At 31.5% G+C, this 54,098-nt stretch overlaps 2 protein-coding genes across 2 annotated transcripts; both read left to right on the top strand.

Annotated features, from left to right (window-relative positions):
- The first annotated feature begins 2,194 nt into the window (after nt 1-2,194).
- Gp150 (leucine-rich repeat domain-containing glycoprotein 150) lies at nt 2,195-40,158 on the top strand. Its single transcript, XM_076390971.1, has 9 exons — nt 2,195-2,335; nt 31,737-32,098; nt 32,837-33,171; nt 33,719-34,302; nt 34,433-34,775; nt 35,213-35,578; nt 35,791-35,964; nt 36,356-36,569; nt 38,810-40,158. Exons 2-9 carry the CDS (start codon nt 31,745-31,747, stop codon nt 39,215-39,217), a joined length of 2,778 nt encoding a protein of 925 aa, XP_076247086.1. The 5' UTR covers nt 2,195-2,335; nt 31,737-31,744; the 3' UTR covers nt 39,218-40,158.
- A 1,511-nt stretch (nt 40,159-41,669) lies between these two features.
- On the top strand, nt 41,670-50,059 carry LOC143186718 (hydroxyacid-oxoacid transhydrogenase, mitochondrial). Its single transcript, XM_076390438.1, has 8 exons — nt 41,670-41,814; nt 42,640-42,748; nt 45,179-45,442; nt 45,982-46,214; nt 46,553-46,786; nt 47,233-47,395; nt 47,772-48,053; nt 49,914-50,059. Exons 1-8 carry the CDS (start codon nt 41,762-41,764, stop codon nt 49,995-49,997), a joined length of 1,422 nt encoding a protein of 473 aa, XP_076246553.1. The 5' UTR covers nt 41,670-41,761; the 3' UTR covers nt 49,998-50,059.
- The last annotated feature ends 4,039 nt before the right edge of the window (nt 50,060-54,098 follow it).

Genomic DNA, 54,098 nt, shown 5'->3' on the forward strand with positions numbered 1-54,098 from the left:
TATGTACACGTATGAACTTTAGTTAACCCTTCTGATGTCGTACCAATGTCAAGACGAAAAAGTTAACATTAATACTGTTACCATGCTATTTTCATAGGTGGTCACATCTCTGTACACCCACCATGGCGAATCCACAAGTGCCAGACATTTTCTATATTTACAAATTTTTCTGTAGTTGTTGCAATATGTATAAACAAAAAGCACGCGACTAGATCGGAGTAGCTAAAAGTGAGCATGGACACTAAATACATAATTTCGTTAGCAGTTCCTTGGCCTGCTCAAGGGTTTCTATGTATGTAAGAGAAAAGGAATGGGTACCCCTTTAAGGCGAATATGGCACTAGTCCACTAGGCCTTAATAATCGGAAGAATGAAATTCTACATTCTTTATTAAATATTGGCACAAGAACCACCAATCAATTTCGTATGTTCTTTCGATGAAAATGATACGAAATAGAATATAATTCCAATGATTTATAACGAAATTATATGGAAAATGGATTTGCAAAATTGTAAGCTAACTTTGCTAAAAGTGATCTGATTAGTATTTGATGTCACTTTAACCAAGAGAACAAAAGAAAATCTCTGTTACTTCTGTAAGGATACAATACATAATAACAAAACTGATATATTTTGACAACGTCATAAACCTTCACTTGCAAGGCCCCAAACCCACCCGTCACTCGACACAGCATTAATTATTGGTAATTCAAACTCTCTAATTCTTGTTAAATTTGTTTAAAAATAGCAAAGTAATTATTTGGAAAAGGGACCACCTCACCAATTTCAATAACTTTAAAATATGCTGTTAGCAGGTTATTTCAAGTAACTTGATGTAAATGAGATTTGTTGCTAATATTTCAGAAATACTGAACGGTGATTACATGTATATAAAAAAATTGTTCAGAAAGTTGAGTTGAATTGTACATGTTTTAATTTTATCAAATTCGATGAAGTAGCCCACTTTCCACATTCTACATAATTAACGATAATATGAACGAGTACCTTATAATTCACTCGGTAAAAATGATACCAAACACGACACAATTCGAATCAGTTAAACCACACGTATTCACAAACACTACACTCCCTTTACGAACTCTACTTTAATGATTAGTTCTTCAACTGACCGTTATTCATGAGCAGAGGACGCTGAAAACACTTTGAATTTCTAAGTCGGTACTGCAGTTTGACTATGGACTAGAGTTACCATCCGTTAGTTGCGCCAGTCCCCTTACCTTTTCGTCCCGAATCAAGCTGTGTTGCAGAGCCTGCCCCACTCCTTCCACTGACGCTGACGCGATCGCGTGGGGAATGCTAGCGGGTGTTTCGAAAGAATCGTATACTTACGCTAGCTGATATGTTTGGAAAGGTATATTATCAGAAAGAACACCCATTAGGTTCCCTACCTGCTCCCAGGCAGAAGAGTGGGGCAACCGAAGGCAGGTTCCGCAGCACAGCTAGGTGAGGGACGAAAAGATAAGGGGACTGGCGCGACTACGGATGGTAACGCTGTTATAGACACGGAATCCCATAAGATGTAAAGTCTACTCATATATTTCAATACTTTTAGTGGCCGTGTACCCAAATTATTCACAAACAAGCGAGTATCAAAGTTCCTGTAAAAGAGAAGAAACATTTACCTAACAAGACTTCAATACTTGATACATTTCCAAAACCCATCCTTATCCACATGTAAAATTGAGTGTACATACATTGATGCAAGAAGAAAAAAGTATGCTCAAAAAATGCAGCTCCAAAAAGTACCAACAAAAGAACTCCAAAAACATCTAAAGCGCTGACTTACTATCTACAGTCATATCTTTAAAATAATAACACATTGCTTTCCGCACGACGAAAGCCCCAAATCAGATACATTAATAACAAACAACCACGGCCAACCTCGATGCCGTTTATCTATGCAATTATGCTCTCTTCGTTCGCCGAATATCTGAACGTTCCCGCACAAGTCTTCGCCTGTAGTTCGCCAGATGGCACAACGACAGTCACCTGTTTACCTGAATTTTTACCTGAGCAGCTATCATCAGGGACCGATCGTCCAATCGCTGCGCCGACCCTGGGGCCCCACTGTCCCCTCCATAGCCAACCCCCGTTCCCCTTCCCCGCCGTCCCACTCTCTCTGTACCCCACTTGTCGCCTGGCTCGAGTGCAACAGGCTGGCTACGTAGTTCAGAAATTCGTCCGCTGTAAGCACGAAACGAATCCGTAGCGTCAGTTTTCGAATCTGATTTCGTTCGATTCACGTCGCGTTAGTGCAATACTCTCGCGTTAGTGCGCCGGCCACATTGGGATACCAGCGCCGGAAACGAGAACAGGTGAGCAAACTCCATTCGACTCCAATAACGCGCTTATCGCTCTAGCGTCGAACCCGATGATCATACCTCCGTTCGAGTGCCATCGAATAATGTCGTTCGATCCACGAATAGAATTTCACCGATGGCATGCCACTAAGGACACACCGTCGAATTCTTTCGCCCTCGAGAACAGTGGACATTCGTACTGTGCAGAACTGATAGTTTCACCTGAGACACATGTTGACATAAAAGTACTTTTTCGTATAGGGGATTCGTCAGTTCCATTAGTAATGAATACTTTGACCAATAATATGCTAGCTCCGAAATTGCACGTGATATCAGGCGGTTCTATCTATAGTAACTATAAAGATTCGCATTTTTCCAGATGCAACCTTACCAGCTCTGTAGAGTAGGCGTGCTTGCTTTAGCTGTAGCCTCCTCTTGAACACCCGTTCCCTCTCTAGAACCGTCCTAGGCTGCGTTTCTCGATTAAGGTCGTGCGCAACTCCATGTGTTTATCGTACTGCAGTATGCGGAGAACAAGCTCGCGGAAAGCGAGACCATTATGCTGTGCTTCTCGTTGATTCCTCGTCGTTTGAGGGAATTTATACGATCCTATGTTACTTTGTAAAGGGAGTTTGAAAGTTCCAATGGGTCCAATTCAGGCGTGTGATTAGATCTTTTATCTAGTTGATCGGTTTTTTGTTGTTGAGAGTACGATAATGCATTGTTGAACGTAATTGCGAAGCTTCGAAGGTCGTTCAGCGAGTTCAATAGCATTGTAAATTCAAGTTTGACGAGCTAGGTATCGGTAACAGCGTATTTTAGATAGCAATGGCGTACTCGTTTCTTAGACCGCTGTTCGAGGCATTCTTGCTTTGAATCAGTAATGCAACCTTTCAGTGGAATCTTACGAACGTCTTATTCATTGGAAATTAAGAATTGATCTTGTTCGGTATCTTCTATGGGAGTTAGGAAATGATATGAAATTTAAAAAGCTTCTGTCAAAAGGTTCTATGAGTAAATAATAAAACGTGATACGTGGAAATTAAATTGAGGCAATGTTTTGTGTTTAACCATTAGAAATAGGTACACTGGGTGCCATACTACTAAATTCTTATGCGTTTTAGAAACATAAAATTTATCACAAAACAAATGTAATTATGAAGAATGTTATTTTACAATCTTATTATAATTAAAATAATTGTAGGTCTAAAATTTACCACGAAATTGATTTCAACTATAACTATTTCAACTATTTTAAGATGATTAATTTGCATGAAAATCTATAGAAACTTATGTCACTCATTGTTAACACACATATAATTATTTATCCAGACGAAAACAATCAATTCTCACAGCTGACCGTCGTTTATCTAATTACGTACATAAACAACATGTATACATTAAAATTAGCGAGAGTTTGACTTCGCCTTCCGACAACCGTTTAATTTTAGATCTCTCGGCTCGTACTTCACGGCCAAATAATAATTCTTAAAACATCGTCGATTGTGTTTGAACAAACGCTTAATATGATCGCATTTCGCATCGTACTTTTGTCTTTAAACGGTCGCCAGATGTGGTCTCGTTGCTCCGATCAACATGAATGCTTCTTTTTTATTGCAGTTGGTTGATGCAGATTATACGAAACGTACGTAATTTATGTAGACGTTGAGTTCACATTGAAATTATCGTGTAACATTATCCTTTTAGCTTAAACTGTTTATTTACAATTACAGTCGTTTTAGAAATTAAATAATGGATAAATTTTGTGTGAATTTCAAAACCGAGAGAAATTGAATAATGTATCCATGAAGCATAGGCGGAATATTAGCAATTTTAGTACATCTGTACCACCTTTGCGCACATCATTGTTATCAGCAATAACAGATTAACTTGCGTTTTTACGTTCTCATTGGCGCCAATCGTCCGCGCAATAATAAAGTCAATAAGAAGTGGGGGAAAAATGTGTCAGCCATTGTTAGCAAGGATGAGAACTGATTAAAAGACCTGTCGCGTCCGAGCTTCGGATCTTTTCGAAGTTTCAGCTGTTCCAAGTTAAAGGCCACATTCAAATAGTATACATTACTGATATATTTCATGCATATTCATGTTTGCCTCTAGTTTATAGTTTTAATTTTCTCGAAGTTATACTTTAAATTTGATTTAAGAGCTTTGATACTCGCGTGATAGAGTTTTCCTGTTTACGAAATAAAAAACGAATGATCGAGGAGAAAATGCTCATCGATAACTGTTGCATCAGCTTCTTTTTTTTTGAGATTATGTAAAGCATATTTAAACGAATCATTGATCCTTTGATACAAGAATGTAACTAGTTTTGAAAGATAATTTCATGTAAAGCAGTCTTGAATGATTTATTGAAAAGAGGCGTTCTGCGTTGCGTTTTGCAACGATTTAATTTTTTAAATTATTTTTTTAATATAAAGGAACTTTCACATAAGGAGTCATCATCGTTACGACACTTCGTCGCCACACACTATACCTTTAATGTATGCATAGTTGCAGCTGCGAACGTCTCTCGAACCCTGCAACGGAGCTGCTACGCTGCAGTCATCCGACATTCACAACCGATCTTTTCGAATTAAAACGTAAAGTCACACAGTGGTTCTTCGATCATATTTAATTGAAATCCATAAATAACAAAACTGCCATGTGAAACGGGTGCATCAACAACGCATAGTGTTTTGGGGAGTCCCTTGTTGATTGCACCTGTACTTGTCATTTTTCTAGTCTGCTTGTTTCGAAGAGCACGTATCGAGCGAACAATAGTAATAATAATTACTGATAACTTCACCATGTTTTCACATACATGTACTTTTACAAATTTGTTGTTTATTATAAGTACATAACGTATTAATATTTGTGATGTAAAATTGCATGATTGCATAGAAAGAATGTGTATATTAGTGGATAACAATAAGGCCCAGCCTGGGCCCAGCCTAGACCTTTCTCGAGGACTCGAAGCTGCGGCCTACGATACTCTTCGCTGTACAGTTGCGAGGTGCATGACGATGTAGACTGTAGACCATAGAACTTATATGTACTCTTTTTTCTTCTTAAATTAAATTTTCCAGCTGAAGTTCATTAGTGAAAAGGACTATAGTTCCCACGTATAGATTCTCTTTTGCCAATTAGTTTTTCTTTTCTCGATTATCATCATCATCATCATTATCATTGTCCTTCTTTTATTTCATTACTATTAAAGTTCATTTTAGTGTTAAACGTATTTTAATTGCTAGTGTTGTATGCATGTGTGTGATTTTAGTTTTCCAGATATACAAGGCAATTACCATTAAGGTTTTATTGGAATCATTACAAAGATTTATAATTGACAAATACAATCAGTACACTTGGCGAGTTGCTTGTTACTACTATTTCTTTCTTTTTTTGTTCTCATTATTATAATTTTGTAATATTCGTTTTTGATACTGTCATATTTTTATTTACCATTAACGCGCATAATCATTACCATTTGTAGAGATAAAAGGGACCAATCAGAGTTTCTTTGATCTTGGAGCATCCTTGACTTTTTAAACCAGAATTTCAAAATTTCTTGCATTTGTAAAACCTGTACATGTACATGTATGTATACGGATTAGAATATATTGACATATACAGGGTGTCCCAGTTTTTTCGGGCATAATTTTGCGAGCATATTCTACGAACAAAATGAAGAAAAAAATAAATTAATGTAAAATTAAATGTTGTAGGAACTAAACGAATGATGCTTGCAATATTACAAATGCAATAAAAGAAAAAAATGGAAAATTATTTCGAATTAAACGAAATTTAGTTTCTTGATTAACAGTACATAGAATTTTCTCGTAATAAACTGAATTTTAAATTGAATGTTGCACTTTTTGTCATATTTTGAAATTATTTTCTTAACTTTTCTTACACTTGAAAATATAGAAAATAGCTAGCACATAAATTAACCTCAAAAAGAAATATTTTATTTTGTATAAGCTCATTGCTTTCATTCGAGTTATGAGTTTATAGTGAATCAATACTGCACTATAAGAAATGTTTAAGACTGCTGTTCAGTACATTAAAACGAATATAGAACAAGAACTAATACGTTAATCTTGACACAATAAACGTCAAGTGTCTTTTGTTAGAATTATGTCCTTATTCTTTTCCTGTGCAAGACAGCAACATATCTTTTATTATTTATTATGCATTTACGTTTACAGTTCACTCAGAGTGAAATCATGATATAACAAGCGTAGCTACTCGCATTATATCTATTTTGCATATCTTCTTCAGTAGCACAGCACACGCTCTTATCAAAATCACAGAAGCACTAAGTGATTCAGAAGCAATCTTTAAAATCTCGGATAACAGAAGTCACTTGAACATGATGAACAACGAAAACCTGAACTTTATTGTGCAATTTGTTTTGTCTCACGTCTCGTACGATTCTCCTTCGTTTACATTAGCAGCTCTAACTTGGCTGTTTGCCAAGGCGAAAGCAGAATAATTGTGCAAAATATATGAAGAGTGGAAAATAAAATACCTACGTTATCATTGACCACGTCGCATTGTTGAATATCAGAATAGATTGGAGGAAGCACGGTCAGAGCGTGCGAGCATCATCAGCGTTTAACACGAGGCAAAAATATTTTCACGTAAGCTACGCGGATGTTTCCCTCGCCACGTTTACAAGCCCACACACTGCGTCAGCCTTTGCTTACCGAACGACGATTCGGAGGCCATCTGACAGCCTGCGTCAGTCCAGCCCAAATGCAGATCTTCTTGCGTGCGCGTTTAAGGATACGCATTCTTAGCGAACGATGACTTATGACGCTATTCAATCAGTTTAGCCCTTTTCACGCTGGATGTTTTGTATACACGACATTGTACTTTGGCTCACAATAGCTAAGAAGAGTAAAAATAAAAAGGGTGAAAGTGCCAAAATTAAAGTTGTGAGGAAAACAATTTACTGATACATATTGGCCTTCATATAAACACCTTTTGATGAAAAGAGCAATTTTTTTTAAAATGGTACTTATGTGTTTTTAAATGGTACTTCTTTATTTTCATTCTTTGATTAACTCTGGAATGGCATACTAGTTTTTCATGGCCCCAATGAAATACTGATTTTTGTTATTGTACTGCAAAATGAAAGTAAATGAAAATGTTCTTTAATTTTTTTTTAATATTTGAATATTATAACACTATATGTACAATAGACTTAAAAGTATTCTAGTAAAATTCTACTACAACTTTTACATATTCAAAATGAGTGAAAGTCAGGCTTAGCTTAAACCTAGACAGACACACTAGATTCAGTATGTGAGGAAAAAACAATGCATTAAACCTTATGAGTAAAGCAGTATAAAATCAAAAGAAAAACTATATCCTCATGGGTCCTTCAGATCACAACCTGTACACTGTTTGATGACGCAATAACTGTTTTAACACGGAAGTTTCATTTTGATTTAATAACGAACATTGCATATAAAATACCTAATAACGATACCATATATTCGATGACGCGAGACACTAAAACCGTAATCGCTTTCAAACAGGAATCCTTTCATCCATCTAACTATTAATTATTAGCTAATTCTTTATAATTGTATCGTGGTATAATAATTACGTCAACATAGCATAAAGTGAAAAGATTTGAAACTAGACTATCACTTTGGAATGCTGTAATAAAATATTTCTACGGATAGAAGAAAAATTAGCTACTAAAGAAAAAGTTACTACTTATTACTTTTTGATGCTATTTGCCAATGTATTATAAATTAATCTCGTGACAATTTAGTGGTTACCTACATTTAATATAGATTTGGCTTCTTTATGTACAGGAAAAAATTGTTAAAATATTGTCCTCTATAGCATATTTAAAAAAACATAAAATTCAGTGAAGTCGTCCGCTTTCTAAATAATTACCAAAATTTTCAATAAATACTATTCACTCTTTTACTACCTAACAATAAGTTGCGGTACGATACCTTTGACCAATAAGTATTTATCTAGTGTATGCAACCTATATTCTTGGTTCCCAGCAAAAAATGGAAAGAAAAAGAATTGCATGAATATTATTCACGTCGAAAATTTACGTAAGTTAAAATGATTCACAGAAAATAAGAGTGCACTTACCTCGATAAAATCTGACATCTATCACCCTACTTCAGCACGTTTATAACAATGGAGTCGACGGAATGTTGCTTACTTCTTTAATGATATTTCACATCGTTGTGTTGATTCGTTTGATTACGTAACAGCAAGGTCAGTGTCCATTCGGCCGATCTATTTTTATCCGAGAGAAGCTCGGAAATAAGATTCAAGCTCCTCTAATCGGTGTAAGCGATTGTGAAAGCGGTCGAACCGCGCGGAATGACGGTCAAGGTGTGAGCACTATGCCGTCACCATTTGCGATGGCTGATGCTCCACTGCTTGAAGAACGAGTCTGCTAATCATTTGACTAGGATTATGATGACGATTTAGGTGACGTCTGTTCGTCTTCATAATGATGAAATTTTTATAGAGGGTGTCCTGCATTTTTTTCGGATTTCGAGAGTGTTACATGTACAAGTGCAAATGAGACTAGAATGTCATGTAACAGAAAATACATAAGTGCTTTGTGAATAAATTATAATAAAAATACGGTATAACAATGGACTGCTTTCTTGAATAATTTGCATTATAATTTCATTTTAAAATATGCAGTATCAGTACACTAATGGTTAACTGACCGCTATTTACAATGATGGACGAGCCGAGTTTTCTTATGTGAAAGAAAAAATTTACTGAATACAAATTAATACGCATCAGGAATTAACGCAAAGGTTGCATGACCTATTTGCTGCAATTCAGATAAATGAAGAAGAAATGAAAAATGCGCTAAATCGTATTTTTTAGATGCTGTCTCAGCATTTTGAAGTGGTATTATAATTCTTATCTATTAGTGTTAAGTATCTAATAGAAAATTAGAAATTACACAATTCCTTACTTTACAGATCGAAACTTCATTGCTTATATTCTTCGTACGACGAACCCTTCTCTTTTAACTTTCTATCAAATACTGTTCATTACGTAAGATTTGAAATGTTCTGGCTATACATGCTTGTAGCTTGCATTCTATTACGTAAACATTGTCATAGCACTTAAAATTCTGTCTTCAGCTGCATAGAAAACTAGGTGAAAAAGAAGCTTTTTTTATTATTCCTGATTTTTAAAAATGACTAAAATTACTATTTCATAAATAAGCACTTACTATTGTTCTATTTTTTTACTGAGAGTCAATCAAATTAGGAATATCAGAATTATCAAATGTTCATGTGATAATCAACACATTATTATATCTAATGATGATTAATTATCATTATATCTCTATATTGTTATCGTTAAGTATTATTCACTTTTAATTCTTCAAAATCGTTATCAGCGCTTTCATTGTTCTTGTTCACTTATCTACTAATATATGTAGGATATCTCAGCGTAAATTACACGAACAATGCTTGGACCCCAGTGAACCCAAGCCTAGTAAGGTGGTAAATGTCCCAGTAGCCATCCATGTCCCAGTATTTAGCCACTAACGCTATTCTATTCAAGTTTAAGCTTAAATTCTTATGTACGCGATGAAAAGCAATACCTACCCTATAAAACAAAAAAGAAGCATCCCAAAATAAAATATTTAGCTACTCATAGTTACTGGAATGCAATTCAAGTATCGAGACACGCATTTTTAGGTTATTTAAGTACTGGGACATATATTTTCAACGTCAAAGTATTGGGACATTTACCTTATGTACTATCTATTTGGATGCACGAAATTATTAGTATTGCGAAGATTAAGTAAAGCAATACGTGCCTTCAGTTCTTGCACAGTATTTTATTCTCAGAAAAATCAGGTTTTAAATATTCGTCACATATTCGCATTAAGTATAACGTGCCTATTTTGTTTATGAGTAATTCCAGAGAAATGAGGTTTGACAATGATTTTATCCACACACTTTATCATTTATTTTATAAATCGTAACAGATTTAAGATGTGACAAAGAGCATATTAGTATTATTACAAAAAGTCAAATAAATATTATAAATGTACGTATAGGTACAATAGATCATTTTATTGGAATTTTTCTACGAACTATCTGCAAGATACTGAGAAGGAATCCGTTTATAAGGGGATTAACATTTCAACAAAAGTCTTATGTAAGCTAATACAGATATTTCAAACTTTTTATTTACAGACGAACGTTTCCTCACACATTTTTTCACGAATGGTCATAATTAAGAGATAATTAGTTTCCTTCAATTACATAATTACATAATTTGAATATCCCATATCATTCATGAATACTAGCTTGCAGTCACCTATTTAGAATTTAGATCCTGAACAAACTGATTATGAGACTTGGTAATCGTTAGTTGACTTTGAAAGCAAAAACAAAAAGAATGGAATTTTACAAACAATGAACACTTTTTTATTATAGGCGAACTAATTATCAGTCTAAACAATTGTCGGTTAAAATTAAAAAATAATAATAATTGTAGTTTTAAAAACAATAAACATTTTTCTATCATAAATAAATTAGCAATACGTTTTAACAAATGCCAGATAAACAGAAGAACAAAAATAAACTTATACATTTTCAGAGAAATATTTGGAATAGGAAGAAACATGTATTACATATTTACATTCTAACCAATTGTATTAGATATGAACATAACCTAGTATTTAAGAACTTTTTAACTAACATAATTAGAACTCAGAACTGAGCAACTCAGAACATTTTGACACAATTTGTTTTAAACTAAAAAAATACATCTGGAAATGGGTCAATAATCGACACATACATTTGACTTTCAAAAATGAAGGAAGACTGCAGTACTGTTTAATTAAATGCTTAAAATTACCGATGCTGATTACTGCATAGTCAGCGCCAACCGAATATTGAAACTCTAATTCGAAATTTTTGAACTCCTGAAACTATTTTGTTTTAAGAACTGAAGCTTCAACAAAATTTGTATATAAATTATTGTTACCTATAGTTAAAGAAGAGCAAAAATATAACAATATTTAAATATATTAATTCTAAATAATCCTTGTTCAGAATGACTAATATCTGAACTCTTTTTGGATCTAATTTACTTCCTCTTTTATCATCTACAGTACCAGATGTACTGAAAAGTCTTATTCAGAGAATTGATAATAGCATGATGATTTACTTTTAGATAATTTCTTCAAATATGGATACTTTTTTCCTGTCTAGGTTCCGCGAATTTCGAATCACGAAAAAGGTGTAATGTTTAAAATTCTCAAAACTCGATTCTTTTTTGGGATTCGAGGAAGTGATTCCTGCTTTAGGCTTTCTTTTGGCTAGCCCAGGATTCGGCAAACTACAATCTGCAGACCAACTTTGAGCCGTAAATTGAGAATAATTCTTGTATTTTTTAAATATTCTAAAATAAGAATTCTATTCTTCTTCTTTCTGTTCTTAGTCGCATAAACTACTTGGTTATTAGCGACTGTAAATGGTTTTATACGATTTAGGACACTATCTCGGTTTGTTTTATAAACTTGACGAAAGTATCTATATTCCCTTTTTGCAGGTTATCTTTTACTAGTGGCTGGATTTTGAAAATATTCCGATAGTTATCGTATTTAGGGCAGTGGAGCAGTATATGGTTTACTGTAATTGTTAGTTTGTAGTCAAAGCAAATAGGAACTGTTTTCTTAGATAGGATATATGAATGAGTGTTTGTATGAACGATTTTAATTCTGGATATAGATATTACTCATATTTCATGAGAAGTCTCTTGGAAAGCATTGCTTCAAATGCTTTTCAGGGAATTTCACATAAGACATGAATAGTACTTGTTTTTTTCTAGTTACGTAATTTGGAATTAATTTGGAAGATAAATTCGGGAATGGATCTAATATGACGGGAACAGAACTGGTCCATTATGTTTTGAACATAATTGTATAAATCTTCGTAGAGATAGCTCCCAAGAGTGTCTGAAAGTGGATTTGCAGTAGTTTTCTCAACTGCTTGGAATTCTATTTATTTCATTAGTAAACAGATATTACAAATAATTGCATTTATAAGTATACTTTAATTTTGACAGTAAAGGATTTGTGGAGAAATTGTTTATATTCTAAAATAGGGTACAATAGACTCTTCAGGTGATAGTAAGTACTATTTAAATAATACTAATACTATTTAAATGTGCTACTTTATTACGAAAGTGATCTAAGCCAAAATTCTAAAACAATCAAGTTCATTATATATATTATAAATTCAATTTCTTTAAACTTTTTGTTTATACCGTTTTCATAATTATGAGCACAAATAGTATTAATATTATTTAACTAGTATTATTAGTCATAAAATTATATTTCTATTTACTCCATTTTACAGTAACTACATAATAATCTAAATCTTAGCTCTCAGCTCGCAGAAAATATCTAATATTTGGCCTTTTACATAAAAAGTTTACCATCCACTGAACTAACCTCTAAAAACATGGCGATCCAAGCGTTAAAGAATAAAAATTCGTCGCAACGTTCATTTTAGACCAAGGCGTACAGTTGTACGTAAGCACATACATCTGCCTAAAAAGTTCTAAAAGTCCAGTAAGCAGGTATTACAAAAGTTGCAAAACAACTTCTAGATGCGAAGGATATGTCCGAACATGTAAACTAAGATCGATTAGAACGGGTGCTATCCTCTGCTTCATAATTTCACTCTCGTCCCCATGCCTTCAGTCGAGATCAAAAACGATCGCTCCCAACTCCTGAATGAATAAATGCCAAGTGGAAGAGCCGGTTCGCCAGATGCCTCGATTATCCTCTTTTTTTTACCCCTCTCGTTGCTTTTTCTCCGAACTACAAACACGACACTCGACGTTCGCGAAAAGTAGAATTTTTAGCGTGAGTATATTTCAAAGTTCATATTGCATTATTCAGTAGCGAATAACGCCATTAGTTGATATGTATGCGATTGTGTATGTGTCACATGTGACGAGAAACAGAAACAGAGTTCAACAGATCAACTTCTGGCGCGATTGATTCTCTGAGCTAATTAAGACAGAGTAACAGCTGGCTCGATTTGTGATTTTTAATAACTGGGGACTACATTTTTATATAACGCAGTGAGTGTTACGTATTTAAAGTTCTAAACTTTTCAGTTGTAAATTTAGTCTTTCAATAAATTGAGTACTTAGTTGTTCTAAAGATATAGAAAGTTGGTTAAAACTTATTTTTAATTTAACTCTTAACTATGGATACATAATTTTATGTTACGAAGACTTCGACCGAAACTTATTAGGACTAAATATATTTATCAAATTAGTATGACGTTAATTATCAGGTGAACAAGAAAGTTCTGTCACTCTTGAAGTTACAGTAAGATCATCTGTATCTTTTAAATCAAATAATTTTGTTCCTTAATTCACATTGAACTATTTCTTCTTTAACAAAAGAACTGTTTACAAATTTTATTTTTATAAAATTCAAAGCTTTTATTGTAGTATATGCGACCTTTTAACATCAAAGTAACAGAACTTTTTTGGTTACCTAATATTGTATAAAAATTGGCTGACATATAGTTATTACCAAGTTTTTTTATGTTTTACATAGTCAAATGGGAACAATATTAAACGTGTACCACACAGAGTCTGTCACATTGAATAATGAAAATAATGTACCATGCAACTGGGTGAAGTTGCATTTTTAAAGTCGTTAGAAAAAAATATTAGAGGACAAAAGTCAATGGTATTGCATGCTGTACATTCTTGTACCACTTTTGTGAATTCTTATGCATTGATGCATTTGCATAATGCAATTACACCTTTTTTTTAAATGGAACTATTATTTTTTCGCGCATAAATCAATTCTTTGGTTCATTTTGCGTACAAAAGTATTACGGTGATATGATGCTAAACTAAACGATTCATGAGATGTGTCAGCTTTCTTAGTGACACGTACCTTTAAACGTTTTTTTATGATTACGACCTCGTTTGTACTACTACGCAGTTTGTAAATCACAAATGATTTATTTAGGTATTCTGCAATTTTGCTTAACATTAACATGTACTTAGATATATTCACAGATTTGACGTTTGTAACCACTCATACACTCGTAATCGGTGAACAAATGTGTTAAGAATGAGTCAAGTGAGGAAGGAATCGTATCTTCATTGAAGTTCTATATCATTTCCAATTCATTTCCATTTAATTTGGCTCATTTGATTAATCGAACATCTGCTGTTAATTAGGTTTAATACTTGAATACATTTTTAATGAACACATTATTAATAATGTGTAATACATTCGTGATTTGAATAACGATGCAAATATGCGGTTGTTTCACTTACAAGTAATTGAAGAGTGGAACTAAAAAAGATTGTATGTGTCAGTATTAAAGTTGACAATATTAAAATTGTACATGTCAATATTAAAGTTATTGAACATTCTTTTTATGGAAAAAAGAACAATTTTTTTAAATGGCACTTGCAGCCTTTTTTATTTCTACTCTTCAATTGTATTCACATGTTACCGTATTGAAAGAATGAATTCTGATTATATTCGTCAACAAGTAATTCATTTTGCGAATTCGACATTTTTTTCTTGGTGTTAGGGAAAATATACAGGAAAAATTTATTTGCCATGAGTTAAATTTATAAGAGTAAAATTTTCTGTCATTTCAACATCTTTTGAGATGTAGTTCTCCATACCCCAAATCACACTTCCTCTTTGACCAAATTTTTGAAAATTAAATGTTCCATTTAGGCACAAGAGTATCCGACGCCCCTATGCAAAAAAAATTTAGACGGTCCTGTACATAAATTAAAATAATATTCTAAATATGTGTATTTATATTAATCAAATAATATTTACACCATATTAAATTAATCCTATCTTAATTATTTTAATTGAACAATGCTACAATATATACGATGAAACAATGATTTTGTTTTTCAAAAAAACTGTTAATAAGTTTAGACACTTATTCAAAATTATGTGTATACTCTGACAGCAGAAATGCAATAATTCTAACTAAAGAAATAGGCAAGGGAATTATTAAGAAGAGTATGATAACGTAAAATTTTCAGAAAATAATTTTTAGTATTAAATTGTTTTATGTTTGTTAGAAATTTTTTGGAATACATGCAGTGAATTAGATATTAAATAAAATTGTTTCTTATTCATATTCATGATGCTTCTTTTGTTCTTTTCGTTAAAATTTCTTGCCCGTGTCATATGCAACTGTGTAAATTATTATAATAAATTTATTATAATAATCGAAGTATAATAAATTATATTAAATTTCCCAGATAGAACGCAATGCCTTGAAGAGGTCCATTTGATGTCCGTTTTATGTCTGAACGTCTTACGATATGATTTGGATATCTTAAAAATGGATGTCTAGTTTTTGTTTGAACGTCTTAAAACGTGTTATGAATGTCTTTTAAAACATCCTAAAGGCATACTGATTTCTAACTTCGGACCTTTCAAAGACATTTTTTGGACATTTTTAGGACTTTACTAGATATCTTTAAAACGTTTTTAAGACTGTGTTATTATGAATGTTGTTTATCATACATTAAAGAAACTGAATTTGTACTATATCTTTTCATTTTTGGGTTAAACATTTTTTTGCTAAAATTAAAAAATGGAATAGATTTAACAGTCAATGGCGTCTTTGTTCATGAGTAAAGCTGGCGATCGCCTAGGTTCGTCTAATGGTAAAAACGGCCCTGGCCCCATTTACAGAAGCTATCATACGAAATTCTATGAAATTTTGGATTATGAATATCCTCTATGCGTATGTATACTATTTAATGCTGTATTACAACACTCAACGTGAACATATAACAGCATTGCAGATACATTCGACCTAAAGAGAAAGAATTACATACTATTAAAAGTTAAGTAGGTTAGGTTGGATCTATTTCTAAAGTAAGATTACAACTTCCATTCCTTCTTTTCTCGACTTAATTTCCATATTCTGTCTGGAAGTACGTATAACATGAAAGTTAAGTACTAGGAATTACAATTTTATCTTGATCTGACATTGCTTACAATCATTCTGCATTGATTGTCTGGATCAACTGTCCTGTAACGATGCATATGTATACTTCCCCGGTACCTTCACCCATCGATATTGTCACGGAGTACTAAAAGGTCAACAACGTGAATCGACTTCGGTCGATGACGCCAAAAGAGGCACTTAAAACGTTAAAATTGCTTGGGAACGTAGGCTAACTTGTTAAAGATAATCGATTGAAATTTTATCTTATATCTTGGTATCAAAACTGGGGAAACGCTTGATAAATGTTGTACTGACATTTAAAAAACATGAGTTCACTTATTGTACGTTGCAGATCTTTGATTTTCGAATAAGGAATTTTTGCCTGCTAGTATTGGTAATATGGAAATAAAGAAAATAAAATGGCTGGTAGTTATGAAAATTAGATAAATCTAAATAAAAAATTTTAAAAAATTAAATTTTATCATCTTGGACTTGCAAAGTTGCACCAAAGTTGCCTAAGCTAACTGTCCCAGATGGTAACCTTGTCCCAATATTTAAACATTAACATTAATTTGATTCAATTTTAAGCTTAAATTCTAATGTATGAAGCATAGCTAATTAAAAATAAATAGTGTCATAGAATAGTATTCTCAGTTTCTAGGACCTCACAATTAAAGTATTGGAGCATACAATGTTACGTTGTTTACTTACTGGGACATTTAACACCTTAATTTTTTAATTATTTTATTTCTTTCTGTCTTTAATTATTAAAGAATCCAATAAAATTATTCAGTTGTTCCGTAACATGATGTGGTTTGATGGAAAAAATTGTTTTTAAATTCAAACCGTATCGTCGTAGAAAATATAAGAATGAATGATTATCCACGACTAGGTCTAATGAAATAGTGATAAATTTTTTCCTTCTTAAACACAGAAGCTTCTTAGAAGGAAGATGTAGTACTCGATCTTACGACTTTCAAATAACTGATAAGAATGCAAAAAATGCACTGTGTGTTTACTATTTAGCACAAGCAGCAATCTTAAACGCAAGACAAAGGCGTAAAGAGCAATGGCGTAGTCTCAGACAAAACAAATATGTTATCAGCGTATACGAGATAAACGTTGATAAGGCGCGATGATAAAGCCCCATATACATTGCACGATAAAACGGAGGTAACGGTGTGCTGCCAAAAGGGTTAAACGAAACTTAAAACATGCTTGCTTTGCGAAAAGAAACGAATACAGTGTTTAGAATAAACTGTCCTGCTCTTTTTAAAATTACTCATAACGAATTGCAAAGTATAAGATCTTATACATATAAAAGAAGAGGAAATATGAACAGACTGCGGGTTTTAATGAAATTTCATATTCCTAAATACACAGTTAAGGAAATGGAACCTAGATAAAATTTTGCTTCATTTTTCAAATACCATAATACTATTATAGTGTACTATATTATTATTATTATTATACATACATATAGTATATTATAATACTATTGTAGTATGTATTTGAATATAATATACATATAGGTATAATACTATTTGCACTTGCATTTCTATTTTCTTTATTTTCTATATTATTTAATATTATTTGCAGTTTAAATACGAGATAAGCTAAAAATATGAGACACTAAGGTTTAAGGGAGACACTAAGTAGGAAGATTATATAATACTCTTTTATAACAATTGCTATCAAATATTATTCTTTTACTTTAGGGATGGTTTTTGTTTGTGTCATAATAAAAAGTTTTTGTCTATGCATACTAAAATGAAATTTATTTTCTCATTTTTAAAGAAATAAAGAATTTAACTTATTCTATAATAATTGCAGTTTCAAAATATCAGTGTTTTGGCCAGTTGATGATAATATAAGACACTAATATTTTAGTAAAATAACATCATAAGAATAGTAAAAAAAAGTATTATTAAATACAGTTTATATTCTAAGAATAAACTGTGAATTTATTGCTTGTTACAGTAATTAGTATTTAATGTCTAATTATATATCTAAAATTAAATAAATTATGATCCTGTAACTTTTTACACATTTAAAATTTTCATAAATCCATCAAAATCCACAGTCTACATTGGACACTGAAAGTAAATGTCCCAGTAACTAATCACTAATGCTAATTTTATTTAATTTTGAGCTTAAATTCTAATGTATCTAATTAAGAAAAGAAAAATAATAAGAAATAAAATATCACTCTAACTTTCGGGATCCACTTTCATAACAGTAACATGAAGAAATAGAATTCCATAGTATAAAATCATTAGTAAATAGGGCTTCAATAATTTAACAGCTCATACACATCATAACACTGTCAACAAACAATACACTGTCTCATATCACTAACTTGAATTTTTACTTATTCCATTTTGTCTTAATTTAGAAAGAGTGGAAAATTTTAATGTTCTGTAAGACCCACATTATTTATGTGTACATACATGTATAGCATATATCACAAAAAAATGGAATCCCCTAAAATTATTCCTCAAAATTTTTTGCTATAGCTATTCTAAGACTCTTCAGGTCAAGAAATAAGAAAGCTATCTTACGTTCCTACTTTTTCCTCTATTTTGCTTCACAGGCATCACTTTGACACATTACGAATTTTATGAGGAAAATTACGTAAACCGTTTACATTTTTGTTCTGGCACTTATACTGACTTTTATCCATTTAACGAGACAAATATATATCCAAATTCATTTTCTTCAAAACCTTCTAATTTTGAAATTCTCTGTGTGGTATACCTATCTCTACGAATACGCGTCAATTAGACGCAATAGTAAAATAAGCATTAATACTAGTAGATTGGCTTAACTCAATAAAGCATTACTGCAGTAATAAATCTAAATGTAATAAAAGATATAATTAAGATATAATAAAATAAAAGATATAAAAGATAAAATAACCGGCAAAAATAAAATAAACAATATGGCGAGCACCGATAGTTTGACAACCCGATATCTTAAATCTGATAGGAGAGTACAGGCAGCACTATTTCTGCAAGTATAATAAGTTTAAAATAAATAATTTAATATTTCGTTTCATTTTTTATTTATCAGTTTCATGTTTAAGTTAATAGTGTATAATTATGTTGATTTTTAAAGAAAATGTATGGTTCTGTTCGTGCGTCAAATTGACGCATATCCATAGAGATAAGTATATAAGAAACGTCTGTAAACGGAATGTTAAAAAAAAAAAAAACAAGATCAGTATTAGGAAGAGCAAGTAGTGTTAATGACAATAAAAAATAGCGCGATATTGATAAATTAGTTTTTGTAGGCTACTCAAAGGTGATCAATTAAACGACTTAGGAGTACATCGAATCTCGTAACGCGTTCTGACGACGTATTACATAACTAGCAATTATGATGCAGAAATATTTATGCGACGAAATGAGAACGATATCTGTTTCACAGATGAGGACAAAGAAAGATAGTGCTTGAGCCTAATGCTGTTACAAATGCTTTCTAAAATTCGGTGTCTTTAGCGGAATTTCTTCAGTACGAAGTTGAGCGCAAAGGACATATGTGATTTAGCGAAAATCATTTCATTCAAAGCTAAAATTGATTTTATTTCGCTGATTTTATTATTGCGGTATAATCATTTTTATTGTGTAGATAATATACATATACTACAAATGGATCTAAATTTTATTACAATTATTCTATGAAAAAGGAATGAGTAAATAATTGCTCCTTAAACATTGTTTAAATCGTATTTATTATTATGAATTGTCTGTGAAAATATGGGTATACCTACATAAACAACATAACAAATGTACTATTTAAAACAAATATTGTGCTGAAACTTTTTATAAATACTTATTGTTAGCTATAATTCTAACTCATAACAGAATGTGTTAAGACCTTTTTGTTATATTGTTGCTCATCAGTGTGACTAAAATTATAGAATTCTGTAACCACCAGTTTAGCTTATGAAAATGTTAGCTTCAGGGCATTGATACTATAAAATATAAAACATAACCTACTTGAACATTTTGTGGTCTATTTAGGATTCCTTATCACACTTTAAAATATTGAAACCTGTATTTACACTTTGTATGTAACAACATTAAATATAGGTCAGTTAAACAAATATGATAGTTAAAGCAGACTCTAGAGTCTACTGTCTGCAGTCTAGACCTAGACTCTAGGGTTTAGTGTCTAAGGTCTAGGATCTAGATAATTAATCATATAGTTATTCGATAATATTTACGACTATTGAACTTGAACGACTGCATAATAGAAGTGATTGTGTATCAGAAAATATTGTATGCAAAAACTCATAATACAACATAACCATTATATAATCATATTACTTTTCAAAAACTGAAAGTCTTACCTAATACATGTTTTCAAAATTTTGTAAAGATAGATCTACACTACATGTTATATAACTTTCTTATAATTATTGTAACTTTGTTACATAATATGTAGTATGACCCACTTTAAATTTTGAAAAGTATACAATGATACAACGCAAAAATTATTAAATTTTGTTTCCAAAAGTAGTGCTTTATTGTCGTAACGTAGAGAATAGACGCTATCTTCATGTCAAAGATTGATTGTAATGAATATATTTCTAAAAATAAATTGTTTAATACGTATTTACAATTTTTTACGCTGAGCATTAAGAACAAAAATAGGTCTTTCGTTCTCCCACCTTTTACCTAAGCATGCACGATAGGGATATCAGGCTTGCTTAACTGAACTACAGTTTGAATATTTTAACATTATTATCTTTAATTGAAAGTATATTTTACGTGCAAAAATAAAAGATGAAATGGCGCAAAAAAATTACGTTTGAAAAATCTAAATATCCTAATTTTTTATTTTTAAAGCTTACGAATTACTTACAGTAAAAATAAGCCCTAAGTAACATAGTGGAGAACTTAACAATTTTAGTTCATAATTTGAACTACTTTAGATACTAGAAATTGTAAAACTTTAAGAACTACGAAAATAACCCTATACATATAAAGATTGAATTATTTTATGATTTAAGATAAAAAATATTTGGGAAAACTATTTGTATTTATAAAATTCTTATAATAAATATTCGAAAGAAACATTAATTACAATAAAATATGCAGTGTTACGAAAAGTATGCCTGTAAATATAGTTAGAGACAAAACTAAGTGGACAGATAGTGGAAATAACTATCAATGAAAATCAGAATAGTACTCTTGTTATAGATTCAAGTTTTTTTTATTATATTGCACATGTATTATAGAAATATCACAATTCAAAAAAGTATGTTTTTGAGGGGAATCAAAAAAACTGTTTATAACTTTAGAAGAAAATTATTTAGTAAATACATAATATTGACATAAAGAGTAGTTTTACTTAATGAAAATTATCGTATTTGAATCGTTAATCTAAAAAACAGCTATGTGTTATTTACATTGAATGATTTTCTTGTTATTATTTAAATAATTTGTAATTTGTATTTGAAAACTTCTTTGAATAGATTTTATAATTTTGAACTTTAACTAGTAAACTCTTTATAATGAATAGAGGTGGATTCACCAAACTGATTCATAGCTGCAATGAAAAAATCACGTTTTTTGAGTTTGTGTCACTTTTGAAGCAGATGTGCGATATGTATACCTTTATGGTACATAGATTATTTAACGAATAATTGAAAGTAATAAATGTTTACAGCCTTGTAGAAACAAATCGTACTTAATGCAAAAACCAGCTAATTATTGAGATAAAAATTGATTTACAAGTTGAAAGTTATAAAAACGGTATAAAGAGAGAACTGAGTCTAAATGGATACTCAGTCAATTGGGGTATAAGTGAACGGCAAGAAGTGGAAATAAATATCAAGCGTAGGTCTCGCTCAGACGCAGTAATTCTAAATAAACTTTTCACTCGCCATTTAGAATAAAACTTAAATATATAAGTATACATAACTGTAAGACTATTTTAACCAAATTTCGTTGACATTTATTTCTACTACTTCTCTACTCCATTTTGTTTACAACTAACACAGAAGTTCATATGGACTTCAAATGAATATTTTACAAAATATGAAATAATACAGATAACACATAAACGATACAAAACAGTATAAATATAAAATGATTAAAAATAATGTAATATCATAAAAAAAGTTCCCCATGTTTCAAAATATAGAAAATTGTTCATTTATCAAAATAAAAAATTGTTTATTCACAATTTTGATTATTCTATCAAAATACTTCTTACCTCGTGCAACATTTGAACAACATTCAAATAAGTAACTCCTATTTAATTTTATTCCACATTTTCTACTACAAAAGAATCTGACATCTAAAACTCTTCTACATTGTTAGAATCAGGAAGTATACATTTAAACCATGTATCTATTTAAAGAAGGAGAATTACATAATACGATTACAATCACTATTCATGATGATTAATCAATAACCGTATTGATGCTTCTCTGAAACATAATTCATTACAATAAATGTCGATTTACGAAATCGTTACTTTTACTGTTATCGATATCAAGTTGCGATTACGTTATGATAGTGTTACACTAACGTCGACTAATAGTGTGTACTTCTTCGTAAGGATTGTCATTCGAGCCGGTTGATTTCACATGAAATCAACTAACGGTCGGTCGACGAATCGGTCATGCGACGCGACCAGGGAATCGATCGGATCGATACGTGATTCCAGCTCAGAGAATGCTTCGATACGTCTTTCCGAAGGACATTCTTTTGTAATAATTAGTCGACACATTCCAATGGAATGTTTTCCAAGAGGCGATACGTTGTTCCGCTTAATAAATAGTAAATGTATCACGTATCTTCCTTCTAATATTGTTCCTATTTTTATTTTGTGTTTTAAATGCACTAAACACATTAATTGAGTTTAAATTAACTTTCATGCTGTGTTGTTCGCAAGATATACATTTTCAGACATTTTCAGTAGCTTCCTGCTATTATTTCTAGATTAAAAGTATTCGGTAGTTTTGATATTCTTTGCAATTGTGTGTAAAAAACAAGTATAATACTGAGGGTCTGAGAATCAAAGGTGTAGACATGTATTACATTAAGAACTATGCATTTAAAATGCATGTTTATGAAGCTTTCATCACAGTTTCATTTTTATGAAGCTTTTAAAGGACAATGAAAGAGTGCGCAGGTTAGAAGTGTATATCCAATATGGCGTAACCCTAAGACGAAGGTCAGAAGATATTTGGTGATCTAACCTGCGTTAAAGTATCGCTTACATCCCCGAATTTTTCTCGAGCATCGAGTTTTTGGGTCCTTAGACCAGATGGGACTTTTAGTACTGATTTCTTTTGTTTAAAACCGCAAGTTGGCGAACTTTGGGACCATTTTTCGCGGTTATTCACATCCAGGTTTGGAGTTAAAAATTGTAAATTGGTTCGTCTTGATGAGATCTGTCCAATCACGTATAGATGTTACTGCACGGTCTGTGGGTCTGTTCACACTTTAGAGACTTAATTGTCCTTTGTGTTTCGAGAAAGCTGAGTCTTTTTTTAATGTACAAAATGAGTGTGATTACAGTAGGACTTCTATTAACAGACTTAACACGAGACTCAAATCTAAAGTATGATGTGTAATTTATCGATCCACTTTTGGCGGATTTGGCTCCATTTGTGTTCAACATAAATTGCAGAGTCTTTAACACTTTCAAATAACTTTTTCCTGCATATTTCCTGCACTTCTTACCCATTTTGTCCAATCATTTTTTATTATACATATTCAAATCAGGAGAGTTTGTGGGCAACTGTAAAATATTTATCTTCTTTTTAAAAAATTCGTTCATCTATGAAAACTTGAACTGTCTCGTTGAAATATAAAATTTTTACCAGCAACTGAAGTTGCAAATATTTTTACTTGTGAATCTACTGATTCAATATAACTTCTACTAATTAATCTTTTATTTGTAAATTTTCTTTTAATGTTCTCGTTACATTGAATTCCAGTTTAAATTTCCATGCTTCCTCTACACATTTGTCAACAGTTTAATGTTTGTTCTTCTATAAATTATGAGAATAATATGGTATTTACTGATAAGAAGAGATTTAATCTAGAATCTAAACAAACCAGATGAATTTCCATATTATTTTCTCGATTTAATGCGGCATTTATTACGCAGAAATTATAGGAAGATTGGGTTTATGGAGTATTCTATGTTTTCATCGCAAATTATGGAAGAGAGTTTTGGTACAAACATAAATTTTACAATTATTTGCATCACTTTTTAGTATAATTAATGTCTCGATTCAACGATGTTATCGTGATGCAACAAAAATCCAGTTTGAGTTGACGACAACGAAAATGTGATGACGTAGGTATACGTAAGCACAAGAAACAGTTTTCCTCATAGACAAGAATTATTGTGAAAAGTTAAACTATTAATTCAAGACGAGAAATATTTTGTTAAAATTCTCCTTTACAACGGTGATTATTATTACGGGGTTTATTATTATTATTTTTTATTATATACATATAATACATAACTTGTTATACACTTGTTATAAAATAAAAATTCTTCTTTCCCATTGACAATGCATAGTTTTATAGGAACGAGAATTCTCATTTCTCGTCGTCACTGTGTCAACATAATCGTGACTTCTCAATTTTCGAATACAACTTTGTTACAATATACAAAATAATAAGCTATTGTACTTTCGGTACTTTTGGGGTTATAAGTCCCACTTAAAAAAAATTATTTCTTTTTCATAAAAAGGATGCTTATATGAAAGCCAATACTTATCAGTAAATTGTTTTCCTCACAACTTTACTTTTAATATTTAGATACAACCTTCTTTATCTTTACTCTTCAGTTCCTCAGTTTATTTTAACGTATGAATAATGTATCACTGATACTTTACATAACAAATATTAAAAATGAAGTATAAATGTTATAGCATAAATATTGTGACCCCATCATACCAGTCAAGGATTAAGGTACTTAACATTGCCATACTTCGAAAGAAAACGAAACAATAAAAATGATTGACGGTTTCCTAGCACATTATGTTCGATGTTCTTAAAGAACGTTTGACGTTTCGACGTAGCTTGATCCTTTGAACATCAAACGCCCTTTCCAAGCTAATTTATCTATTTCCATGTCAGTTCTTCCCGATTCATTACCAGCCGCCTAGGTGGGCCTGGGATGTCCGAAGATGCCAATCCCGAGATTTACAGATTCTGTCGGGAAGCGAGTAGCCTTCTTTCTTATGGCTCCGTGCCGACCAATTCGGAACGGAAGAGGAGAAGGGACCACCTGCGCTATGCTCAGGGACAGGTAACTCTACCTGGCTTTAACCGTCGAGATTTTTCGAGGATCGAACAAAGAGCCCAGCTGGTAGTCGTGCACTCAGCGCGACCTAAGCACACCTTCCATCCTTTAAGGCAGCATTCACACGTGTTACCAGGATGCCTCGCCACTCGGCTTCTTTAAACCGCATTCCAGCCTTACTACCTACTGCTGTTTACTGTTTGGACAGGTATTCCTGTCGTGCCCTTCGATACCAAGGAAATGGATTTTCCTTTCTTTACAGGGAATAGGATTTTGGGGAATTCTCGAGACCTGCCTCGACATTTCGGTTCCTGAATAGTTTGAATGTTTCTTGCAGTAAAGTAATAGGTCGATAGTTAGGCTGTTGGGATGTACAGTATACAAATTGTTATTTTTCCTTGTGTTTTAAATGGCATTAACTTCTCGATTAGCGGCTAAACTGTTTTGGACCTATGTTGGATATTAATTTGGATTGTTTCTTAACCTGGATGAAGTTCTCTATGTTCTGTTTTTGCAGACTGTCTTTTAATGGTGATTTAAGCTTGGAGGAAACTTTGAGAGCGAGAATAAGTGACAATTTCCAGAATTAGTATCGATCGTACAAAAATCACACATTCGTGCAAATTATATAAAAACTGGCACCTATTAGCACTAACTGTAACTCAATGATTACGATAGAATACATATCTATTACTCCATTGCCCGAAGTACTATAAATATTACCTACAAATTATTGTTTCCCAAAATTTTAAAGTTTTAGAATTGATGCAAATTTATAAATGGATTGTTAATTAAGAATAAAATGTTTGAACAGAAATGACAGCATCGAAAAACTGAAACAGTAAAAAAGTTTTATTTTTTTGTTTTCTATTACGAAAATACACATTTCTTATTTGTGATCACAATTAATTGTATGATTGCAGTAATGGAGTTACATTATCGTTCATGCATTGTGATACTGTCATACTACACCAGTTGCACTACTTCTTATTTTGAGCGATATCTCACTGCAGTGTTCCTGTGATAAATAAAGTAATTAACTTGACAAAAGTTGGTCTTGAAAAACCGTTATCATCTTTAGATTATTTACCACGCATTATTATATCACCCAGTGTTCATGTATCATTGTATACTCTAATTATAATTAATAAGCTGCAGATACCTTATGCACTTATAGGAAATTTAAATGTTCAAAAAAATATGTATACAATGCACATGGCGTTAAAAAAGTATACAGAATACTTACTTAAAAGATGCATGTTTACAAAAATATAAATTTATCTAAACATCCACAGTATAATAATTAATAGTATGCATTACGTATAGATTGATTACGTCTAGTAAAGACTGAACAATAGAAAATAATTAGAAAAAAATGAAGAGATAACTGTCAAGAAGAAAAAAGATATTCATTAATAAAGACAGAAAAAACTCTTGTCAATTTTTATTGTCTTCAATCTCTATTTTTTGTTCTCAAGAATTACAAAACAGAATTGATACAAGTACAGTCAAGTACGTATAGCTGAGTAGTCTACCAAGATAATACAGAACGTGACAGATAACGGTTTCTAAATATCAAAAAAATCTGAAATTCAACATGCAGCGAACTCTCCATTAATTATAATAATGAAATAATTTATGCAAGTAACGCGTGTCAATGCTCTGTTGCGTTTGTATACACATGTGTATATACGTACATATATATGTATATTTCTACAATTTTATAAGCTAGTGCTTCGTCCGATTACTCAGAGATCTTAAAATAAATCGTCCAAACTGACAGATAAGTACGCATACGTAGTTGATGGAGCAGACAAACGTAATCTATTCACTGTAAGCTTGCTGCTATCTCCACCATTTTATAAAAGTATTTAGAGTGGATCAGTTTCGTTCGAATTAGATATGGTGCTTGAATAATATTATAATTTACGATTAACTCGACTTAGCCTGAATTGGAGTAATGCTTCCTGGATTTAAACTCCTTGGCAAGATAAAAACAGAGAGCTATTGCGAAGAACTGGGTTTCAAGAAGGTATAGATACATATACCATTTTATGGTCGTCATATACTAGTGAGCATATCTACACTAGTACCTACACATGTTAAGATTAGACTGCGTAGATACGTTGCACCAGTAAATTTGCTTGGCAAGTTTGCTCATTGGTGTATGACAAGCCTTATGGTTCATAAGATTCTTTTTAATAATTAATTGTGAGCTTATAATGTAGACATTTGTATGAAATGTGAATTAAATAATCAAGTTATTTGAAATAAAGGGTCCTTCATTAAGAGTGATAGATCCTTGAACTTAAATAAAACTAGTTGTGTGTGAAGTATTGGGAAAATCTCTATTTAAATTTAAAGTATGTTCAGTGCTATTAAGGATGGAAAAGAGTATCGCTTAAATATTCTCCACAACTTCGTTTAGTAACGTCTCGGAAGAAATTCAATTTTTTGTGATATTCTCGCACAACTGAGGCTCTATTTCACGAATTTCACTAGTAACGAGTAATGTTATTCTTAAGGTCCTCAATTATTCTTGGTTTATTGGCATAGACCCGAGATTTAACGTAGTTCTACAAAGAATAGTCCAAAAGAGTTAAATCGCATGACCTTGAAATGGGAGAATATCATAACAAATTGAGTTTCTTCCGAAATGCTACCAAACCAGCATATTTTCCATACTTAATGGCGCTAAATGGACTGTAAATTTAAACAAAAGGTTTTCACAATAGTTTACATAGAACTAATCTTATTTAAATTCAAAAATCTATCACTCTCAATGAAAGACCCTTTACAAGAGTTAATATTTTTCAAATTCTAAACCCTAGAGCCAAAGTGCATTAAGTTCCACGGAAAAAATATGGATTTAATACACTTTGGTCCTAGGGTTCAGGATTGTAAACGCTCAAAGAAAGAAAAATTCAATTTCTGAAGTTGAGTTATTTATTGGATACCTATATCCAAGATTTGCAGAGGTTTCTACAGTGAAGCGAAAGGGAATGAGTAAAAGTATACTCTTATACAGGTTTTCGAATAATAGAGGTTCAACTTGCTGAGGGTCAGTTGTATTTATAGCACACTAGAGGTTTATGCAAGTTTCTGTTTTCATGAATATCATTAGAAAAGCAGAATCTAATCGGAGATTCATTTCGCCCTTCAAATGTAGTAGGACCTTGATTATCCAAACTACCACAAGATTCTAACCTAGAGCATCCTTTTGATAGGTAGCTTTATTTTCTTCAACAAGCTACTTTTACTTCATTATTTAAGTCTTAATCGATGTTGAGCTGCATTTTTACTGTCATTACACTCTAAAGAACAGAAATTTTTCTCTATAGCGCAGATATGTTTTAAAACATTTTACAGGTAATTAGTAAAGTCCTAAAAATGTCCAAAAGACGTCTTTGAAGCATTTGAAGTTACAAATCAGTGTGTCTTTAGGACGACTTAAAAAACATTCATGAGATGTCTTAAAGATACCTAAATTACGTCTATAAGACGTTCAGACACAGAACACACGTCTTTAAGACGTCTTATGGATGTAAGTTTCGGAAATCTTTGAGACGTACGCTGTTGGATGTTTTTAAGACGTCCAAATTATGTCTTAAGACGTTCAGGCATAAAATGGACATGAAATAGACGTCTTTAAGACGTACTATCCAGGTTAAATATTGAAAGTTCGATTAATCAAGGTTCTACTATACTATAAAGTATGTTTGTGGACTAGAAATAAAAGGACCAAGTGCCAAAATTAAAATAATCGTGAGGAAAAACAATTTATTGATATTGGACTTTACATAAACATACTTTCTAAGGGAAAAAAAATAATCTTTTTTTTAAAGTCACTTACATCCTATTTCATTTCCACTCTTCATTTAACTTTCTAACTCTCGATATTTTGTGTACCTTTGCATATGCATAAATGCATAAAGATCTGTCGTTTAATGTACTTATAATATGGACGTCCGAATAGTTGTCTCGATTCGAAAGAGCGAGTCATATCTTTGCGATTAGAACTTTAAATATTTGTATATTTGTGCGTTTGAGGTACTTAGGCAAATTTCTTAGGCAAGTTTGAACTCTGCACCTATAAGAAGAAAATAATGCATGACAAAGCAATTTTTGCAGGAATATATCCTGTTTAAAGATTACTATAATTGCTTAGAAAATACTAGTTTGGATGACACAAATTCCCATGAGATATTAGTTGCATTTTATATCTAGCTTGTGACGCACTAGCTTTAACACTTGTTGCTTTGATAAGTTTACTATGTTTGTTCCACTAACGGTAGATGATTACACTTTGTATAGTACTGCTGCCAAGTGAAAGTCGCATATATGTACTACTTACGATCGCATCATGGTATATTAATAATGTAATGGTTGCTGACGTAACTGGGGAAATATTTAAAATAGTGTGAAATATTTATTTCTATGAGCATATCAATTGTTTATTGTATTAATCTTTTACACTATTACTGCTGATATACATGTAATTATTATAACTCACACTTGATCTCTAGGATAGATTCGCGATGTTAAAGTATTTACTTGTTATAAGTTCACGAATCAGTATAAATAGTGAGTTTATAAAGTGTAAAAAGCATCTTATTGAAACCAATGTATATATTGATAATTTAATTCTATCTTATCGAAGGTTAAAGTAAAAAAAAGAGATACATTATTTTATATAATAAGATTGTCAGTAACTCATAACGAATATACGGTATACTGGTCTAGCTTTTAAAAGACCATCGCAATGCATATAACACTGAAGAGAAATACTCTTAATATTTTAAGAAAACGTGATAGATTTTGCAATAAACTGTATATAAACATTTTTATAAGAAGGTTATCAGTTTTAAATAATAGCAAACATTATAATGAATTAATCTCATTTTATGATCAACCTTTTATTAAATTTATATTTTATTTTTTGTATAATTTCTAATTAAAACTTAAGTAAACTAAAATTTCTAGCATTTTTACAATAAAATGTTGTGGTATTATAAGATTAATAGAATTATAATTAAAATAAAGAAATAAAGCAAGAAAGCAAAAAATATTATACAGCCACTAATCACTAAAAAAAGTTATTTTGCTAAATATCTAGATATAACACTACTAAGAGAAGTTACCAAACAATACATTAATTTTTAGAAAAGAATAAATATAAATTATAGCACTGTACCTTCTAATACCATAACATAGATATATTAAAACATTGTTTAATTCATATAATTCTAGAATTAATAAATTAAAAATTGAAAATCTATCGAAGTTCAAACTTCTTCTATATGATCAATCGATATACAGAATTAAAAAGATCGAGAAGATAAATAGTTCCCTCAGATTGATTACTTGAGCGTTACTCCTTTTTTTGCCAGTGATTCTATACTTCCGCTTCCGCAACCAGTTAGTAGAATCTTGATCTGAAACCATATGCAATAATTCCAGGATTCATTTACTGGTTTGCAGAAATGCTTTCCACGCATGTTTGTAATTAACAATATCTATTAAAAATTTGAAATTTCAAAAAACAGGTTACAAGAAACAAGTTACATTAGGTTATATTAAATTTAATTATAACACGTATCACAAAATGCATGCGTTTCAAAAATATGTAGAAATCATCAAAAACGTACAAGTATTTAGCAATTATCAACATTCCTCTAAGAATGTATCGTTATAAAGAAGAAGCTTCTCCCTACAAACTTATTATAAAAAGAAATCGTAAACAAAATGATTAAAGTCCATAGAGTTATTTGAATTTGTACAATTTAATGGAGAAAAAACCATTTTCAACCTTCCATTTTGCTTTTCTATATTGTACAGGTATTTACTATATTAATATAGAAAACTCATATAACAAATTTTCGAGTTATTCAATCCCAAGATATGAAAGTACAGGCTTCACCATTTAAAATGAGACCAGGTGGACTATACATGATTTCCTTTCATAAAGTTACACTAGTTCAAATATCGACAATCTGTCAGTCACAATTTAGTGATTCTTTATTTCCGTGGTTGAATATATTCAGTTAGATTCACTTTGAACTCGATTATGACCTCTTCTGTTGTCGTAGATTTATTTATTCAGTAAAATATATTTCTTTTTGCAGAACGCAAAATGAAGGTCCTAGCGGCTGTGCTGCTGCTGGCCGTCCTTTCAAATGGAGTGGTTTCACGAAAAATATTGTTCAACGACATTGATGTAACTCCTACACAAGCAGCAGACACGACAAAGTCACACCTTGATCTCGAGGCAACCGCAGCGCCGAAGAAATCGCAAACCACAGATGCTGCATCAGAAGAATCTTCCGGCGCGAATAATAAAACGCCACTTCCTTATGCGCCGAAAAAGCTGTCGACCAAATGGAGAACGCAGGAAGAAAAAATTTTGGGTCATATGAAACCCTTCATAAACCCTAAGGATATACTTTTGCAAGAAATTGATGCCTTAGACGAAGAAACTAGCTCTAAGGTAATTTAAATTTTAATTTTAAATGAATTTTTTACTTTCCTGTAATAAATTATCTTGATATTTATACTATCTTACACAAAATATACCGTTTTTTATATTCTAATAATTTAATAGTATAATTTAAGTATAACTTAAAGTGACGATTTCAAATTTGTAAAATTGCAATCCAATTTGAATAATGATTCAAAGCTTCAAATACATCCAGTAAAATGTCAATCTAGTGAGGAGGGAAGAAGATTACTGTATTTGGTGTTTGTAAGGCGAGCCACAATTTACGCGAGATCTACGTTTACATTTACATATACACATTTACAATTTAAAAGAAAAATCACCTGTTCTTTAACTCTTTGGAACATAGTGTTCTGCCTATTTAGTTTCTACTTATGCATATACGTATGTACATTGGGATATTTTTCATCCCACCTTGAAATACTAAGATAACTCGAAGCAGGGATTTAAAATATATCCAACCAATATTTTTCTGTTTCTTTTTTTGTAAATTAAATTTCTATGTTTCTAGAGTCTTTTCTGCTTTAAGATCCTCTGCCCCAAAACGTTCAGTTTTAATAAATATTTATATTTAATAATGATTTTGAAACATCCTGATTTGAAGCAACAAATTCTGACAATTCTAGTATCATTCTAATATTTATATATATAAATATTATATCTAACATTAATCTATCATTTCCAATATCACGAATGTGTAAGTACGCTACGATATTCTTATTTGAGCAGGTGGGAACTTTAGATGAAATTGAAAAAATGGCCAATGCGGAAGTTGAGAAGACTAGCAGTCAATTACCCTCAACAACAGCGAAGACAACGGCGAAAGCTGACGAAAAGATTAGTAACACAACCGAAGACAAGGCTATTAAAAAATTACTCGAAGCCGAAGATGTGCCGTATGAAGATGACGTAAGCGAGGACGAAGAAGATGAAAACGATGGCGACTATGACGACGATGGTGACGATGAGAATGACGATGAGCTCGAGGATGATGAACAAGTAACGACGCAGTGTCCTGTATATTGTCGGTGCGCTGGAATGTATGCAGCTGCAACAACTGCAACGTAAGTTTACGATTTTTCATAAGAATGTTAATTGAGTTGTTTATTTTGCAGTAGCAAAAGGAAGTGATAATGACGAAATCTCGATGACATAACGGGTGTATCTAGATTTCGCTTATTTATAAAAGATTGCAACTACTTATTACTAATTCTCAATTTTCTATATTGTATTGTTACTTCATAATGATTATTTATTTATTTAGTTATTTACAGAATAAACAAATTTAAAGAATTCTCAGTTAAACTGATCACCCTGTATATTTTATGATAAATGAAGACAGCTGCCACATGTTACTCTATTTTAATTGTCACAAAAGGAAACTATTTTTAGTTTTTACACCTCTGGTGCAAAAACAGCAATATTTTCTTCTCTTTTAAAGTGAGAACTGTTTACCTTCCTTCCATTAAATCAAACAACTCAAAAGAGAAAAATTCTTAATTAAAGAATATGACAATCATACCCAGTCTTCCATACTCCTTATCAGTCTAATTTGGATAAAATGTAAAACGTTTGATAAAAACATGAAAAATCTTTCTCTTTGATATCCAGGTGCAGCAAGTTCGTAGAAGAGCAATTCTTCGACGCAGGTATTGCTCATTTGCGCATCGAAAATGCCGGACAAATTCGTCTGGGTCCACATGCACTTCGATCACGAAATCTTCAGCAATTGGAGTCCATTACCATCGCCGATACCAAGATCATTGAACTAAACCAAACTGCCTTCGATGGCATCGCGTACTTATTCGCAGTAAATTTAACTCGCAATGGTCTCCAAGAGATCAATCCAAATATTTTCCAAAATAATACGCAACTCACTTTGCTTGCAATTTCTGGGAATCCATTGAAACACACGCAGGACTCTAAATTGGCGAAGCATGGCTTGTTCGATGCTCCATCCGTCACTGAGTTTGATTTCTCTAATAACGGCTTGACGAAACTCAAACGCACGGCTTTCGCTAAGATGCCAAGTTTGATTTACGTGAACCTGAAAGGCAACAAGCTGAAGGAAATCGATAACGTGACGTTCAATTCGTTGGAGTCACTCGTGGATGTAGATCTTTCGAACAATTTGTTGAATGACATTCCTGACGACCTCTTTTATAACAAAGGAGTGCAGACGCTTCGAATCGCTGGTAAGATTTTTTCATTACTGGAATTCTAAATATTTTTTTAAATAAAAGCTACCAGTTAGCTAGTGGATTAAAAAAACTTGCTTATGATTTTTGTTGAAATGTCCAGTAATAAAAGTGAAATTAATTTTAGGGAACAATTTAACGACCCTGAGTATTATACGAGCGTCAAAATTAAGATTTTTGGATGCATCTAACAACAAAATAAAAGTAATAGCAAAGGATGACCTTTCTGGTATGCCTTTAATGGATCAGTTGATGATCAGTTCCAATGGCCTCAAGAGGATTCACCAACACGCTTTCGCTGATCTTGACCAACTGACTTATCTTGATATTAGTGACAACAAATTGACTTCTTTAACAGAACATCACTTGAGAACTAATTCAAGATTGCAAGTTTTATTAATGAACGACAATCCTGAATTGAGAACTTTGCCAGAGTTTAAAACTACCGGTCTTGAATATGAAACTTATAGGTAAGCATTAAATACTTTGCGATTATACTCATGTTATTTTGCATATTTTAGTCTCTTCAAATTGTATTGAATTATCATAATAATCCGTATAATGTATCGACAGTCTTTGTAGCGTTCTTCCAATAATTTTCTTTAACATATCAACATAAAATGATGTGTAGTGTTCAGTGTACAGGGTGTCCACACTGAATCAGGCCACCTAAATATTTTTTCTGTTTCTAATAACACGAAAATCTAAAAAGAAATTAAAACAAAAATGATCCCACACAAAAGATTGTTCTGTCATCATATTTCCTCCTTCGAAACCATTCAAATTATGTCATAGACGATTTTCGTGTCATTAAAAAACAGAGGAGATATTTAGGTGATCTGTTTTAGCTTAGATACTCTGTATATACAGATGTAAAAAGTAAATAATGAACAAATATTTGTTACAGCGTCCATCGTTTCGAATGCTCAAACTGTGGACTAAACTATCTCGAAGAAGGAACTTTCAATTCTATGCCAGCGATAACACGATTAAATCTCTCCAGAAATCGTTTAACTGAACTACCAAATGGGTTACTGAGCCGTCTCTCATCTTTGCGGTTTCTGGATCTTTCCGAAAATATAATCAGCACTTTGAACAGTAACATGTTCCGCGGTGCCACTGGTTTGACCAAACTGAATCTTGCGGCTAATCCCTTGGTAACGCTACAAGTGACTCCATTCTTGATGACTCCTAGCTTGACCAAACTTGATGTCAGCAGATGCGCTTTGGAAAGAGTTTGGAGTGAGGCTAGAGTTCCATTGACCAGTTTACGGTATAAAAAACACTTTCACGACTTAAAAAAATGTTCTTAAATATATTTTGATTGAGGACAATCAGATTTCGGTTGATAGATATTAACTTTTCATATCGATTTGTGCTAAAAATATTTTTATTTATTTTGTGAGTAGTATGAACGATTTAATGCAACAATTTAATGGTATGTATAAAATTGTAATAATATTGACAATAAAACTGTACTTTTAGATTCCTCTCGGTTCGCGAGAACCGTCTTCGACGAATCACTGTAGAGGAATTAAAAGCAACGCCAGCAATCGTTAGTCTGGATCTCTCGCATAATCCTCTTGATTGTGATGATGAGTTTAATGAATCTGTACAGTGGCTCACTGATCATGGTGTAACTCCAATTGAAACTTTAAGGTACTTACTAACTTTTTACATAAACTTTGGAAGATGTGCTAAAGTGCATAATACACATTTTGTACGCATGTACATATAAAACTAAAATATTTAAAATAAGAAGTGCTTTGACCAATAATTTTCAAAGTATAAAATATTTACCAATTGTATAAATGCACGTGATCCATAATAATAAAAAAGCACCAGATTTTTTCATAGATGTAGATATCAAATCAAAGATTTACAATCCTTACTAAGTTGATAAAATTAAACGATAAGATTAGCTAGTGCAAAGATCTAAATTATTATTGTTAATAAAAAGATTTGATAGAAATTATTTTATATGTATGTGTTTAAGTATGTTATGTAAAATTAGTAATTCGTTTTTTGTGAAACGTTTCACAATTTACAGATATATTAGCAATTATGGTAATGGCGATAATTATCAAGAATCTGATGGCATCAGCCAATGGACTGATTTGGCGAAAATAGTCTGCGAGGATATTAATGATGGACCACCAGAAAGACCTGTACCACACAAGGAAAAGAAAATAAAACTTCTTGGAGGACTCGACAGTTCGGAAGATTCAGACTCTCTCTTAAGAAACGATCTTGAAGGTGATGAAGTAAGTACTCAACAATTTTTTTTATCTTCGTTAAACGATGACGTATCATGCACATGTATGAAGACTACAGGACTTGCCTGGAACTTGAGTCGCTATAGATCGCGTGATTGTTTTTACAACATTTCGCACTCTTGAGGAAGAATCTTACAAGTCGAAAATATAAAATTCCTGAAGAAAGTGAAAAGAAAATTTGTATTTGCACAATTACTTCATTACAACAATATGAGACATACATTAGCCAAATTGTTCTTGAGAATCTATTGTTTAAAGCTGAAAATGATGATGAACCTATGTATTAAAAGACAAGTCTTTAACGTGTAGCAGACTTTTCGAAATTCTTTATTTATAAAAGAACTTAGATCTGGTAATATTTCATATCATTTTATTCATTGGTTGGTGTAACATGTTAATGAAGGAGGCATGAAACTAGAAAAGAGAAATAAGGCCTGATGCACACGAACGACTGTTTCACGCAGGATTGTAACTTTGTTCTTGTTATTTTCAACTGGCAAAACAAGGAAAAACAAAGAATCACACGTCAAAAAGTTGTACGTCTGCATCAGACCTAAATAGAAGAGGATTCGTCACTTTTCAAATTCATATCTTGAATGCAGAAATAGTCAGATCAGGTCAAAGGAGGTATTTGTATGTATAAGTAGATTTTCCCACATTGGGAATTCGTATTTAAACGAGTTTCAATCAACTTCATAGCAAGATGTCGAGGTGCCGCCAAAATTGTTTAAACACTTTAAATCTACACATGTGTGTACATATTAGGGAGAGTTCCTTCTAATGCCAAACTGTACCTAATACTGGACATTAGCTATACTTTTAAAAAATGAAACATGACAAAGCGAAATACAAACTGCAAAAGTGATAGATGGGAATCTCCCCTTTGCTTTCGCAGTTTGGCCCCTTTATTGCGTTTCATTTTGTAAAGATGCAGCTAATGTTTGGTTTTAGGTGCTGTCAGGTGCTAAGGGAATTCCCCCTCACGATAGGAATCACCAGAAACAAAGAATCTTAATCTTCATTGCCAATCTTATATCCAGACCTATCTATTGCAGACATCAACTCGTGTTTAAAAAACACTCAAAATCTTAATGAAGCATTCCATTAATATTTTCAAAAATAAACCTCTTCAACCTGCTCAAAATATTTACAAGTGTCTCCTTCTTTAAAATATTCCTCATTCACCATTTTCACCATTTTTGCTTTGCATTTTGTTAACCAAGTTGTGGGTGATATGATAATAATAGTAAACAGTACTGATTAAATTAATGAGTGATCCGACTATTCAGTACTGATCATCTTCGTGAATTGATATTTTGATAATTGTTTAGAATTTTTTGCACCTGTGACTATGATTTATTGAATACGTGTTGCATAACAACGTTGCCATAAATTACACAACATTGTACTCTAGTATATACTTATATAAGTGTGTATGCACAAACATACAAAAAAAATCACTTATTTTAGGATAGGTAGCGACCTCTAAAGATATTATTTGTACTACGATTCTCTTTTTACTTTTTTATTTCTTTTTACAAACAAAGAAATCATTTAAAAAGTATATTTGCTCAAGTTCCAGATATATCTATTTATATTACCATTCTTCTCGCTTATAGTAGAATTTTACTGTATCTTATCTTCTTATAAACATAGCAGGGTCTATATAACAAAGATATCAAGTTAAATATTATTATATTAGTTTATTTACAGTTAATAGTGGTTTTAAACGTGTTTATTTTACTGCATATAGAACAAAGATTTCAAGTTAAATATTATGATATTATACTTTTTACAGTTAATGCAACTTAAATATATTAAATGATGTACTAAAAACGAAAAACTAATTTTTATATTAGAAATTTATTCGCTTGGTATCTACATTAAAGTGTACTTTTAATCGCACATCTTTTTAAACGATATAGTATTTAATTGAACGACACTTGACAACTTTTTGAAATTAATAACAGAAAGTAACATTCATGATTAGTATTTTTTCCATAATATTAGGTTGAAGATACATAATTTCGTGCCATATTATTTCTTTCTTTTTCCTCCGTGCAACAGATGTGTTATAATTACAAGTAGAAGTAAGAAACTATAGTTGTTTTATAATATTAAAAAGATACTTTTAATGCATAAAAAAGAGGAAAAAGTTACGTGGCACGAATATGTGTATCAACCTCAATATTTCTCAAATAAATGGAATTAACATTCTTTTGCACTAGGAGTTGCTGAGACTACAACTCGACCATGGCATGAAGTCCAACGAAGAAATAGAGAGAGCTTGGACAACTCAAGACCAAGAATACGAAAATTTCGTCGCCTCAGAGAGCATGGAATACCATCCTTGGTACACCAGCGCTCTTTGGCCTGTAATTACTGTGATCGTCATAACAGTAATGGTCCTCCTATTAACAGTTCATATTGCAATTTATTTGGCGAAACGACGAGGACGAGGACCTGTTATCAGATCGCCGCTGATCCTTCGTCAAGGTTTGATCGACAACAAGAACTGTGGCATGGTCTACAAGCCTCTCCAAGAAGAAATAGCTACACCCCACGTACCGAAAAGAGGAAGTTTTTATTCTAGTAGTACATTCCATTACGACAAGATTGTGCCAGAAAGCGTTTGAAAGCTGTTTATGAATATAATTAATAATTGTAATCAGTTACCTGGTAATCAACGTAATAAGACTTGTTTAGTATTTTTAACAAGATTGAATCATTTTTTGGGAAACTGAAGACTATTACACGTAAACTTAATCAGTTAACTGACTACTCTAAAAAAGCACTAGGCAGCTGTCGTCAGTATGCTTTCCATTGAAAAAGTTTCCATTCTTAGTAACACGAGGGAAAGCTGTAAGATGTAATGATAAAATATACTTAATCATGAATAATGGATGAATATAATGGTACAGTCTTTTTAATACAAGTAATTAGAAAAGTTGAATATGAAAAAGGAGCAAACTTTGGATACTTAATGTGTTTTATCGTATTTTTAAGATTTCAATTATAATTACAAATATTTTAGACCAATGTGGAAATTAATAAATTGTATGTAAAAATTTTTATCTGCATAGTGAGAGTATTCTGTTTCTTTATTGAAATAATCAATTTTTATTACAAACAGATAAACGGAAATGGAATCAACGTAATTTAATTGTATTTAAAGGTTTTAGTGGTAACGCATTATCGAATATCTCTAGATTTCTATATTAACCATTATATGAAAATATAATTTTTTATGGTAAACGAATTACCGTTTTGGAAAGAGAAAGGAAAAAGAGACTAAATGCAGGGTTCAAAAGAGACAAATTAGTATAATTCTATCTTAAAGCGGTCTGTTCAGTGATAGTAATATATGCAAACTGTACTATAAAACGTGATTTTCAATTACAGTGACTACAGTATCTCGCTTAAGCCATGCAAATTCAAGTATTTATGAGTAAATACTGCATAATATATACTAAGGGAACTAACGTTTCGTAGTATAAATAGTACGTTATTATGTACTATGCATTGTGCTACACGCTGTAAATAATGTATAACGTTTAATAAAACTTTGATAATAGTACATGATTATGAGTTCACAAAATTTATTTCCTTGTTACCTGAGGAACCAACAGTTTCGTTCCTATTCCTTCAAAAATAAGAAAAGAAGTTACTTCACATGTAGTGTTTCTAAATATTCACTACTAGACGTACCTTCGTGCATTTTATATAATTTTATTTTTATTATACCACGCAACTATAGAGAAAAGCAATATCTACTAAAAATATTTTACTGCTATTTTGCACTAAAACAAGACACAAAATATTGAAAATTCAAAGATGCAAGAAACTCACTTTCACATTTTTCTGTGGCTACAGCCTTTGTCCACAGTTGGATAGAATATATAATATAAATACCTCTTTATTTTAAGCATTTTTGACTTACAAAATATAGTTTTATTATTACCAGAAAATATTTTCATTATTATTATAATAAAAAGATTGATAACTCCATTTTGTATCTATCACGGAACTTGGTTAAACCACTTTAATTGGTGGTCAATATTATTCGCTTAAATGATAGTGTTTACTACTCCAATATTTGTAGTCTAAAAGAAAATCATTCATGTCATCAGTATATGACGTAGCGATCGGTGACGCAAATCTTTAAATGATGTGATATGGACCGTTCCCAATATCGCAATGCCCCTAAGTAGCTTGCAAATAAAACATGATTGTATTTTGAGAAAAGAAATCTGTAAGCAATATCTACAGAACTACATAAGCAGAACTATCAAAATTATTATTTACACTCCAATAGTCTTCCTCGGATTAAGATAACTATTGTAGATTAGAGCTTATATTTTTTTTCATTTTCACCATACATTGGATAAGCTGATATTTCAGACGATAATAAACTTAATAACTGGGTTACTTACAAAACTAAATGTTATTTCTACAGCTACAATATAATTCATGTCGTAAATGATACATGAACATTTCTGAAATTTTAATGAAGGAAACATATTTACATGTTTCAAAAAAAATTATATATTAACAAAAGTTTCATTATTATGTCATTAATATTATCTTATTTTACTACTATATTATTGACCATATTTATTTGCTTTATATTATCATTAATATTTTACTTATCGTTGATGAAGAAAACAGAAACACTTGTTCATTAATAGTTGACGCATCATACGATAACAAAATGTTTTGGAGCAACTTAAACGAGTATAATTTTACTTAAAATTTAAAACTTTACACTCTTTCCACAGAAATTAAGCAATCTTTCATTATCCACGAATTATAATACGCGAGAAAAGATCAAGCAGAAGCGATATAAGTATACAATTGAAGACAATAGACGTTGATGTTAACTAGATGTTCATATTGTTATATTAATTAACAAGTCTGATTCATGTAAATATAGTGACGATAAAAATATTATATTGCTCGTACATGTCTTCTCTGAAAAATTTGTTAGTTGATGAACTACAAAATCGTTACGGCACTGGTTTGCATCTCATTGCGTGTGAACAGATAAGAGTGGAGGGGGTATTTGACTCAATCACTTGTCGGAGAACGGAGCATAAGGAACTCACGAAGAAAACTAAAGAGTGTTCAAAGAATAATTTTTGTTTGAATTAGTCACCTTTATCGTCATATTTTACTAGAAAATGCTTCCCAAAAGGCGTGTCGTAGAACTGCTGAGAGTGATTTCCTCCCAATCGTGAGTAAACATGTATCTGCTGATAACTGTCTTGTGTTGTCGTGACATTTCGAGCCTGTTTTAAGAAATGCTTTTACTAGACGCTGTCGTGAATTGTAATTAATTGATTCTGCATAGTGTCAATAACTACGTTATGCAATGGGTGACACAAAGTGCTGTGTTTTTAAATAATTGCTATCTGTGTATATCTAATACTTAATTGTATCTAGGAAACTGATATTTATCAATTTTATAGATTAAAAAACAAGTGGTCTAATGCTAATTTAACATACAAAGTCGTATATACAGAAAGGAAAAAACTTATTTAAAGTGTTACGTCGTTATTTTTTAATTTTCTAAGTTCATCTGTAGTTTAATAAATATATTAAAATATAATTATTTTATTTACGATATCGTACTTTTCCTATATATCTCTTCATGCATAAATTGTTTTGGAAAATATAGAAATATTATAATTAAAACTTTTTAAAGCTATTTGAATACCAAATTGGTTTCTTGTAGACTTATATAAAACAATAATTGTTTATAGTAATAAACGATTTTGAAGTATTTATAGTAGTAAAGTATTTACAATAAATACAATATTTGTATTTTCAATATTTGTAATAAAAGATTGTAGAAAAATATTTTCTTAAGATTTTTTAGAAACAATAAAAATTCAACTAAATATAAATAATTACCAGATATTATTTTTCGTGTAAATTCAAACAAAATAAAAAGTGTGAAGTATAGGTATATATTTGTTTGAAAAGTTTATATAAAATATTACATTTTAAGTTTCAAAATATTTTATACATTTTATACATAATAAATTATTGTTTATAGATGTAGATGTCCAGCACACGGAAATCCAGAAGGCACGAGTGTACATGACTTAAGAAAGGCTCGCAGTACAGTAGCAACTGCTACATCGTCAAAGGAATATGCTTTCGAGGTATGCACGTGTAAAACTAATAAAAAAAGTTTATAAATTACAAATTTTCGTTAAACCTTGTGCCAATTATGCCAGAGATAATGATTGTGAAATATATGAACTATCACGATCAATTTATTCAGAGAACGAATATTTGTGACCACTGTGTTTGCTGCCGCATAAAAATATTTGATAACGAATAAATCCATGCACAGAGTGTTTCCAGATTACTTGATCTGATTTTATTTGCAGGTTCCTTATCAGTAGAGTGCGGGTTTTTGTGCATTTTTAGAAATTTGAACTGTGTAGAAAATTACAGAATTTGTACGATATTCAATAGCATTAAAAATACGAAAAATAGAATGGAAGTTATAGTATTTGAAAAATGAAGCAAATGTTTGTTTAGATTCCATTTCTTTAACTAAGTATATAAAATTTTTAAATTACATAAAAATCTGCAGTCTACTAATTAGCAACAGTGATAAGACAAAATATTACAGATATTCAATGAGTCATACAAATTTTTGTTAAATATGGAAAAAATTAACTCAGTCAGATTTATTTCTTTTTTATAGAATATTTAATGTTTTCAAAAAATATATTCGACTCATTTAACTAACTTTATAAATTAAATCACATTGCAGTCGTTCTTCACATTACATATTCAAAAATATGTAACGATATATTTCTCAGAATTTTTTATTTAAACATAGCGTTATGTTTACAGACACTCTGTGATCAGTTTAGTTTAATTTTAAGCAATCCGTCTTATCGTATTCTTCTGCTACTTTATTATGAAACTGAGTCGCAAGGGTAAAAATGTTTAGTTTGACGTCCCCCAATTTGTTATTTTTCATAGTGAAAAAAGAATGTTCCGTTCGAAGAGGCAATCGCGTTTATTGCTGCCAGATGTGGGAATCCGAGTTTCTTTTAAATACCTTGTGTATTCATCCGTACTTTCAAAAATTCCACATCTGGCGGAATAAAATAATTTCGTGCTTTCTTCACGCGGAGTGTTTCTCTCTAATAACCATCGAGGGCCATGTTGCCCCGCAATCGGTGCCTTCGCCAGCTCATCCTCTTCGGACTCAGAGGGTTGATGCTGACTCGCGGGACAATACGGCCGTGAAAACATTCGAAAAATAAGCGCGTGGGCACGTTCCAGCCACGCTATTCCAGGGTTCGTTCTTCCTCCCCAATTTTCGCGGCCTTCGACCTGAAGGAGAGGTCTCCTCCACCTTCGTCGCGAGGAAATCAGGGCGGTTCCTTTGCCCCCGTCAGAGTGACTGGGAAGATCTTCCTTCTTTGGGTCAAAGGCCAATCAATGCCGATTTGTTTTCGTCGAACAAAATCGGTGACGCTTTTAAAGTCACGCGTTGTGGGGATGTAAGGGGATGAAGAACGGACTCTGAAAAAACAGAAGAAGATATATTCGAGTCTTGGATAAGAACGCAAGGAAGGAAGTCAGAGCCGTCTGAACTTCATATAGAGTCGTCGTACGGATTCACTGTTTTTCACTGTAACATTTCACTGTCGAAGTCCATCTGGAATTTGAAACAGCCACTCAAGGTTAATTTGGCGAGTGGCAAGACGAGTGTCGCGAGTAAAACGATTAACCGCGAACCGAACAAAGAAAATCCTATCGAGAAATTGTTACTATGTTCAATTTAAAAGCAAACATAGTAGCAAACGTCGTAAAAATATTCAAAAACGAAATAGAATAGAAGCAATTCCACAAAGCTGCCAGCCAAGAATAATAAATGATCGAGGGAAATGTACTATGCTATACTTAACTATACTATATCTGTATACTATATTATAACTATACTATAACTGCTACTTATAGTAATTGTCAATGTTGTCATATTTATATTACTAACGAAGGGTTAAATTTCTGACACCTTTGATCGAATAGTTTATGTACATATTTACGAAACCAAATCAAATCCAATTCAAAAAATTCATTTTATGGAGTTCGATAGTTACTCATAAAAGATATTTAGTTCTATGTATATACAGAGCATTTTAAAGTTATATGTCACGGCTATCAGAGCGGAATTCGACATCTCTAGGTCAGTAGAGATTTGTTTAATAAAGTTCTCGTAAAATTGACTCTAATCGAACACTTCTCTGTACTAATGTTCGAATACAAGAGCTTCTACTGTGTGTATGTACAGATTGAATCTATCACCATATGCAGATTTTGTTTAGTCCTATTGAATTGATTTTTATACAGGAGCTTATGTATACGCCAAAACACGCTTCGTCTAATACTGTTTAAGTTTGTCTAACGAAATTGTTTTCTATCTCTTACCCTCTAAGAGCTCTAGCCTGGCCCAGTTGCGTGAAACACCCTGTAGATTAACAAATGTATTAATCGACTAAGTATTTTGTTATGCCTGGAAAGTATAAAAGCAATACAGATGTAATTTTACATAAAGATGATTACAGATGGCTTGTTCCACGGTACGATATGGCATCGGTGTTACCAGAGAATTGGGTATGGACATGCAAAATTTCGGCTCAAAGAAAATATGTTTGATGACGGACCCGAATTTGGTAAATCTTCCACCAGTGAAAACTGCCATGGACAGCCTTGCTAAATATGGCGTCGACTTCGAGATTTATGATAAAGTACGCGTTGAGCCTACAGAAAAAAGTCTCCAGGATTCCATTGAATTTGCTAAACGTGGAAAGTTTGATGCTTTTATTGCGGTAAAACGATTTTTCTTCTAATTTCATTTAAAACAAATATTAGTATCTCATGTTACTACCAATCAGCCATTTTACTTTTTATCATTATATCATGTTTTAAACCCCAATATACCTTGAAATCTCACTGATATTTTGCAATTACTATCGAGTAAGTTACTGTCTTTGTTTCTTTCAAAGTCAGAAAATAAATTCAAGTAAATTCAACTTTAATATGTACGTGTAAAAACTTTTTGTTGCGACTCAAACAAAAAACCTTCATAGAGTGAAAGAAAAATAATAAATGACAACAGCTGTATAGTATCATCTTCCTAATACTTAATTTCTAATAATTGTTAGAGATTTCAATATCATGTACTTTTAAACACTTATAATTAACAAATGAAAATTCTACCCCAATTTCATTATTCTTAATTTTCGTCTCATTTTGACATCAACAAAGTCCAATAAAAAATTCAATTTTCTCCCACCCTGAAGTCAAATGCCCTTTATCCAACTGAAAAGTTAAGATTGTAAATATTTAATACAAAATTGTGCATTAGGTTGGCGGTGGTTCTGTAATGGACACCTGTAAAGCAGCGAATCTCTATAGCTCCGATCCGGAAGCTGACTTTTTGGATTACGTAAACGCACCCATTGGCAAAGGAAAACCAGTGTTAGTGCCATTGAAACCATTAATCGCGGTACCAACCACTTCAGGCACTGGTTCGGAAACTACAGGTGTTTCTATTTTCGATTATCGACCACTGAAAGCTAAGACTGGAATTGCTAATAGGTAAACCAGCATTCGTGAATTTATTTATGAGAAAGAAGATTGAAGTAAATGGTTTCCTCTATCTCATAGTGCATATAGACTCGTTCTTTTCCCACCTTCAGAAAAATTCAATTATTATGAATAAACATAATCGACAACTGAATGGAAGAATGCTCGTGTCACTTGAATTTTTATGAAGTGGGGAAAAACGAGTATTCGCTAGCTTGGTTTGGATACCCCATAATAGATATAACTATTACAATGAGTGTAATAGTGTTAACTATAATAGTAGTAACTACAACACAACAGTTTTCATGATTACCGAAACAAGATTTAAGAAATTAATAAACATGTAACAGGGCATTGAGGCCTACTTTGGGCATCATTGATCCACAACATACACTTTGCATGCCAGAGAGAGTCTGCGCTTATTCTGGCTTTGACGTGCTCTGCCACGCTCTCGAGTCTTTCACCGCCATACCATACACGGAAAGGACACCTTGTCCTTCAAATCCAATTTACAGACCAGCTTATCAAGGTAGCAATCCTGTAAGCGACGTGTGGTCAAAATATGCCCTTCAAATTATGCGTAAGTAAGTACGCATTGAAATTTAAATAATTCTTAAAATATTAACAATAAATCTAAAATTACCTATATGATTCTTATGTAACACTATTTTTTATTTATGTAACACTATCTTATGTAAAACTCATTTTTCTTCAATTGAATAATTAAATAAAAACAACAGGTGATTTTCGACACAAAAATTCAACAGTATTTTTCGATCAATCTAACATTTCCATATCAAAAATAAAGATAGCGTAAAAGACGAAATATCTATTTCATAGATTGAAATTTTATACTTTAATTAATTTTCATTATTGACAAGTCTGTAATATGTTTCTTAACAAAGTGTGTTCATTTTCGAAACAAAAATTTAAATGACCTTTTCGAGACAAAAAATTTACTTCATTAGATTCATCAATCACTATGTAGAATTTATAAATTCGGTAGCTACGTCTATTTTCTTCTTTATAGATACTTCAAAAGAGCAGTTTACAATCAGGATGACCTAGAAGCTAGAAGTCATATGCATCTCGCAAGTACTATGGCGGGTGTTGGATTTGGTAATGCTGGAGTACACTTGTGTCATGGACTTTCATATTCCATTAGTGGAAATGTTCGAACTTTCCAACCTGAGGTAAATTTCATTATTGCGGTCATTTCCAGGAATTTTCTAATTAGGTATCTCTGAACTAGTATCGTTCTAAGTTTCGTGTAAGAATATTCACATGTCTTTATCATATAACAAGATCTGAAAAAGTTCAGTTTGAAAAAGTAGGCCTCAATATTACCGCCAAAAGGACCCCGTCCCTCTCCTCTGTGACGTCAGTCCTTCTGTGACCCCAACCCCAGCGCTCCTGGGTTAGAACCAGCATACATTCACTATTATAAGTTTCTTTATTCTATTACTTTTTAACTTCTAATACTTTCCTTCCCATTTCTTATTAAGCAGCTGTAACGTGTAGCAAAAAAATAATAACTCTGATGGCAAACTATGTATAAAACGATTACAGAGTTACAGCAAGGACCATCCTATAGTGCCACATGGACTTTCAGTTGTAATATCAGCACCTGCTGTGTTCTCCTTCACTGGAAGAGCATGCCCTGAAAGGCACTTGGAAGCTGCAGAACTTCTTGGCGCCGATACGAACCGAGCAAAGAGAGAAGATGCTGGCAAAATATTAGCAGACATCGTGAAGGAATATATGCACGTGATGAAAATTGAAAATGGTTTGACCGAATTAGGATTTAAGAAAGAAGATATTCCTACTTTAGTCGAGGGTACATTGCCACAGGTAAGATTTATTGTTTCTTCTTAGAGTTGATAATTAGAAACTAGCTAATTATTATGTACAATTTGTGTGTGTACTGGCCACACTTTCGTTGCACAATTTTATCTAAAATAATGTTACATTTGTAACAAAATATTTTATGATTAACTAAAGAATACTACAAAAATAGTTAAAACGACCTTCGAAATCACTTCTGTTGAATGAGTTTCATTCATTAATTACCTCATTTTCTAATTTTCGCATATGAACTTTGAAATTAATATTAACTAGATTCTCAATTTAAGGACCTGCGTTTGTTTAAAAATTACAAAAAGGGCATATGAGTATTATGTACAAATGAAGAAATTTTAGTCGCATAAGGTAGAATGTAGAAACCAAACTATATTTTACCACAGAGTATATATTCATTTTCTTCTTAAATATTTTATTCGAGAAAGAATTTTTAAGAAATAACAATAACTAATTCAGTTAGAAAATTATTAGGTACTATATTATACTCGTCTATACGGGGTGTTCGACGACAGGTGTCAGATATTTTAAAGGGTGACTCTACATGCTAAGATAAGACGAAGATGAAGATAGACGAAATTGCGCTTCAAGCATCGTTTCCGAGCTATTAATCGTTGAGAAGACGCCTAAAATACGCGTAAAATGTGTCTAACTCGAAACATTCTACTGATGTCGCTGTGTCTGACCTGACTAATGCACGCTGGAAATAGAATAAGTTCCAAATCAGACATATTCCATGCAAATGTTAGATTAGACGTTCTTACAGTAATTAATAATTCGGAAAGGAAGTTCCAAATGCAATTTTGTCGACCTTGATTTTCATCCTATTTGCCATGCAGAATCACCTCATAATATTTCTGTCACCTGTTGTCGAACAACCAGTATGAATTGGTGGGTTGAAGAACAATACAAGTCCAACAACCACATTTTGAGATATTTCATTTTAACGTGTAATTCTATACTATTTACATATCTAGACCTGAGAAGTACAGTGTAAAATCAAACTGAGAAACAGTAGACTTAATACACTCTAGCTATGGAATCCAGATATTCTTTTGAGATCATGTCTGTAGTTGTAAGGCAAAACAACCTAGGTCATATTTTCAAAAAATTCGAATTGAGGCGTTAATTGACATCTAGAGTATAGAATTTATATTTTCAAAAAGAAGAAAGGGCCTTGAAAGAATGTTTTCAGCTAAAAATAAGGGTTCAAGAAAACAAATCCATAAGACAGTATTAAAGTTGGAAACAATAATAAAAAGAAGAATTATATGACAGGACGTTTTGTCATATAATCACAGGTATTTGAAATTGGCTAATTTTAGACTGGTACTGTTCTTCCGCTCATCCATTTGTATACATATCTGTGGTTGTAAGGCAAATCGACCTAACTCACATGTTTTTGTTTTCGAGATATTGGTGGTTAAAATTTTTCGGTGAAAACATTTTTTTAATACTTTTTCTTCTTTCTGTAAATATAAATTCTATATTTTAGATACCCATTAAGGTTTTAACTCGAATTTTTTCAATATGTGACATGAATTATTTTGCCTTACAATGTATAACAGATAAATGAGAAAAAGTGTTAACTGTATGTTATAATAGTGATTTATTGGTCACCATACATGAATTATTACAATTAACTAAATTCGTCGTTTAACATCGCATATACATTCATACCTACGACGAATTCACAATTGTGATAGTAACGATATTCTTCCGAATACATTTCCGCGGCTAACATTTTCTAATTACACAACATATATTCACGTTTTATAATTACAAAACATTCCAACTTAATATTATCAACATAATGCTCTCACTAATTCATTTTTCGTATATTATATTTTACAGCATCGTATCACGAAACTAGCACCTAGAGAGCAATCAAGAGAAGACCTCGCGCAGCTATTCGAAAATTCATTTACAATTTATTAAGAAGAAGATTTCATTATCGTGTTGAATCGAAGAAAGAAGACTAATAAAATCTATTTTTTATTATTTTATTTCTCACCTTGTATTTACCACCTTCCATCGATTTCGCGAATAAACATTCTAATAAATCTCTTTACAGCTCCGAAATAACGAAGAACATTCAAGAAAAGCGTTTCGTAAAATTATTAATCTATAAATTAATAAACTGAGAAGTACAAATAAAATGAGACACAAGGAACAAACATTACAAGATATATATAGTTACTTCAATGTAATTAAAAATTTTGTGCGAGCACGAACGTGTAGTTTACAATCATTATGAAGTCACTTCACCATCGGAATGTCCTTGGAAAGAGCGCTCATCGTTGAGACAACGATGACAAGGTCACCCGAGGCTCAGTGACCTTTGTTCCGCCATTAATGTAATCATCAATGAGCTGTCATGTCTCTATTAATATAGCATAAACCTTAAGAACATTTTTTCTAAAACAAAATGAATTAATCGCCTACGCCAAACACATCGCATATATTTTTACTAAATGTTAAAATTGAAAGCTTTGAATGTGACCATTTTCTTAAATCGAAAACCGAGTGTCAGCTGCAGATCTTAACTTGTATCTGAAGCAGTCAGATTGTATCACGCGAATCTAAATATAGATCTAATGAATCCCCGAAGATGCTTGTCACGAAATACATATTTTCGAAAACCGTCGATTTTATTTACAAACGCAAATCCTATACCATTTCCATTGCACGATTGTAACGAGAACATGAAATATATGTTAATTTTCCTGTACTTATTTCACGATTCAATTATCGGGAAATTTCGTATAAATACTTTGACGAATATCCTGCATAAAATTCATTATCGATTTCTCTTCCTTCCAAAATCTAGAGATACAAATATCGATACAGTAACTGTGTCGATGCCATGTCATTGAAATGTTCAAATATCATTTACGTGATGCTGTAGGTACGATTTTATTAAATATACGATGTATATTTGAAAGAAATCAATGTTCATTTTGCGCGATTTATATTCGTATGAAAACGATATTTAAGTTTCAAATGATATGAATTGACACGTTGAAGTCGTATACATTATTTAATATCTTTCATTTCGGAACGAAGGTCGATTTTAATTGGATTTTCCTTTAATTGATATTTCCAAAGTATTTATACTAATTAATTATGTGTATGATACGAATGAATCGAATTTTAGTTCATTAATATAAATATCATTTTTCCTTTCTTCCTTTTCCTTACGTATTTACTTACATCTTCTATTCTTATCAAAATTGACTTTTTAAAATCATCGACCGGACCGTTAAAAACGCCATTTATTTCATACCAAAACGAGAGACGAATAAAATGTTGTTAGAGAAATTCGTTCCTCTTGATTAATATTCTTACTAAACATTGCGTTTTGTTGAAAAATATACATTTTCGAGCCAATTCGTTTGAAAAATTATACTGGAATACAGAAACATATGTAAAATAAATTAATTAAGTTTTATTAACTGATTTTCAATTCTGTAATTAAGATATAAAGTTACCTGTAACTTTTATTAACATTTTAGCCATGTGTAGAAGACCATCCAAATTCTTTAAAAATTACCATGTGTTTTAGTTTTAAGTGAAAGAATCGTCAGTTTTGCTTCGAATCCCATCAAAATTTTTCTCAGCTTTAAAATAAGACATTTTGTTGCTGAAAGTATAATAGCAGCTTTATAAAAGTTCCTCAAACGATGGAGACAAATTGACATGCTAGTAATTACAGAAATGATCTAATTGTAAGTCAAAAATGTAAAGAAACTGAATTTATCACTTATTTTATATTTATGTATAATATAAATCGAAGTACTACCGAGTAAATAATAAATTCTACTTTCTTTAACTTTTGTCTCGAAGCACTTTCATAATTACCGATACGAATTTAATAAAATTATTTAATCAAATGTGTTAATTTAATCACTGTTATATTTGTTTGAAGAAAAACGAACTCACCGAATGGATAGCCATTTAATTAGCTTTTCGGTTTCCATCTCGAACTGACTTCCTTCATGGCAAATGGGAAACTGGCAACGAAATACAGGCTTAGTACAATTAATCGTATTCCTGGGCAATGTTTACGTTTGACTCTCAATATCACGATATTCTGTATTTCACCGTAGTTGTAGGAATCTATATTTAGAAAAAATAATAATATACTTACGATAATCACAAAGCCAGATAACATAAAATTTAAACTCACGTGAAACCACGTTCTATGAATTAAATCAGGATAGTTTAATGAAGCTATTTAGATCTAAAATAAATATACAATTATTAAACTTACTATAGAATTTTCAAAATAACCTATATTATATTTTAATTGCAAATAAACGAAAAAGTATTGCTTGTACAATATGTTTTGCATTCGCAAGAATATTACTTATATTTGAGAAACAGTACATTCTTTCTTATAAGATATTTATGAAATAGTTATTTTAATTATACATATGTGTTTATAGTAAAATATTATAATTACGAAAATGTTGCTTATATTTAAAAAGAATAATTTGGCATAAAAAGAAGCTCAACAAATATTTTAGATGATAATATACGGAATTCTAAATCAATACATTTAAAAATACTGTCGTGATCAATAATTAAAACTAGTTACTGTAACTTATTTATTTAAGAACACGTATTAATTATTTATAATAATACCTATGGAAATATTTTAAATAATAGTAAATGTTAACTGTAGGTATAACTATACGTATCAAATGAATTAAAATTTAATTTAATAATACTGAAGAAATTATACAAATTATTCTATATTCATTGTTTTAATTAGATAATGCTAGAAATAGAAATGTACAACAAATCAATGATCTTATTTTTCAAAAAATTGTTCTTAATAAGTATAGATACTTATTCGCAGGATGATTTAACGGAAGAAATACAATAATTTCAAGTAAACAAATAGATAAAGAAATTATTGAGAAGAATGTAATGAAGCTAAATTTTTAAGAAATAATTGTTAATACTCCTACTATCTTATATTTGTTACAAACATTTTGGAATACATGCATTGAATTAGATATTAAATAAAACTGTTTCTTATTCAAATTCTTAATGCTTCTTTTCCTCTCTTCGTTAAAATAATTTCTTGTCTGTGCCATATACAACATAAATCAATATAATAAATTTATTATAATTACCGAAGTATAAGTTTATAAATAATAAATATATAACATATGTATTGTAATTTTATAAATACGACCAATACAGATGTAGTCGAAATATTAGATAACGCTCAATTAAAAGAATGTTCAATCTATACAATGAATCCCAGTTCAATCTTGAGTTCATTTCAAGAACAGAGTATACTTTAAGTCATAGTATGGTCAATAGTTTTTTAATCTAATAGAAGACATATGTAATTTAAGTTTATTTGCTGTTATTAAATTTAATTTTTTATGTAAAGAAACATAGATAGTTGCTCTTCAAAAAACAAAGAAGTAGAAGAATCCTCGCAGAAGAACGAAGTTAAAATTGAAATCCGCTGTAGTCAGTTAACGTCGTTAACGAGGAGAGTTGTATATTAAATTATACTACAAACATATTTCTTCAATTCTTGGCTGCAGTTTGGAATCGATGATGGCTGGCATTCAGGGTTTGCATTATTTCTATTTCAGACCACGACCAGATGCACCGATCGAAATCGACCCCCCTCCCATTCAAATCTGCAGTCTTTTACTCGTATCTCTTGCGCCTTGTCAAAACTAATAATAAAAGAAATAAAAATATAGAAAGAATACCTTTTTTGGCTTTTACATTTAATAGAAAAGAAATATAGGCTTCCAAATTATACAATGTTTGTCTATAATGCGTAAACGATTAATTATTATATAATTTATTCATGACATTACAAAATTGAGCTGTTCATAAAACATACAACATATGTTATAAAGTTGAATTTTTCTTGATATGTTATTTTTATTTTAATTGGAGATAATATGAATTTCCCTTAAATTTATTTTCTTCTTTGTTCCCTTTCTTCTTTCTTCCTCCTTTCACAACGCATATCGAATTATTTTTAAAAATTAATAGCTT

Source organism: Calliopsis andreniformis, unplaced genomic scaffold (assembly GCF_051401765.1).
Source record: "Calliopsis andreniformis isolate RMS-2024a unplaced genomic scaffold, iyCalAndr_principal scaffold0022, whole genome shotgun sequence".
Taxonomy (NCBI): domain Eukaryota; kingdom Metazoa; phylum Arthropoda; class Insecta; order Hymenoptera; family Andrenidae; genus Calliopsis; species Calliopsis andreniformis.

Coding starts and splice junctions, on each gene's coding strand:
- Gp150 (XM_076390971.1), top strand. CDS start 31,745: ATGAAGGTCCTAGCGGCTGTGCTGCTGCTGGCCGTCCTTTCAAATGGA. Junction 32,099..32,836: donor ACGAAGAAACTAGCTCTAAG/GTAATTTAAATT, acceptor TTATTTGAGCAG/GTGGGAACTTTAGATGAAAT. Junction 34,303..34,432: donor GCAGACGCTTCGAATCGCTG/GTAAGATTTTTT, acceptor AATTAATTTTAG/GGAACAATTTAACGACCCTG.
- LOC143186718 (XM_076390438.1), top strand. CDS start 41,762: ATGCTTCCCAAAAGGCGTGTCGTAGAACTGCTGAGAGTGATTTCCTCC. Junction 41,815..42,639: donor AGAGTGATTTCCTCCCAATC/GTGAGTAAACAT, acceptor TATTGTTTATAG/ATGTAGATGTCCAGCACACG. Junction 46,787..47,232: donor GCCCTTCAAATTATGCGTAA/GTAAGTACGCAT, acceptor TCTTCTTTATAG/ATACTTCAAAAGAGCAGTTT.